At 38.6% G+C, this 72089-nt stretch overlaps 1 protein-coding gene across 4 annotated transcripts; it reads left to right on the forward strand.

Annotated features, from left to right (window-relative positions):
- The first annotated feature begins 11562 nt into the window (after positions 1-11562).
- On the forward strand, positions 11563-46205 carry SH3GLB1 (SH3 domain containing GRB2 like, endophilin B1). 4 transcript variants are annotated; one of them, XM_044914062.1, is made up of 11 exons: positions 11563-11906; positions 22186-22327; positions 25578-25706; positions 28037-28170; positions 29629-29721; positions 33393-33479; positions 35039-35062; positions 39027-39116; positions 39514-39614; positions 45124-45349; positions 45735-46205. In XM_044914062.1, the coding sequence occupies exons 1-11, from the start codon at positions 11835-11837 to the stop codon at positions 45840-45842; spliced, it is 1206 nt and encodes a 401-aa protein (XP_044769997.1). In that variant the 5' UTR covers positions 11563-11834; the 3' UTR covers positions 45843-46205. The 4 variants fall into 4 exon arrangements, with proteins under 4 accessions (XP_044769997.1, XP_044769998.1, XP_044769999.1 ...); XM_044914064.1 differs by having other exon boundaries at positions 11564-11906; positions 33393-33431; XM_044914063.1 differs by lacking the exon at positions 35039-35062.
- Positions 46206-72089: the final 25884 nt, after the last annotated feature.

Genomic DNA, 72089 nt, shown 5'->3' on the forward strand with positions numbered 1-72089 from the left:
CTGAGAGATGAGCCCCCAAAACATGTAGCTTTGAAAACCAATGGGGTTCATACCACAAGACTGTAGCAATCTAAGAAATGGCTCTCAAAGGGCTCACATGCTTGGACTCACCCACCCCAGAGCCCAGCTCAGAAGTAGCTGATAGCACTCAGACTTTATGTGAAAGCAGTTCACCTGCTTATATGAAAGCATTAGCCTGAGGGGCAGACATCTAATTTGACACATACACATAAGAGCTTGGTAAAACCCTCTCTGAGGACAGAGACTGATGGACATCATTGTCACACTCTCCCACTGCCTTGCTCTAGCCAGGCACAATCTCTTTTTTCTCTTTCTAGTGGGTACCATCTTTACATTCTTTCTCTCCCTTGCTAGAGCTAATGAGCACCATCTTCACACTACCCTGTCATACACTAGCACACCAGTAACTCCCAAAAGGTAGTTTTTACACATGTCCGGTGCCCTGATTTCTGCAGCTACCAACGAGGGGATGCTCCTTGATTGCCTGGCTCTGGAGCCCAAGGGAGCTTGTATTCCTGGGCCTCATGGGGCTGTAATAATCAGAGAGATAGTTCTTGGCAGGATACCACCCCCAAGGCACTGCACATTCAACAGACTGAAGCACATCCCCAGTCCTTCTATGAAAGAGGTTTATTTGCTTATCCTGGAGTTTCAGCCTGAAGGACAGGCTTTAGGTGTGGCACACACCTAGGGGGCCTATGGAGCTATTCTCATGGAACTAAGCCATGGGGCCTAGGGGCCTATGGAGCTATTCTTATGGAACTAAGCCAATGGATGCCATCTTTGCACTCTCCCTCTACCTTGCTACAGCTTGCCAGCATCTCCCAGAAAAAAACCTCATATACTTGTCTGGAGTGCCAATTTTTGTGACTAATGCCCAGAGGACACCTCCAGATGGCCTGGCTGAATTAACAGAAGAATATATTCCAAACAAAAGAACAAGATAAAATTTCAGAAAAAACCTTAATGAAGCAGGGGTAAATGATTTATCTGATAAAGAGTTCAAAGGAATGGTCATAAAGATGCTCACCAAACTTGGGAGAAGAATGAATGAACACAGTAAGAACTTCAACAAAGAGATAGAAAATATAAGAAAGTACCAGTGCGGGCGTCTGGGTGGCTCAGTTGGTTAAACGACTGCCTTAGGCTCAGGTCATGATCCTGGAGTCCCGGGATCGAGTCCCACATCGGGCTCCCTGCTCAGCGGGGGGTCTGCTTCTCCCTCTGACCCTCCTCCCTCTCATGCTGTCTCTATCTCATTCTCTCTCTCTCAAATAAATAAATAAAATCTTTAAAAAAAAAAAAAAGAAAGTACCAGTGCGCCTGGGTGGCTCAGTCAGTTAAGCGGCTGCTTTCAGCTCAGGTCATGGTCCCAGGGTCCTGGGATCAAGCCCCACATCGGGCTCCCTGCTCGGCGGGAAGACTGCTTCTCCCTCTCCCACTCCCCCTGCTTGTGTTCCCTCTCTCTGTCAAATAAATAAATAAAATATTTTTTAAAAAAAGAAAATATAAGAAAGTACCAAACGAAAGTCACAGAGCTTAAGACTACAATAACTGAACTGAAAAATAGGCTAGAGGGGTTCAACAGCAGGCTAGATGAAGGAAGAAAAAGGTTCAGTTAGTCTGAAGACAGGACCGTGGACTTCAATCAACCAGAACAGCAAAAAGAAAATATAATGAAAAAAAAAAAAAAAAGAAAGGAAGATAGCTTATGGGACTTATGGAACAACATCAAACAGACTAGAATATTTATTATAGGGATTCCAGAAAGAGAAAAGAGAGAGAAAGGGGTGAAAAATTATTTGAAGAAATAATGCCTGAAAACTTCTTTAACCTGGAGAACTAACCAGATATCCAGATCCAGGAAGCCCAGAAAGTCCCAAATAAGATGAATCCAAGGAGACCCACACTAAAAGACGTTATAATTAAAATGTCAAAAGTCAAACACAAAGAGAGAATCTTAAAAGCCACAAGAGAAAAACAACTTGTTATGTACAAGAGGACCCCACCCATATAACTACAAGCAGATTTTTGTTGTTGTTGTTAAAAACTTTGCAGGCCAGAAGGGAGTGGCATGATTCAAAGTACTGAAAGAAAAAAACTTCCAACCATGAATACATGAACAGTTATCATTCAGAACTGAAGAACAGATAAAGAGTTTCTAGACAAGCAAAAGCTTAAAAAGTACATCATCACTAAACTGGCTTTACATAAAATGGCAGATGGACTTCTTCAAGCTGAAAAGAAAAGGTGCTAATTAGTAACAAGAAAACATATGAAAGACTACATCTCACAGGAAAGGTAAATATATGGTAAAGGTAATGGATTAACACTTATAAAAAGAAAAAAGTAAAAATAACTATAACTATAATAATTAGTTAAGGCATACACAGGATAAGAGGATGTAAAATGTGACATCAAATACATAAAACAAGGGGATAGGGAAGTACAGTAAAAATGTAGAACTTTAGAATGCAATCAAACTTAAGTTGTTATCAACTTAAAATAGACTGCTATAGATAAAAGTTGTTATATGTAAGCCTCATGTAACCACAAAGGAAAATCCTATAGTAGATACACAAAAGATAAAGGAATCTAAGCATATCATCAAACTATGAGTAAGAGAGCAAAAGAAGAAAAAAGGAACAAAAGGGAACTACAAAACAGCCCAAAATAATTAACAAAATGTCTTAAGTACATAACTATCAATAATTACTTTAAATGTAAATGGGGTAAATTCTCCAACTACAAGACACAGAATCGCTAAATGGTAAGAAAACAAGACCCATTTTTTATGCTGCCTACAAAAGACTTCCAATGTAAGGACACATACAGACTGGAAGTGAAAGGATGAAAAGGGATTCTATGCAAATGAAAACCAAAAACAAACAAACAAACTGGGATAGCTATATTTATATCAGACAAACTAGATTTTAAAATAAAGACTATAATAGGAGACAAAGGGCATTACATAACGACAAAGGGGCAATCCAACAAGAGAATTTAATATTTATAAATATTCATGCATCCAGTATATATATAGGCGTACCTAAATATATAAAGCAAATACAAATAGACCTAAAAGGAGAAACAGACAGCAATACAATATAGTTGGGGACTATATTACCCCATTTACATCAGTGGATAGATAATCCAGACAGAAAATCAATAAGAAATATTGGCCTTAAATGACACATTAGACTGGAAGAACTTAACAAATTTATATAGAACATTCCACCCAAAAACAACAGAACACACATTCTTCTCAAGTAGACATGCAACATTCTCCAGGATGGATCATATATTAGGCCAAAAAATAAGTCTTAATAAGTTTATGAAAACTGAAATTATATCAAGTATCTTTTCTGAACACAATGGTATGAAACTAAAAATCAATTACAAAAAGAATAGTCAAAGCAATCTTGATAAGGAAGAACAAAGCTGGAGGCAATGCTGATTTCAAACTGTATTACAAAGCTATAGTAATCAAAACAATATAGTACTGTCAAAAAACAAACACATAGATCAATAGAACAGAATAGACAGCTTAGAAATAAACCCACACATATATGTTCTATTAATTTATGACAAAGAAGCCAAGAACAATGGGGAAAGGATAGTCTTTTCAATAAATGGTGATAGTAAAATTGGACAGCCACATGCAATAGAATGAAACTGGACTGCTATATTACACCACACACAAAAATTAACTCAAATGGATTAAAGACTTATATATAAGACCTGAAACCATAAAACTCCCAGAAGAAAACATAGGCAGTAAACTCCTTGACATAGATCTTGGTGATGATTTTTTTTAACCTGACACCAAAAGCAACAAAAGCAAAAATAAACAAGTGGGACTATATCAAACTTAAAAAGCTTCTACATAGCAAGGAAAACAACAAAATGTAAAGGCAACCTACTGAATGGGAGAAAATATTTGCAAGTCATATGTCTGATAAGGGGTTAAAATCCAAAATACATAAAGAAGTCATACAATTCAATAGCAAAAAAAAAATCCAATTAAAAAGTGGGCAGAAGATCTGAGGAGACATTTTTCCAAAGAACATATTCGGATGGCCAACAGGTACATGAAAATATGCTCAACATCATTAATCATCAGGGAAATGCAAACCAAAACCACCACTTCACACCTGTTAGAATGGCTATTTTCTTTTTTTTTTTTTAAGATTTTATTTATTTATTTGACACAGAGAGACAGTGAGAGAGGGAACACAAGCAGGGGGAGTGGGAGAGGGAGAAGCAGGCTTCCCACCAAGCAGGGAGCCCGATGCGGGGCTCGATCCCAGGACCCTGGGATCATGACCTGAGCCGAAGGCAGATGCTTAATGACTGAGCCACCCAGGCGCCCCTAGAATGGCTATTTTCAAAAGTCAGGAAATAAGTGTTGGCGAGGATATGGAGAAAAGAGAATCATTATGCACTGATGGTGCAAATGTAAATTGGTGCAGCTACCTGGAAAACAGTATGGAGATTCTCCAAAAATTAAAAAAAGAACTTTATGTGATACAGCAATTCCACTCCTGGGCATTTACCTAAAAAAACTGAAAGCACTAACTCAAAAAGATTTCTGCACCCCCATATTCCTTCATTATAGTATTATTTACAAGAGCCAAGATATGGAAATAACCTAAGTGTCCATCAGTGGATGAATGGATAAAGAAAATATGATATGTGGTAAATGTAAACATATACACAGTGGAGTATTATTCAGCCATAAAGAGAATAAAATCTTGCTATTTGTGAAAACATGGGTGGACTTAGTATGCTAAGTGAAATAGAGAAAGACAAATACCATATGATATCACTTATCTGTGAAATCTAAAACAACAATAATAACTACAAACCCAAGTTCACAGATACAGAGAACTGATTGGTGGTTGCCATAGGAAGCTCGGGGGAAGAAACAGGTGAAAGGGGCCAAAAGATACAAACTTCAAGTTATAAAATAAATAAGTAATGGGGATGTAATGTACAACATGGTGACTATAGTTAAAAATACTATATTGTATACTTGAAAGTTGCAAAGAGAATAGTTCTTAAAAGTTGTCACAAGAAAAAAAGTTTTGTAACTGATTCAACATAGTGAATCATTATGTTGTACACTTGAAACTAATATAATGTGGTATGTCAATTATACCTCAATTTCAAAAAAAAAAGGAAGATGAAGATGAGAAATAGTTCAGCGAAAAAATTGTCAGGACTTGATCAATTGCGTGTGAGAAATAAGAGTAAATAATCACAGGGGACTCAGATTTTTAGCTTAGGTGATTTGGTGCATATAATTCAATTTACCATTACAGGAAACCCAAGAAGAAAACCAACTTTTAAGAAAAGCAAACTAGGGACACTTGGGTGGCTCAGTCGGCTAAGAGACTGCCTTCAGCTCAGGTCATGATCCCGGGATCCTGGGATGGAGCCCCATGTGGGCCCCCTGCTCACCAGGGGAGCCTGCTTTTCCCTCTCCCTCTGCCCCTGCTCGTGTGCTCTTTCTCTCCCTCTCTCGCTCACTCTGTCTCTTAAATAAATAAATAAAATCTTTAAAAAAAGAAACAAAAGAAAAGCAAACTAAACAGGCTCAGCACTGGAAATATTCAATCTGTAGCTGGACATTTAGATTGGAGAGGAGGGGCCACAAAAGAACTGTATACATCTTGATTTGATTACTTCATTCATTTAACAAATTGAGAATCCGCTATGTTGCCAGGAATGTAGACCATAAAACTATAAGAATGAATAAGAAATGGCTGCTGCCCTTGAGGGACCCAATCCAGTAAGAGAAAGGGAATCTGGGGCACCTGGGTGGTTCAGCCATTAGGTGTCTGCCTTTAGCTCAGGTCACGATCCCAGAGTTCTGGGATCAAGTCCCGCATCAGGCTCCCTGCTCCACGGGAAACCTGCTTCTCCCTCTCCCTCTCTCTCTCTGTCTCTCATGAATAAATAAATAAATAAAATATTTTTTAAAAAAAGAGAGAAAGGGAATCTGCCTATAAGCATAGGCTAGAGACTGCGGAGCAAGTTTTCAGAGGATGATGGGTTCATTCTCAACCTAGGGCACACATTAGAATCACCTGGAGGAGCTTCTAAACATCCCAATGCCTGGTCCACACTCTGGGGGTGGGGTTGAGACATCGGTAGTTGCTTAAACTTTCCAGGTGATGCCAATGCACAGCCAAGATTAAGCGAGCAGTTCCTTGACTCAGAAGAGAACACCTGGGATACCTCTTCCTTTGAAGCATTTGGCAATAACGATGGGCGTGCAGGGTGGGTGGAAAGGACAAAAGGTGGAAATATGGGAATTTGAAGGAACTCCTGCCGTATAGCTTGATGAGAGTTTTTTTTATAGTTTCTCTGTTAAGAAAAAGTATCAAAGGCTGAGAATAAGGACATATGAGAATAGAGCAGGCATCTTAAAGGAAGTGGCAAAGTTACACAGTAGGGTCTGCAGAAGTATGAGGAGGAGTTCATCAGGAAGAAGTAAAAGCACTTCTAAGCAATTATAAAGGTTCAATGGAAATGGGCAATCATGCATTGGTAGTAGCATCCATCTACAAAGTTGTGTCATTTTCCCTAAAAATGCTTGGCAGTTTGAGAGCATGAACAGAGAAAACATTCATTTGGGAATGTAGGTTGATGGGTCAGAAGGATAGAGGGAACTGAGAGTGCTGGTGAGAGTTAAAAATCGGAAGAACAATAATGAGGCATGGGCCTGCAGGCTTTGATGATAGTAAGAACACACTAAATGAGCGAAGGAATGAGAGAGATCAAATGAGGGAATTTTGGTCAAAATGAGATTTCTAAATTTAAAATATCAAGACAGCAGAGTACAGGGTGAGTTATGGCAACAGAATCTTAATTGGTCTTCCTATCTGTCTTTGCCCTTCCCCAGTTCATTATCCACACTACCCAAAAATGTTCTAAATTAAAAGTCTGATCATCTCTCCTCACCCTCAAACTTCAATCTTCCAGATGAAATCAATCAAAAGCCAGCCACAGTCTTAATTATCACCTCTATTACCCTGTTAGCTAATACCCCGTTCCTCTCACTCTCCCCCATCTTTTTCTTAATTTTTTTTAAGATTTATTTATTTATTTAAGAGAGAGAAAGAGCGCACATGGAAGTGGAGGGGGGAGGGGCAGAGGGAGAGAGAATTCCAAGCAAACTCCCTGCTGAGCGTGGAGCCTGACACAGGGCAGGGCTTGATCTCACGACCCTGAGATCATGACCTGAGCCAAAACCATGAATCTCATGCTCAACCAACTGAGCCACCCAGGTGCCCCTCTTGCCCAATCTTCCATACAAACTTGTATAACGTTTTCACATTGTGTTTTACTTTACAAATTTGTTTCCCCCACTAGATTATGAGTTCCTTGAAAGGTGGAACCAAGTTTTAACCATCTTTTAATCCATATTTCAACAGCCTTCCTGATATATTCGACTGGCATTTCTTGTTTACTTACCTGTGATGATGGTTTCTTTGGGGAAATTCTTTCTTTCCCTTTTCAAATTTTTATTTAAAGTCTAGTTAGGTAATATATAGTGTATTATTGGTTTCAGGAATAGAATTTAGTGATTCATCACTTACATATAAAACCCAGTGTTCATCCTAACAAGTGCCCTCCTTAATCCCCATCACCCATTTAGCCCATCCTCCACCCACCTCCCTCCGTCAACCCTCAGTTTGTTCTTCATCATTAAGAGACTCTTGTGGTTTGCTTCCCACTTTTTTTTTGTTCCCATATGTTCATCTGTTTTGTTTCTTAAATTCCACATATGGTATTTGTCTTTCTCTGACTGACTTACTTAGCTTAGCTTAATACACTCTAGCTCTACCCGCATCACTGCAAATGGCAAGATTTCATTCTTTTTTTTAAGATTTTATTTATTTGACACAGAGAGACAGTGAGAGAGGGAACACAAGCAGGGGGAATGGGAGAGGGAGAAGCAGGCTTCCCACGGAGCAGGGAGCCCGATGCGGGGCTCGATCCCAGGATCCTGGGATCATGACCTGAGCCGAAGGCAGACACTTAACGACTGAGCCACCCAGGTGCCCCAAGATTTCATTCTTTATGAAGGCTGCATAATATTCCACTGTGTGTATATGTGTGTATATATATATATATATCTCACATCTTCTTCATCCATTCATTAGTCAATGGGACATCTGGGCTCTTCCTACAGTTTAGTTATTATTGATAATGCTGCTATAAACATCAGGGAGGGGGCACCTCGGTGGCTCAGCTGGTTGGGCAACCAGCTCTTGGTTTCAGCTCAGGTCATGATCTCAGGGTTATGAGACCGAGCCCTGCATCAGGCTCAGTGTGGAGTCTGCTTGTCCCTCTCCCTCCCCTTCTGCCCTTAGCACTGGTGCGCCGTGCTCGCTCTCTCTCTCTCTCCCGCCCTCAAATAAATAAAATCTTCCCAAATATTCAGGGTGCATGTACCCCTTTGAATCTGTAGTTTTGAATCCTTTGGATAAAAACCTAGTAGTGCAGTTGCTGGGTCATAGGGTAGTTTTATTTTTAACTTTTTGAGGAACCTCCATACTATTTTCCAGACTTGCTGCACCAGTTTGCATTCCCACCAACAGTATAAGAGGGTGGGGGAAAACTCTTTAGGCTACTTGCCCATTTTTGTGGAGGTTTATTTAGTTAAAACTGGATCGATAATATCATCTATAAATACACTTAACCAGCCACACTGTATTATGTTACCATATGCTGATGCAAATAATTAAAGGAAATTACTAATTTCAACTCTTGAAGTTGTGAAATTCCCATTCTTCCCTTAGGATACCTCATTTACTATCTGTGACATGTGTCTAAATGTTAAAGTGCAAAGTTAGGACACCAGGGTCAATCCATACTTTTGAAAAAATTAATGAAACAAATTTTTCCTATTTGTTAGATAAAATACAAACCAAACTTATAATATTTTTTCTGCACTCCAGTGGGTCATATTGCATACCCCAAAGAAGTACATATTCCACCACTTTAGATGTCATTGGTCTAGACATGAGGTAATGAACACCTTGTCAGCCACCAGCAAAAAAAAACAAAAAAAAATTAAAATGCATATCATACTACCTACAAAACCATTTTTATAAAGGTTTTATTTTTTTTAAGCTAAAAATTTGGGGGAAGATTTCAGGTATTCAGCACTTTGTATGATCTTAAAAATATTGCTTTCATAATACTTTGTATTGGAATAAGAAGTTAGTATAGGGGACAGAAAAAGAAAGCATTAAAAGGTGATCTAGAACGCTTACAGGAAGACCAAACCTCCAAATTAGAATTCAGGTTACTAGGTACAGGCTGGAAATGAACATTTAAAAGCACTCTGGATTCCTCCTTGGCATTTCATCACACTTTACTTATTCAACTTCTGTCTTACCAGATTAGTTATAAAATCCCATGAGAGCAAGGGCTGTTCTGTCTTGTTGCCTGCCAGCCACAAGAACATTACCATGTGGCACACAGTAGATGTCCAAAAAATATTTACTGAATGAATGCATGAAAGAATGAAGTGGTATAATTGAAGTCATGATTAAGAAACTAATCAAAGAAAAGAGAACTAAAAAAAAGTGCTAAACATTGAACTTAAGGAATACCTACAGTAAAGCCATCAGAAGTGCCAGCAGAATAGAATGGACAAGTCCAGGAGGTAGAGGGCAAACCAGGAAATAATAAGGGCCTATAAAGGTGTGCATCATTGGGAAGGTGGAGAATAGAGTCCTGTGGAAGTCTGAGAAAAAGCCAATGAGTTTATCAAGAAGATAATTGGCAACCTCAAGAATGCTATTTAGGTGTAGTTATAGCAATGGAAGTCAACTGCATTGAAACAGGCAGGAAATGGATAGTAAGAGAATAGAGGCAATACACGAGTCTTATGATTTTGTCAGTGAAACAAGAGAAACAGTATTATAGCTCTAAAGGACTCAACAAGTTAGAAGTTTTTTTTGTTTTTTTTTTTCAAGTTAGGAAGATCTACATGTTTGAGGAAGAGGATTCAGAGTTTTTTCTATTAATGGTGGGCACAGTTTTGTGATCCTAAAATGGAATGAACATAGATTACAGCAAATATACTTATTGTGAAGACAGATGTCCAGAAAGAGAGAAAGTGCTTTTCCACATAAAAATCTAAAATGGACAATAAATGAAAAACAAGATTCCTGATTACATATTTCCTTTTTTCATATTTCTGGGAAAACAGGTTGAGATGAAAGATACACGGAGTAGTTTTGGTCTTGGAGACTCATTCTTTTGGAGGTACCTTAGAAAGAAGTGGTTGTTTCTGTCACCACCACAAAAAAATAAAAGAACACAAACATTTATACATATCTGCTATTCTTTTTGTCTTTAGGAACGAATCTTTCAGCCTTTAACAACAGCTACTGCTTCTGTGACCGCTTCAGTAAAACATTAAAGCACAAACATGAGCTCATTTCATTGCCTGCTGGCCTGCATTTTCCCAGCCCTAATGTAACGAAAGGACAGTGACAAAAAATAACATGGAGTGTTTTCTTATTCTTGAAATACTGTCTCTCCCTCTGTGCTATCTCCTGTTTTAACGTAATTCAAACATAGGTTGGCATCATGAAAGATGCTTAGGAAGTTACTTGGAATCATGGGCTCTTGAACAGATTTCACATCATATTCTCATTTATTAAAATTCCCCAGGCTGAATGTTAAGGGTTAAGAGTTATTCTATCTCACTCACCATTTTATACTTCTTTGCGTCCTCCACCTGGCACTTTGTGTCCCCCGTCACCGCACTTTGCACACAGTAGGCATCTCATGTTCCTCCCGTAATCCAGCGTGGGCCTGCTGCCTTAAAACAGTCACAAAGTCCCTTCAGCAGCAAATAGTTAACAGAGCTTGAGGTGGGGGTGGAGATGTCCCCGAAGGTTGTCAAGTAACCGAACTGAGAGCTCCTTGAGGCCAGGGACAGTCTTGTTCAGCATGGTATCTCAGCACCTGATTCAGTCCTGGTACACAGAAGATTCTCAGTAATGCTGAATGAACAACAGACTCGGTGGGAACTATAAGTTCAACCCTATTCTAATAGCAAACGTTCGCCGAGTGCCACCAGGCGTCCGGGATAAGCGGGGCGCTTGTGCCACAAGATGACAGGGAGCTGCTGGTTCTAATTTCACAGATAGTGTAATTCTATACTACAATTTTCAAATTTTCTCTTAAAACAAAAAGGGGAATTTGGGTTGTCTCTGCTTTTAGTTTTCAGGGGCTTAAATGCAAACCTACAGCAGCTCTACGACCCCGAGACTCCCTTCTCGGGGGTAACATGACCCTCCCTACTGGGCGGCTGGCCGAGCTTCCGGCGCGCCCAGCGACTGCGCCGCGGCGATCCAGAAGGGGTCGCTGTTCCCGCGATAACCTCTGAAAAGGCTCCACCCCGCGGCCCGCGCCGGCTTCCTCGGTCCGAGACCCCACCCCACACGGCGGATTACCAGTCGGTCAGTGTCCGACACGCCCACCGCGGCTAGTGCCGACGCTAACGCCCCACTCCCGGCGGAGCAGGCCCTGCGTCTCGGCCGCCGCCGCCGCCGCCGCCGCCGCCGCCTGGGCGCGCGGCCCGCCTCGAAGCGCTTGTTCTCTCCCTTCGCCCCACCCTCTCGCTTCCCCTTCACGGAAACGACAGCTGCGGCGGCGGAGCGGGCGCCGCCTCCCCCCCCCTCCCCCGTCTGCCCCCGCCACTCTCGCCCGGCGCCCCAGCCCGGCCGCGGCGCCTCCCCGCTAGGTCAGCCGGCAGCTCCGCCCGGCTGCCGCCCAGGATGAACATCATGGACTTCAACGTGAAGAAGCTGGCGGCCGACGCGGGAACCTTCCTCAGTCGTGCAGTGCAGGTACCACGGTAGGGCGTGGGGGGGAGGGCCGGCGGCGCCCGAGAGGGCCAAGGAGGGGCCGCCGAGGCGGCGGCGCTCTCCGCACCCGGCTTCACCGACTGGCTGGCAGGCCTGCGGCCGGAGGCCTGGCTGATGGGCGCGGCCTGGTGCCCCTCCGGGTCCGGCGGCCGTTTTCTGCCCACCTCCAGTTCAACCGCCGCTTCCCCGGAAGCGAGGCGGGGTGGGGACGCTGCCGGGAGCTTCCCCGGCCCCTGAAGGACATCTCGAGTTCGGCCGCGGGCCGAGGCACAGCACCGCCCGCCTTTCTGGCCCCACGACGACGGTGCTGGTGTGGCCGCCCTCCTGGGGCGGGCGAGGGCCCTGCGAGTCCCGCGCGGTAACCGAGACACAGACCTTTCTTGCACCACCCCCACCCTTTCCTTTCGTCTCCCTCACTCTCCCCGCGGAGTCCAAGAAGGAAGTTTCTTTTTCCTGCCCCTGAACCCAAAGAGCTGCCAACACAGTTCCTTCCAGCCCTCTCTCTCTCTCTCTCCCTGAAAGGACGGTCGCTGGGCTTAGGCAGTCCGCGGTGAAATGGAGATCACCAGTTGGCGTCCTTACTCCGCCAAGGCCTTGGGAAGCCTGGAGTTTGGGGGTTCCCACTCATGCTCAAAATGGGAAGCACCGGCAGTAGGGCTTGGAGAGGGGGGAGGGGGAGACTCGTGTTTTGCCTGTTGTCAGAGTTTTGTGTTTCAAATACACTTTAAGGGGGAAATGTAGCTCTCTCGCGGCATTCCACAAAGAAGTATCAGTCTAGGGAACTTGGACAGTTTTCCACAGTCATCACCCACATTATGCCAACTCAGTTAAAGCCATGAGCAGATGTAAATTTCACCACAACAAGAGTTATAAACAATCTGGTGTTAATGGCATAGTCACAGTAGCAACAACATTCTCTTTTGTAAAGAGAAAACAAAAATAGTTTTCTAATATGCATACCAAACCAATACTGAAATGTAAATCAGTTGTCCTGCCTTTACTACTATACTTGTCTCCTTTACCGCAATTTTATTGGTATAGTTGATCTTACATTGCACTGCTCTTGGCAAAAGAATGGTAGAACTAGAGCAAGGTAATAGCTGCCTATATTGTGAAAAAACCGTCAAACGTTTGCAAGGCATTTGACAGATTACCTACTATCCTTTCTGTAATTTTGCCAGATAGATATTATTAACTCCTTTTATATATAAGGAAGTAGCCTTAGAGAGGTTAAGAAACTTGATTAACTTGCATGGCTAGTAAATAGCCAAGTGCTGTCTGATCTACTACTCATTGCAAGCTGCTTCTCTCTTCCAGGGTAGGCATTGTAGATATAGAATAACAGAATGTTACAGGCTAGAGAGACCTTAAAGATCATCTAGTACTACAGTCTGAGCATTTCAATAATACTTAAGCAGATAGCACTTACGGCATGGGAAATTCCTTCTAGGTCTTGATTCTCAGTTCCATAATCTGCATAGTGAGTAATAAGCTAGCTGCCTTAACCCTCATCTCCCTATTCTCCATGAAAATATAAGCTATATTGTAAAGACATTGAGCTGTATGGTTAAAATAATTTCTTGATTTAAATTAACCTACTTTTAATAGCTCAAAGATGGGGAGCAAGAAGAATGACTGCTTGAAGGTCTGAAATGAATTTGATTTGTGAGACTTAAAGTTAACTGAAAAGAGGCCTTTGGTGTTTTATTGCTGATTCCCAATGATTTTGTTTGCTGAGTGGAGATTTGACATTATAATGACACTTTTAAAGACAGGTATGTTTTCAGGTACATAATCCACGGTGCTTAAATAGGACAGACACATGTACTAGAATTTGATTTAAATTGTCAACAGACTTGATATAAAAAATCTAGCAAAGTTCTCAAAAGAGTACCCTAGATGAATTTTTTTTTTTTTTTTTTTTTTTTTTAAAGATTTTTTTTATTTATTCATGAGAGACAGAGAGAGAGAGAGAGGCAGAGGGAGAAGCAGGCTCCCAAGGAGCAGGAAGCCCGATGTGGGACTCGATCCCAGGACCCTGAGATCATGACCTGAGCCGAAGGCAGACGCTTAACCATCTGAGCCACCCAGGCGCCCATACCCTAGATGAATTTTAATTACTCATTGTTTCAGATTCTTTAGTTTTTAAAGTCTGTCCTAATCTCTTGAGCTATCAAATAATTTTCAGTATTAAATACTTTCATGCCTACTCCGTGTCTGCCTTACACTGTTTTGGACACTGGTGATACAGCAGTGAATAAATTAACAAAACATCTGCCCTCCTGGAGCTTATAATCTAACAGTAAATACATCAGGTGATGGAGAAAAAGGCCAGAGGTAATAAGTAAATGGCGGGGGTGGCAGTTTTTGCCATGTTGTATAGACATAATGATCATGGCAAGCCTTTCCAATAGGATCAAATTCCAAAAGACCTCAAGGAAGTGACAGTTCCAGTTTTTTGGAGGAAAAGCAATTTAGGCAGAAGGAACAAGTGCAAAGACTGAGGTTCTGGGGTACTAAGGACATCAGTTAGGGAGCTGTAGCCATAGGATAGGCAAAAAGTGATATAACTTAGGTGAAAGTGATAGCAGGGAAGGTTCAGAATCTATTCAGTATTGCTTCCCAGATTGGCTCTAGGGTAGGAAGGAGGAAAGATGAGTTACGGATGGCTATAAGGTTTTGGCTTGAGCCATTTACTGAAGAAGGGAAAAATTTCAGGAGGAACAGACTTCAGTATGTCTTTTTATATTAAGTCTGTATCTGTTAGAAATAGATTCCGAAATATTTATGTATAAACTATATCATGTCTGAGGATTGCTTTAAAATATTCCAGAAGAGAGGGGCGCCTGGGTGGCTCAGTTGGTTAAGCGACTGCCTTCGGCTCAGGTCATGATCCTGGAGTCCCGGGATCGAGTCCCGCACCGGGCTCCCTGCTCGGCAGAGTCTGCTTCTCCCTCTGACCCTCCCCCCTCTCTCAAATAAATAAATAAAATCTTAAAAAAAAAAAAAATATTCCAGAAGAGAGAAAAGGGGAGTAGTTGAAACATTGACGGAATGTTGACAGTTACGAAGCTGAGTTTCATTATACTATCGTACTTTTGAATGTTTTGACATTTTGCACAGTACTGTTGGTTTTTTTTTTTTCATTATGTAAGGGAAAAAAATAATTCCAAAATGTAACACGTGAAATTTGGAATGTTGTTTGGTAATTTTCAACAAAAACATTGCTTTGTCATTTTAGTATTTAGTCAATAACTGAATTCCCAGGCTAAATTGCGTTGACATCAGTATAGTGTCAAGTGCCAAGTTTCATGCTAAGAATAGGGTAAGAACTATGCCAGTTACTCATTATAAGCAATAAGAACAGTAGGAATGGAATTTAGCTTTCACATTTCTAAATAATAATTTCTATTCAAATCAAATTATACCTTAAGGAATAGACCATTCTTTGGGTGGCCAACTGCCATATCTTTTTTCATTTTACTTAAAAATTTTTGTTATTATGTTAACAAGTAAACACTCCCTGTTTTAAAAAAGAAAAACTATTAAACATACAAATGGGTTTCATCACTCTATTCTCACTCATAAAATCTGTTTATATGCCTTACAACTTTGAAAGAATGTTGGGGTAAAAATATATGATGAATAGATATATTCATTCCTTAACAGTCTGTTTGGGTGCTTTTATTATTCTTAACTCCCTCAAAATAATAGAATACAAAAGCATCAGGTAATTTGCCCTCCATAAATTGTTACTTTAATACTGTCTTAAAAGACATTTATTCTTGGGGCGCCTGGGTGGCTCAGTCGTTAAGCGTCTGCCTTCGGCTCAGGTCATGATCCCAGGGTCCTGGGTTTGAGCCCCACATCGGGCTCCCTGCTCAGCAGGAAGTCTGCTTCTCCCTCTCCCACTCCCCCTGCTTGTGTTCCCTCTCTCGCTGTGTCTCTGTCAAATAAATAAATAAAATCTTTAAAAAAAAAAAAAAAAAGACATTATAGTATCTGTCTTTTTGGTCCAGACTCCTTAGTTGAGCATTACATACCCCTTTCCAGCCTTGTCTTTTCTCTCACTCATATATAAACACTGTATTGCTATCAAATTATTTTTTAATTTCCAAAATACCTTGTACTTTTCTAACTGTAGACTTTTTGTTCATACAGTTAAACTCATCATGAATGTCCTCTACCCCCTCCCTCTTTGTGTAGTCTTTCCTTCCCTCAAGATAAAACTTAAAGTCCATCTCAGACCACAAGAGCTTGAAGTGAACTCCTGTGGCATTTTTCAATTCTGTACGATCGTGTGGCATTTTTCTTCTAATGAACTGTTATGTAAGGTCCCTCGGAGCTATAAAATTCTGTTTCTCTATGGCTTTCCCATCTTTAATATAAAGTTTGTATCAACTCTGTTTCTTATTCCCCTCTCACAGTATCCAACATTGTTCTTTTAAATTTTTTCTATCATTTCAACCAGGCAGGGTATCCATATGCAAAGTTTACTCTTTGAATCATTTAGCATGTTAAATAATTTTGTTCTTTTTGTTAGTATTTTTCTAACATTATATCTGCTGAACTTGAAGTTGACTAATGCCAGTCTAAAATATTAAACTGTTTAATTCAATCTGTATTTATTGAGTACCTCCTAGGTGCTTGGCACTGAAGTACAAAGATGAATGAGACCTAGTTGCTGCCCTCAAAGACTTCATAGTCTAGCCCCATTTTGTCATAATTATTTTTTCTTTGTAGTAAATATCCATTTTTTGAAGTACTATTCTGTTACTTCATTTGATAAATGTTTCAAGTGGACACATTTTTACTTCAGAATTGATACTGAAGCAAAAGTTTGCTCACCATCTTTAAAATAAGACCATATGCTTTCCAAAAAAAAATTTCAACTTTAATTACTTAGGAGTTTCGTTTTAATTTTCTAACATTTCCTTTGAACCTAACTACTGAAGTTATACTATGACCTTCATGAATGCCAGCTCCATGTTTTACACTGTAGGCTATATGCCTATCCTGTAATAAAGAAAAGATCACAGTGCCTGGCGTAATGTGGCTGACTCAAAGACAGTCCTTTCCTTAAAGCAGTGTTTAGAGAAAATATATAAAGAGAGGGGATTAAGCTTTCTGTTCTCTTGTCATTTTACTGTATTACTAAGGAAATAATTATGAAAGAACTGTACATCAAATTATGTCGTGGAGAACATTGGATTTTGATTTCTGTGACATTCTGACTTTCATTATAGGTTGTTTTCACAAAGATTTTTATTAAAACTACTAAACATTCATTAAAATGCTTAAAATCAACTATAGTTTTTAACAGCTGTTAGTTAGGAGACTACAAACTAGGGACTCCTGGGTGGCTCAGTCGGTTAAGCGTCTGCCTTGGGCTCAGGTCATGATCTCAGGGTCCTGGGATTGAGTCCCACATCAGGCTCCTTGCTCAGCGGGGAGTCTGCTTCTCCCTCTGCTTGTGCTCTCTCTCCTTTAAAAAAAAAAAAAAAAAGGAGACTACAAACTAATGATTTTGGACTTAAAGATGTTGAAAACTAAAAGTTTTAAGAGTAAAATTTTTAATTTTTGGTATTTAAGAGAAGGATTTTTAATTTTTTAAAGAAAGAAAAGATCTTTTGTCTTTCTCAGAAGCATACCATTATTATCATTTTATGTTTCTTAAGACCATAAAATCCTTGATGGCAAGAACATGTCATGTGCTGCTTCTACATCTCACATATAATAGAAGAAAATATATACCCCATTAGTATTTTGATTAACAATTTAAACCTAAATCTAGTTGATATAACTCATCATATTCCATAGTAGATGCTTTATTAAAATGTATTAGAGGAAAATGTATGTATTAAGTGATACTGTATTGTTAACTTAATATGTCATACCTTCTGATTAATGATGGAAAAAAATCCTTAAACCCCCACAATAAAATCATGGGAGATACCGTTAGCAATGTTTTTTTTGTACCCCCACCTTTTTTGTTCATTCCAGATAGGATTAAAGTTATCCTTAATTTGATAATTACTGAATACATGTAGGAAGCTGAGGTGGGCTATAAGATCCATCTGACCAGAGTGCTGTGAACAAAGACACAGGGGCAAGGAAGAACTGAAATATATTTGTATAATGGTAATAGAAAATATTAATTTCTTGAAATCAGCAAGTATTTACTGGAAGTCATAGTGGAATGAGACTATGATTTTAATAAACATGTGAAATTGAAACACGACACTGACACCTTAAGCAAAATGTTCATCAGTAAAGTTTTGATTCTTACCTACATATTATAAAGGGGGTTTTTTGGAGTGTTTGATATAAAATGCACAGCTTAGTATATGGCATTTTCTAATTTATACTACGCCCTGACACTGTTAAAAATACAGAAGTTTAAAAAAAAGTTCTTATAAATCATCTTACTGAGAAAAGAAAACGTTAAAAACAAAAGATAAAACAAGACCATATATAACATACTGGAATTCAAAGCACAGAATTAGGTAGAGTAAAAGAATAGCAACTGTTTTTACTCTCAGAAAATGCAAGTAATTATCAGACTTTATTACTGGTACTTAATACACTGCTCACGTGGGCTTTCCTACAGAACTGCTGTTTTCTAAACTGGTTTTCTATAATCAGACTTTATCTCACTCATTCTTAAGCATTCTTTATATTTTTGGGTTTTGTTTTTTGCCCTTCTGAACTAATATACTAAAAACCTCCTTACAGTGTTTATGGGATCTTACATTATATTATAAGTCAGTTTATTTTATTTCTTGCTCAGACTCCTAAAAAATGACATGTTGCAAATACTGAGCTTGGCGCTGTTATACATTCTGTCTTTTCACTAAAAAGCAAAGTATTTAATGAAAGATACTATAAGGTAGTATAATGAGAGTCATAAAGTAATTAAATAATTAAGCAAATGGGCCTTCTGACCTGAAGTTTGAAATATTTTATTTTCCAAATAATTAACTTTCTAGTTAACTTTCCGAAATATTATTGGGAGAAAACTTGCCCTGAAACCTAACTTGTGTTAGATAAACTTACTGATAAACTACTGTTTATAAATTGCTATTTATAGACATTTTTAAGTAATTTCTAGCCTGTACCTCTAATTCCAATGTTTCTAAAACATCTGTTAAAGTTTTTTTTTTTTAATTTTTTTATTAACATATAATGTATTATTTGTTTCAGGGGTACAGGTCTGTGATTCATCAGTCTTATACCAATTCACAGTGCTCACCGTAGTACATACCCTCCCCAGTGTCCATCACCCAGCCACTGTTAGATAAAGTTTAACATAATTTTATGTACTGAAGAAAATAGGCCTGTAAGTTTATATTGTTTAGATAATAGTTTTCATTTAGCTCTCCTCTAACAGCAACCATGTCTTCTAGTTCTTAGCAGAGTGCCTTGCACAAAAACTGACCTACTAAATACTGATTTTTAAATTATGAGTCTATGGATTATTGTTTTAATCTGTTCTTGGTTGTTAAATATAAGGAGTTCTATAAAAAATTAACATGTATAAAGGTGGTGCTAATGAATCTTCTAGAAGTGCAACTGGAAGATAAATCATCAGAGGACTCTCTACCCTTCCCTTAGAAATCCCTCATTTCTTATCGTTCGCTCTCAGGTCAGTTGTTACCTGCTCAGAGAAGCTGTTCTTCTAACCACCCACATTTCACACTGAAAACTCCTCTTCCCCGCTTCCAGGCCCAGGTTGCATATCCCTCTCCCCTTGAAGCCTTCCCTGATTCTCCTGTTTTCCCCTCTCCCTGCAGATTGAATTCTTCCTTCCTCTGTACTCAAATTCATTAATTCATTCAGTTAAATGTTCAGTCACTCACTCAAGAAATAATAGGACCACCTACTCAGTCCTCTGTCCACTGTCTTTTTATCTTTATATTCTTAGTATCAATTATTGTTTGTTGTCTGCCCCCATTAAAATGGGAGCTTCCTAAGAGCAGAAACCTGTTTTTTCTGGCTGCTGAAACCCTTGTGCTTAGAATAGTGCCTGGCACATATGAAGGTGCTTAATAAATATGTGTTCAGGGAGTGAATCAAATAAACAAATACTCTTCACATAAGTAGGGCTCAAATAAACAAACAAATATACTTTCTTATTAAGGTGCTAAGTTAAGAATTTTTCTCTACTGGTAGATTATCCTTTATAGGTGATATTCACATGGGTATATTCCCCCTTTTCTTTCCCTTCTATTGGTTGCTTTACCTGAGAGAGAATCTATTTAACCATTAGAGGTAGACTTTGAACATGTGAAATTCTAATCTATCCCTCTTTAGAGGTCTATAGCCTCAAATTTTCAGGGATCTGTAGAGAATACCACAGTTCTCTCTCAAAACTGAAATTGCAGTAGTTACCCAGCTGACCTTGGCATCAGGGTTTTGATCTTTTGCCTAATGCATCTCCTATTCCCATCCTCAATTACAGTACACTGCAAGACTGTGGTCTTAGGCAGTAGCTTTGGAAGTGCTATTCCCCGTTCCACCCACTGGGTGAGGGCTTGGCTACAGGCCAGTCTTAAAAAGACCTAAGGCTTTACAAAAGCTATTGAAGCATTTATTTCTAGCCCCTGAACAAGACCTTCAATGGGGGGTTGTAACCAGACTCTTAAGAATAACATTCTAGAGGACTTTTTAGCTAAAATTGTTAAACTGATAGTCAACAGAAAGTATTCGACCAATAAGAAGGATGCTAAAAGAAACAGATAATAAAACTCAGAAAAAATGGAGCAGCAGAAGATATTTTAAGAAATGAAAGGGAAGAAAAAAGCAAGGTAAACATTATATTCTGTTAGCCAGAAATGAGTCATGACTAATGAGTATAGAATTAGTGCTAGTGATACGCCTCTGTTATGATGGGAGAAAGCCACATATTCTAGAGGAAAAATATACATGATAAACAGCCTGAGTCATCACTTCTAGTATTTAAAAGTCTTCAAAAGGGGGCGCCTGGGTGGCTCAGTTGGTTAAGCGACTGCCTTCGGCTCAGGTCATGATCCTGGAGTCCCGGGATCGAGTCCCGCATCGGGCTCCCTGCTCGGCAGGGAGTCTGCTTCTCCCTCTGACCCTCCCCCCTCTTATGCTCGCTCTATCTCATTCTCTCTCTCAAATAAATAAATAAAATCTTAAAAAAAAAAAAAATTTAAAAGTCTTCAAAAGTCTCCTTAAAATCTACATGGAAAACTTTTTACCTCTTTGTTCTTGTATGGGCATTGCTGCCTTTCCTCAAAAACCAACACACTCAAGGTCATAAAAATTGATATGCTGAGTATATTTAACTACATATTATGATCTTTAAAAAATGCTCCTCCATAGTAGGAATAGTATATGTTCCAAAAGTTAGTCTATAAATCAATTGTTGGAACATACCCTGAAGAAACAAATGATGGTTTCCCAGAACATCCCATAAGAGCCTATCTAACTAGGTGTGATTAAAGTGCCATTAATACAAAGCCACATTAAACATAAGCAGCCCTTTTTTAAATTCAAAATAATAATTACCAGGCACTGAACAAAGTGATTTGCATACGTACTCTTAATTAATTCTCAAAGCACTGTATGTTATGTATCGTCTCCCTTTAATGATAGAAGATACCTAAGAAGAAAATATTCAAAAGCCTGTTCAGGTCACAAAATTAAGCAGTGCTGTCAGGATTTGAATTCAGCACCAACTGACTCAAAGTTCTTACTCCTTATCACTATACTATCCTACCTTTAGATGTAAGAAATATTTATATACTTTATATACCAGGCAGTATATAGATTCTCTGTAGAGTTCACTCCATTTTAGCAGAACTAAGGATATAATCTTAAGAGAAGGTCAGCATAGGGGCGCCTGGGCGGCTCAGTTGGTTAAGCGACTGCCTTCAGCTCAGGTCATGATCCTGGAGTCCTGGGACCGAGTCCCACATCGGGCTCCCTGCTCAGCAGGGAGTCTGCTTCTCCCTCTGACCCTTCCCCCCTCATGTGCTCTCTCTCTCTCTCTCATTCTCGCTCTCTCAAATAAATAAATAAATAAAATCTTTAAAAAAAAAAAAGAGAGAGAGAAGGTCAGCATAAGTGCCACAAAAGAGGTATGGATAAATTGCCATAGGGGCAAAAACATTCAAGGCAATGGTTTACAATTATTTGTATGTTTGGGATTGTCTGGGTTTGAGTTTTTAATTATTGATATAGGTTCCTAAAATGTATTTGAGGTATATTTAATTTTTTTTATAATTAATAACAGTTCACAGAAGAAAAGCTTGGCCAGGCGGAGAAGACAGAACTGGATGCTCACTTAGAGAACCTTCTTAGCAAAGCTGAATGTACCAAAATATGGACAGAAAAAATAATGAAACAAACTGAAGTGTTATTGCAGCCAAATCCAAGTAAGAAACTTTTTACCTTTGTCTACCTTATTGACTAATCTGATTAAAAGATACCATTAGTAGGTTTTTTTGATGTAAAAAAAAAAAAAAGGTTTTGATGGCTACTGGAAAACAGTTTTTGGTTTGTGGCTTTCAGGTGTATGGGTTTTGTGTGTGTGTGCGCGTGCGCGCTTTTGGTGAAGAAGAGGGTGATAAACACTTCTTTGTGTACCCTCTAACAAATTGATTAATTGTGTTTTCCATTCCTTTGTAGAATCCTTTTGATAATTTCAGGGAGTGAATTTTGTTTCTGAGAGAGAGAAAGAGAACGTACGAGTGCCCCCTCCCCCCCCACTCCTTGAGGGTGAGGGAGAGAAAGAATCCTAAGCTCAGTGTGGAACCCAGTGTGGGGCTCGATCTCACAAAACTGAGATCATGACCTGAGCCAAAGTCAAGAGTCAGCACTTAATGGACTGAGCCAGCCTGGCGCCCCAGGAGTAGCTTTTAATTTTAAGAGTTAGGAAGGGCTGTGAAAATAGGAGAATTGTCCCCAAATAATTAAGGGAAAATTATATGGAAACTTACATAGTTACCAATTATGGAAACTTACATAGTTACCAATTATTTATGTTTATGTTGTTTGATATTTTTACATAAATTATTCCATTTGATTTTTAGACAACTATAAGGTTTTTCAGATCTCCCATCTCAATAATTTATCAAATAAGGTGCACAATTATTAATTGCAAATCACAAGTTAGCATTTTATACAGTGTAGAATAGCTAATTAGAAGTGGAAATTGAACTAGAATCTGGTGCATCAACACCCAGTCTTTTCACCCTGAGCTTTACACATCAAAACTGAAGAACAAAGGCAGCAGCAAATGCTTTCCTTCCCATTTTCCCCAGTGTTGTGACCATGTTGTGAAATGCCATAAGCTCACTTTTAGATACTAACTTAAGTTCCAAGCTTTAAACTTTGTTGCTATTCCATGAACCTGAAGCACTATACAAAACATTAGTAATTCTGTACCATCATGGTAACCTTTTGAAATAGGCCTTTTACACTTTGAGTGAGGTCTGTTGTCTTTGGGCACCATGTGGTATTTCTTACTCATTTAAGACTACTTAAATTATATACCAGGGCACCTTAAAAAAGTAGTAGACATTTTTCCTTATGTTCCTTGCTCTATCCAGAGTTCTTCACATAAGTAGTCTGTTCTACATGTTTTTCTGAATGGCAAACTCATACACAACTGATAAATGGGAATTTCATTAGTATAAAGTTACAATGGCTCATATAATACAATTTTAATTAGTGTTTTAAGTCTAAAGTAGTAAACAAAATTGGATTTTTTTGTTTGTGCTCTGATTATAAAGTTACATAGATTATGAGTGGTCAGACCCAAACCTCTTTTTCCTGTAAGCCCTGTAATTTTTACAGTATGATTTTCTGGAACCTAGGGTTTTTCAAAAATATATATTGCGTTATAGCAGTATTGCCCACATATTCTTTTTTTTTTTTTTTTTTTAAAGATTTTTTATTTATTTATTTGACAGAGAGAGACACAGCGAGAGAGGGAACACAAGCAGGGGGAGTGGGAGAGGGAGAAGCAGGCTTCCCGCGGAGCAGGGAGCCCGATGTGGGACTCGATCCCAGGACTCTGGGATCATGACCTGAGCCGAAGGCAGTCGCTTAACCAACTGAGCCACCCAGGCGCCCCAGTATTGCCCACATATTCTTTTAAGATTTTATTATGGTCTATTGCTGCCCTATTGAAATGAACATTTACTTAAAGTATGCCAAATGTTTATTAACTGAACGAAGTCAACATAGGATTCAACTTTAAACTTTTGACCAAATAGGTAGAAATGCACCAAAGCTAAGAATCACTCTCATAGTCAGATAATGAAATTCTGAAATGTAGTTAACATCTTTTAAATGGTTGTGTTTTGAACTGACTCTTTTTGGTTTGAACTAATTTAAAGGTTTTAAAAGTCCTGCATAAAAACTTCTGATGGTGCTCCAGAGTCTACCACATAAATGAGTATTATTCCAATAGCCTATTTTATGTATTATAATCAATGCTGATGCTGATTCCTCAAGTGTTTCTGTTACTGGTTCAGTTCACTTTTTAAGTTTCCAGTGCACTGTGTGAAACTTCCACTTGTAATTATCTGAGATGCTTAGAAGGAACCTTTTTTTTTTTTAGCTTCTCTTTAGACTATAAATTTGATTTATAGTTAATCATTGTTTCTGGAAACTGATCTTTTTCTCATTTGTCTCTCACATACCTATTAGGCAGCCGTGTAAGTGTGAATATTTTGTATATTGCACTAACCAGGCATTTATTCAGATTTTACTGATTATTTTTTTTCCTTTCCATGTATACTAGCATTCTCCTGTTTCTTTTAACCTGTCTCATATTTTAACGAAATCTTTTGAGTGAATACATGCTGAGGGGTATCTGTATATCTTGTATTTTAAACAAAATTAAATAAAATTAAGCCAAGACATCGTATTGCTGATCTCTGTCTGTGACTGGTCCAAACCTAGGTGGTTCTATTCCTTAATTTCCATGCCTATATTTAGACTCTAGGAAGGAGAGAGACCATGTGAGCACGCAAAAGTACGATAAAGGGGGGCGCCTAAGTGGCTCAGTCATTAAGCGTCTGCCTTCACTCAGGTCATGATCCCAGGGTCCTGGGATCCAGCCCGGCGTCCGGCTCCCTGATCTGCGGGAAGCCTGCTTCTTCCTCTCCCACCCCCCCTGCTTGTGTTCCCTCTCTCACTGTGTCTCTGTCAAATAAATAGAATCTTAAAAAAAAAAAGTATGAGAAAGGTATTAAAAGTATGTGACTCTTTGGTTCTAATAGGTACTTTATATCCATTTTTTCATAGCTGGAAATCCCTGGTTTTGAAATTGAACATATATTCAAGGTTAAAAATCAGATTTATGAATGGAGCAAAGGAACGTCATTAGATATTAAGTGAATACCAGTGCTTTTAGAATCTCATCATGTGATAGTTTCACTTTAAGTAAATATTTTTGTGCCAAAATATTTTATCAGATTTCTAACGTATAAGTTTCATAGAGCTATATAATATTCTAACATAAAAATTAATAATTATGTATTAAGATATGTACTTAAAAGCATGCCAACTTCATCTTATTTTACAGGATGATAAACGGGTAGTAGGGAAAAAAAACAATTTTTTAAATAGTTGTGCTTTTTTGAAATCATTGATAATTTTAAACCTTTCTCCTAGATGCCAGGATAGAAGAATTTGTTTATGAGAAACTGGATAGAAAAGCTCCAAGTCGTATAAACAACCCAGAACTTTTGGGACAATATATGATTGATGCAGGGACTGAGTTTGGCCCAGGAACAGCTTATGGTAAGCAAAAGGCAAAAAGATCTGCTAAAAACTAGCTTTACTTTTAGATTTTTACTACTTAGAGACATCATTAATATCTACCTAATATTAGTAGAATCAATTTTAACTTCAAATTTTTTATGTTTAAGTTTTGGATAAAGTAAGAAATAGAGATGACCAGTAAATATGAATGGTTCAACTTAATATATTTAAGTATATATTCTGAGAATTCACATTTATCATTTTAGATTTAAAAGTTAACTGAATTCTTCAGTTGTGCTCCCATTGAATCTTGCAACCTCCGTTATAGTACTTCTTTTGATATATTGTAATTTTTGTTTATATGTCTCCCCTAGATGATTTTTTTTAAGCTTTCTTGAGGGCTTATTTATTTTTGTAATAAAATGCCTGGCACATAGTGTTTGAACATACCACTAATGCTTTCATTACACAGTAATGTCACTACCACAAAAATGTTAACAGTGGTTATCTTTGGATGTTTGGATTACATTTCATTCTATTTTCCTTAGCTAGTTCAGATTTTCTATAATCATGTTTTATAGTTATGCCAGCTTTTTTAGTTGCTATACTGACTTTTTCAGTGTATAACTCTGAAGCTCATTATCCCCCAAATCTAATTTTCTCCGAATATAAGACTATTTCAGATTCCTATAGCTTCTTTTCCTATTGTTCATGGCAAGTAATTCTCTTTATTAAGACTTCTGCAGGAAATTGGTCCTTATGTGAGTATGAAATGTAGGTAAATTAAATGATTTTCTATGTGTAGTACTGATTTATAAAATAGTTCGTAAACTCTGGAACAAAATGAACTTAAAGTTTTTTGTTTTTTTGTTTTTAAAGATTTTATTAATTTATTTTACAGAGACACAGCAAGAGAGGGAACACAAGCAGGGGGAGTGGGAGAGGGAGAAGCAGGCTTCCCACCGAGCAGGGAGCCCGATGCAGGCCTTGATCCCAGGACCCTGGGATCATGACCTGAGCCGAAGGCAGACACTTAATGCCTGAGCCACCCAGACACCCCTGAACTTAAAGTTTTAATAGTTACCTTTATGTCAGAAGGAAATAACCTAAATACTATATAATGAATGGCGTTAATCCATTGACTGTTAGATGTACAACTGAAACTTTTACATTGTGGTCTTCAAAAGGTACTTCTTTGAGAAGTCTGAAAATGATTAAAATTTCTATAGTTTTATTTCTAAATTTTAACTATTAATTTTAGAAAAATTTTACACATTAAATAGATTTTTTGTGCCTGCTTGTGCCAGAAGCAGTTAGATGCTGGAGGTCATAAAGGTACATGAAGGACACCTAGCCCTTTCCTTCAGCAAGCTGAAGGCCTAGTGGGGCACAAACATTCAAAAGCCTTATAAATTTTTTCCTTTTTTAATATGCTTAATCTGTTTTCACCTGTAGTAGTTCTATTGACTGTACCTTGATTATTGGAATTGGGCTTTGTGAATCTATTTAATCATAATTGATAATAACTAACAATTGAGTATTTCAGGCATTGGGCTAAACATATACAATAAATGTATTATTTCCATAAGTCTTCACTTACAGCCTACTTATAAATTCTATAATCTCCATTTTGAAGACAAGGAAACTGAGTCTTAGAAAGATTACATAATTCATCTATGATCATATAGCAAGTAACTCAAAGAGAGATCTGTATCCAGACATGGAGCTCTTAACGACTATGTTATATTATCTTCCTTGCCAAGCAAATCTAGTCTCATCCTAACATGGAGGATTTAAGATCCACAGAATTGAAGATTAGAGGTAGAACTCGAAGTAGAACCTTGGTCTTGTGGTTCCCTTTCTTTTTGCTCTATTTTCCACTGAGCTTGTCCTATTTAAACATTAAGGTATATGTGTTGCAAAACATGGATTTTTCTTTAACTTAAGATACAAATATACAGTTATTATTTAAAGATACTTGAGGCCCATGCATAATATAGAAATAGTAGACAAATTTTGTCTTGATCTACTTATGAAAATATTTTAAGCATTATGCTTTTCTAAACATATCTCCACTGTTTGAGCTGTGATCATAAATACTTTTTAGTGTATTTATCCTCTTTTGTTCCATTGGTTGAATTGGTACAGTTAACTGTGATATGATAAGGACTTCTTGAACCTGTCATTTTCATTTAGATATTTATAATCTTAAATTTACTTTTAAAATAAAACTAATGACAGCTAATTCTCCTTGATTTTTTAAGTAAACAAGTGACAACTAACTTTAAAGCAGATCAGATTGCTGATTTTATTTTCTGACATTACCAGAAGATGGTAAAAAAAAAAAAAAACACTTTTTTCCTTTGCAGGTAATGCCCTTATTAAATGTGGAGAAACACAAAAACGAATTGGAACAGCAGACAGAGAGCTGATTCAAACATCAGCTTTAAATTTTCTCACTCCTTTAAGAAACTTTATAGAAGGAGATTACAAAACAATTGCTGTGAGTTGGAAAATGTTCCCTTTTTTTTAGTAAAATAATTTATATATATAATTACACTTTTTAATGAATAATTTGCCCTCTTACGGACTGTGTAGATGTAGCAGATTAGAAAATTTAAATAATCTAGCTAGGTACATATTCAGCAGAACACAAAGCTAACCAAAATAAAGAACTTCCATTTTTGTGTCCCTGCAGTGTTATTTAGATTACATCAATTGTTGTTCATTACCAGCACTAAAATTTGTAGAGAAATTCCTGGAATGATTATAAAAATATGGCACAAAATACCTCCATAGTATAGCCATGTTAGCTATTCATTTAAACTGGGAGCCAAAAACCTAATTACTGTATTTCTGGCTGTTCAACTTTCTGTTGTTTGCATCCCTAGAAGTCTTGTTATCTTCTCCTCACACAGCTGTGTTTTATTGCTGAAGAAATAAATGTAACTTTCCCAAGCCTAATATTATTTTTTAGTTTTTTTTTAAGCAATGGAGAGTGAAGATCTAGATGGATTTTTTTTGCCTAAGATTTTTGCAAGATTGTTCTTTATTGTAAATACTACTATAAACTTTAATTTGCAGATTTCTTACTATAAAATATTCTAGAAACTCAGTGTGTGTACAATGAATTTGTCTCTGGGTAAAAAGTATTTTGCCTGAGACAAAGGAAAAACCACCAAGTTGAAATACAATTTAAAAAATATTAGATTGTCAGTAGGATGAAATGTGATATATGAAATCTGTCTGAGAATTAATAAAGCAAGCAGTGGATTTTTATAAACTTACCTGTTATGGTGAAGTTCCCATGAGGAATTCTAAGATACCATACTAATCTTTATTCATTATTCTATGAATTTGAAATTTCCTTTTGTAGTAATAGAGTTGCTTTCAGTGCCCTGGCACATTAAGTGAGCCTGCCCAGTCCTTGAGGTAGATCACTTAGGGTGTCAAGGAACTTTGACCTAGGCCCATACCTCCTTTACCTTGGCACTTCCTAGATAATCTGTTTGAAACAGTTTATCAACCTGGGCATTACTGACATTTTCGGTAGAAGAGTTCTTTGTTGTAGAAGCTGTACTGCATTGTAGGATATTTAGCAGCATCCTGGTTTCTACCTAGTAACATCTCCCCACCCCCCAGTTGTGACAGCCAAGATGATAGAGCAAAACATTCCCTAGATGGCAAAACCGCAAAATATTAAAATATGCATTTCTTTGTTTCTGCCATCACCTGCCATCTTTCCCAGATTTCCCCAGCATCTAGAATGTCTCCATTATTTTAAAATTGAAAACCATAAGAAAAAGGAGTCAAGTGTTACTTCATAGCCAATTTTGTAATCATTGATCTTTGTTTATCAGATGATTCATGTATTTAATGGAGACTGGTACTTTAAATGTGTATGCTCTTACTGGATTTTAGCATCTTTAGCCTTTATTTTTTTTCTTTTCTATTTTTATAGAAAGAAAGGAAACTATTACAAAATAAAAGGCTGGATTTGGATGCTGCAAAAACCAGACTAAAAAAGGCAAAAGCTGCAGAAACTAGAGCGTCAGTAAGTAGTGTTTTTTTTGCATAGAAAAAATCTTAGGTTGATAAATTTAAAATTTGTAAAATATTTTGCTCCTATACCATGCAAGCTACAGTCTATTACTAAGAGTAGAATATGATTTTAGGGTATTGTTTTTGTTTAAACAAACTTATCAGAACTTAATGCATCCAAATCAGTGCACAGTAGTCATATCAACAGGCAGTATTATTTCAGTGATACACCTGTTGCTAAAAAATAAAAATTATGAGAGCTCCTAAAGTTCTGTCATGTTCTTTAAATATCCTCAGTGATGATGGCAAATATCCTTTTGGAGATAGGTTTATTATATTTGAAATAGAAAAACAGATAGTAATTAAGATGAGAATAAGTCAAGTTTGAGATTGCTAATGTGTGACCTAAAAATTAAACTTGACACCCTTTCCACATGTGAGACAAACTGACTAAAGGCGTCACCAAGAATAATTCCAAAACCATTCAAGCAGTTGCAGCATGGACGCCCAGGTGACTATTTTGAAGGGGAGGAAACCCATTTGGATACAAGTTCTGATATATTTTTCATAAAATCAACCTCAGAATAGTCTTCATTTTAAATGGAGTTGGTTAAATATTAAATATAGTAATTTAATGATTCATACACATGTATTTATAAGTTTCTTAAAAGGTTTTATTTATAAGCTTATTTAATCTATTATTTATACTGCTTATATTTCCACTCCAAAGATGGAAGACATTAATCAGATAGTATAATATAAACAAGTCTGAATTTATTGGAGGAGGCTAACAGGTTAATTCTTAATTTATACTAAGGGATATGTTTTGTCAAGAAGCATGACATTCCCCCTGCCTTCTGTTCCCAACTCACTACCACTGTCGTCATCAAGAATCATTGCCTTAAGGAACATAGGCCACAGTGCTGGTGAAGACAACTGTGGCTCCCTTGTTTGGGGAAAGAAGAGGTTGAGACTTGTTTTATAGTGAAATTTAAAACTGGTAAAATTGGGATTAAACAGTAATGTCTTGTGAAAGTACCCCAACACTTTATATGAGCAGAATAAATTTCTTCTAGAAATATTTTCTTCTAAACAGTTCCCCTTTTGGGGAGTCTGTATTAATTACTGCTGAAGAAGAGCTTGCTTTGACAAGACATTAAATCGAAATTCTCTGGCTGTTTCACCTCAGGATTTATCATGATGTCATCATCAAGAACACCCTAACTTCCCAAAACAGGCTTTTCACAGAATCAGAACTTCAAAATGAACACTGTAGGTGACAAGAGATTCTAAATTAGGATCAGTTTCTAGTTGCTAATAATAGATTTATGTGGTAAAATATAAATTGATTTTTTTTTTTTAAAGATTTTATTTATTTATTTGACAGACAGCGAGAGAGGGAACACAAGCGGGGGGAGTGGGAGAGGGAGAAGCAGACTCCCTGCTGAGCAGGGAGCCCGATGGGGGCTTGAACCCAGGACCCCGGGATCATGACCTGAGTCGAAGGCAGACGCTTAACTGAGCCGCCCAGGTGCCCCTGAATTGATTTTTAAGATACTAATTTCATAATCAGGAAAAAAATGTTAAGATAAATAAGGATCATTTGGAAATAAGTCAAAATCTCTTTATTCAAAATGCCTGTATGCGCCCAATAATGATTGTGGAATGAGAATACTGTCATCAAGTGTCAGTACAAAACTTTCTTTCACAAGCACTATTACAGAATAATGATAATCTTTTTTATCTGGAAAAGTTCCAGAAAACTTAGAGATTTAACACTGTATAAGGTCCTTTGGTTATTCTAAATTATTTTACCATTGCTATTAAAATGTGTAAGAACTAAATATAATAGTAGACAAATTTTGAAAGATGTTTCCTTTTGATATATCCGGAAAAGATCTTGACAGTTTTTCTGTGCTGAGTATTGTTGAGGACAGATTTTTTCCATGAGAATTTACATTTAAAATAAAAATGAAAAATTACACAAATGACCTTATTGAACAATTTCATTTATACACAGCTTTTCTAGAATTTATATATTGCATAAAACGAAGTTAACTATAGCCAAATATTTAAAATATTAGTTTAGGTAGAAATTCACATTTCCTGATTATAGTTGTGTTCTTTTCCCCTAGATAACCAACTCGTTTTTCTTCAAACTTTATAGTAGTAAGTCTGAAATACTTGAGAAGGGAGAAGTCCTCTTAGTTTATTATTACATAAAGCCTTAAGGCATGCCTATTATTCTGTGATCTTTGGTGGGTTTTTTTTTCCTTTCTGTATTTCTTTTCTGTTTACTTGAAGAATACAGAAAAATAGAAACCACTATGAGTTTGTGTTTGTTTTTTCTTTGACACATTTCCTCGTTCCTAGTTGACTCTAATCCCAGAATTTCTTTGAATTCACTTTATAAATTTCCATGGATTGTTTTGTGAGTAGTTATTTCTCTGCAAGTAAGGTTTGGGACCTGTGCATATCAGCACTTTTTTTTTTTTTAATAATTCATTTACTTGTTTCTTGTTACCTCTTTTTAAAGTCTATATTTATTAAATGCTTATTTTGTACAAGGCGCTTTGCTGAGGAATTCAGAGATAAATAATGCAAAATCTCTACTGCCCTCAGTTCACAATCTAGTATACTAGCTTGAACTTTTTGATGACTTAGCCAAGTCAGTAAAATATTTATGCCTGTATCCAGTATTGCTACTTTATTAACTTGTATTTTATTAGTTAGCATGTTGAAAAATGGTAAAGCAACATCAAAGGCATTTCTCAAAAATACACCAATTGAACAGAAAGAAAACCTACTTGAATGTTTCACAATGAACAAAAACACAATTTTGAAAATAGTATAAAACTTGTCAAAGAAGCAAAGACAAATAAAATTTCTGCATTTAAATTAACCCAGCTTTAGTCTTATATAATTTTTTTTTAATTATTCCGGACTTCTGTTAATGGGAAGAAAAAAATCATCTAGTTTCAAAGCTCTCTAATATTTAGAGGTTTAAACCTCAGTTTTGGGTATAACAAATGTGGAAAATACATCTTCAATAACACAGTATTGTGAATGTCCCTCTGCCCAATTAAGCATTTCCACATATGTCTAAATCTCTAATCTGTAAACTGAGCACCATCATGTAACTTAACCTTAATGTACACATATGAGAATTTAAAGCTTATTAAAGCTTAATAAAATAATATAATAATTTAATATTATTAAAAATATAAGGATTGACATACCTTTCATATTTCTTCAGGGTATGCCAAGACCTGGCTGAGGATGACTGAAAGAGAACATGGTTGAAGGCATCATACATTCATAAAATAGAAATGATCTTTGAATAGGAAAGTTGTGGGTAGGCAGAAGGGCTTTCATAGGTGAAAATTTAATAAAAATTGTAGGTAACTGGCAGTCTTTAAAGTGATGTGTTTTTCCTAAATGATTCTAATTTAAAATCAAGCATCAACCATGTTTTTTGTCTTTAAAAATCTGAATCTTTTGGAAAAGTTGAATAGGCACCACTATTGTGAAATTCTATAGAACAACATAGATGTCTTTTTAAGTAGAAAACCATTTTATCAGCTCTCTTAATACTTGTTTGTGTGTCCTTTATTGTGAAGAAGTAATTGTTTCACTGTGTTCATTGGTATAATGTGTTCTTTGTCTCTTACCTATGCACTTAAGCAACTAAACTCAGCTCGCCTTGAAGGAGATAACAATATGGTAAATTTCTCTTACATGCTCAACTTCCTGCATGTAAAATGGCTGAAGGTTTGTTGGCCTACTGTGTTTTCTACATCTTGAGTAAAGTGCCTTCTCTTGCTATTAGCTGCTGTAAAAGTCTAAAGTAGTCAAAGCCATGAATTCATTAGTCCAACAAAAAATACAGGGAATACTAGCTGAAGTAATATTGGAACTTGAAGAATAGAAATTTTGTGTTCTAATTGCCAAATATATTAGCTATGCCAAATTCATATTTTAGAATATGAATTTATATATAAATATATAGTGCCTTTTATACCTAGTAAAAGACATTAATTTAACTGGCACTTTGTATTTTCACTTTTGGCAAAGAAAATTAACAAAATTTACTTAACTTAGAGAAAAGTGTAAAGTTTACAAACTTACTTTGTTTTTCAGTATCTTTGATGTTTACCTTAATTTTCACCCAAACTCAACATAGAATTAATTTCTTACGCAGTTTCATGCCAAGACACACTCACCCCCCATATTTCTGTAGTAGCCAGGCCCATTCCCTGTCCAGTACTAATTTACTTAAGAAAGTTACAGAATAGTGATAGCTTTGGGCAAGAATCAGGAGTGAAAATTGTTCTGTAGTACCCAATATATATGTTGAGCTTGATTTGAGGATTTGAGTTTTGAGATGTTAGCAATTTTTAATTTTTAACAAAATAGAAATTCATAAAATCTGAATATAGCCCAAAAACTCATAAACATTAGCCAATAAAAATTTATAGATGTAGTGTTTGGCATCATATTCCTAGATACATTATTTCCATAGAAGTAGTATGGAAACTGCAGTACACTTAATAATAAATTCACAGGTAACTGCCTTTATTCCATTAGCATTGAGCTACAAGGGGCAAAAAAATTCATGTAATGGGAAAGTTTATGTACGGAGTATTTAAAATGCATTTTTGTTGTTCTGAACTACTGTAATTATTGAAGCCCTGGCTAAATTAGGGCTTTCCTTAGATAGCAAGAGAATGCATTCATTTATTTCCATTGTCCTATCTGTAGGTGAATGAAAATGTGTGAGACTATTTCAGTCATTGGTAACTTCGCATATAAATCATAGGTTTTATTTTAGGTAAGGATATCCTAAACAATTAGCAAGACTTTATTTCACTTATTAGGCATCTGTTTTGCTACTGATGTCATCTACTTAAAATAAGATGTGTTTAACTCTGGTCATTTTAAATTCATTACACCTCAAGTTTATTGTGCCCCACCAGTGGCTATAGCAATGTCTATTTATCCTTGCTTTATTTTAGTTTCCTAAAATTCTAGAATTTTAGACCTAAATGAGAAATTAGGAATTGTTTAGTCCAAACCTTTCATTTTATAGATGAGAGAACTACAACTTACTCCCAGTTTTAGAAAACTATTACGTAGTAACTTATAAAATTAGTATAAGATTCAAAAATTAATACTATTGATCTATATGAAGGCATACTTTCACAGTATATTAAGCTGTACTGATTTAGTTACTACTATAATTACATTTTTCTATACTAAGTTGTAGAAAATGTTAAATTCCAACTTTCTTTCATGCTCTATATTTTTCTCTAATTTTTAATGCTGGCTAGATTTGGGCAGAGGAAGTGACAAAAGTAAGTAAATTATTAAACTATAGAGTTATGAAACAATTTAATTGTTATTCATTCAGTAAATATTTATTGGACAGCAGCCATGGGGCCAGTCATAGTCTTTGTTACTATATCTTACAAAATCTAAAAATTACTATAGAAAGTTCAGATTGTTTGGCTAGAAGTAGCTCCATAAGGCAGTGCAACAATGTTACAGAGATGTGCTTTGCACACATTCTGATACAATGTTACATTAAGTAGTAATCTTGCCAGAAGACAGTTTAAATACTTGGTTTACTTACATGACAGTTATATAAACTACCGTTTACACCATGTCTTGTATATTCAGTAACTGAATATATCATATGTCACACAAATGAATTTTGTAGATAGCTGAAGCTTGTTCTCTCCAGTAACCAGAGCTAAGTCTTCTGTCACTTTAGTTGAAAATATTGTAAAATAGTATTTTACTGCTCCATTAAATACAGGATAATATATATTTAATTTTACTTACAGTTAGGGTATGAATGTACATTATTGTACCGTGTAACAATTAGATCCGTTGTTTGTTTTTGAAGTATGTTGTCTCCTCCCTCAGTGTCAGACTGTCACTTTTAAAAGCTGTCCATATGACTGCTACTAGTAGTCCCTCTTTCCATGTTACCATTCCTAATCTTTTCTAGGATGGGAAATAAAATAGTCAAGCAAGAATTTAAGGAATAAATTATGACTTTAGATTTGTTTCAGTATTTGAGGTCTTCAGAAGCATTTTTTATTTACTCCTCATGTTCAGGCCTACCAAAATTTGACCTGCAGATGAGGACAGGCTGAAGATTGAGGGCAGGTGGTAATTGTGGCCCCTGACTTTTCTTCTTTTTTTTTTTTTTTCCCAAACGTTAACTTTTTATTTTCTGACTTTGTAGGATTGCTGCCTTTAAGGTCTGTTCCATGTATAGGTTATGAGGGTTTTGATTCTTTGAATTGGAAATCCAGGTGTGAAATTGTTGACGCCCACTCTTCATCCCCCTTTGTGGAATCCATTTATCAACTTAGTTACAGGTCTGCCTTCGCCTCTGATTTTTTTCCTGAACCTCTAGCTTGAAGAGGATAGAGTAACGTGGAAGAGAATATAGGTTGAACAATAAAACCAGGGTCTCTTCCACTCTGGTTAGCATACAGATACACCAAAAAATTTCTGATTCTGCAGTCTCTGTAAGTTAGGGAAATACGTGATATGATGGAAAGAAACTCATAAAACAAATATTTACATTGTGTGTGTGGGGCAGGGTGTGTAAGTAAAACTTAATATATCAAAATGGATTTGGGAAGATTTTTTTTCTTCTGTACTTCTCACTTCTGCCATTTTTATAATTTAAAATATGTATAATTTTAAAACTTCATATTCCTCGAATATTTTAAGATTTAAGTCTATAGAAAAAATAGGTGACAGAACAAGATTGTCACAGCAAATGCCTCAAAAGCCTGACCAAAATTTCTAGCTTACAGTTACCCAGACCTGATATCACAGATCAACAAATTCTTGCCCTTTTTCCAAGTTACATCTTAAAACAATTCTTGCTTCCCTAACCCAAGTTATGCTGTCATATACTCTGGCAGGAGAAAGTCTCTTCCCTAGAACTTTATGTCTTAACTGTAAAATTAAGTCAGGGAATGAGGTCTTCTGGAGGACAGAATAAAAACCCTTTAAATTCACTCTTTTTATCTATCTTTCTAATATGGATCATTCTCTTCCTAGTAAATTGACTATGCCAAACCTATTTCAGTTACCTCTGCCTCTCAGATTAATTATGATCGTTACGTGTGTCAGAAGTAGAGATGGTTTGGGAGATTTGACTACAGCCACCCCAGGCATACACTGAAACTTGTTCAGGAAGTGAGATTCATTTACTTCTGTCATTTACCTTTTCTAAACACAAAGTCTAAATTGTGCAAAGAATGACTTCCTAGGCTTTGTAATATGGTGCCTTTCTTCATAATTTATATTTTGCCCAAACATGGAAGACTGGCCCCTTATACTTTCTGAGATCATTTTATAACTTTTTCCACTTCATGCTCAAACTTCCCAGTTACTTAATCTGTTACCTAGTTCACTTGCTTATACCTTATACAGAAATATTGCCAAATAGAAGGCTTCTCTGCCATTTCTCCTAAAGGCCATTAAATCAAATTGTACTTTCATAGAGACCCACGTGGAACTAGTCTTGTTTACTTTTAAAGTTTATTTATTTTTGATTTACTATGGGTACTTCTAATCAAAACTTTTCTGTAGTCAACCAAGCAGAAGAGTAAATAATGCAAATGTAATACTGAAGTAATTGGTTTTCCTTAACACTTAGGAGGATCATTGATTCTTTTCTTCTCCTGGGACTTGATTTCCTACTTAATGCTAGCTTCTGGATGAAGCTTACTTCAGCCCTATTATCAAAGCACCATGCATTCTGATTTCAGTCAAGTAAAATTTAATTTTAACTCTTGAATTATTGAGTAATTCAAACTTATTTCCATAAATCCAATCTAGTGGTCACTTCTAATCACCTCTATTGCCAGTGGGATGAGAATGACTAAAGCAACTGATGATGTATTTTGCTGCTACTTCCTTTTTGACTGGTTCACTGGGTTAACTGTTGCCACCAAAAAGTGAAGGAGAAGGGAGATGGGGTGTGCAAGGAAAAAGTTTAGACCTAATTTTTATACTTACTACAGTCTTGGAAATATTCTAATTACTTGGATGGGGAGGCTATTTCTTCTGGAGAGGTAGTAGAAGATAGCATTATTAATGGCATTACCACCAATGATGATTCCTAGTGTGGGATAAGCTACTGTTTTGCATGAGCTGTGAGATTTTATTTTTCTCTTCCTCACTTACTACCAACCCTCTGGCTAAAGGTTTAAGATGTTTTTTGCCAGTATTTACTATTTTTAGGTCCTTCTAATTTTTTAGTGAACTGTTTTGTCCCAGCAGTGAACCTGTATCAGAGGGCTGAAGCTAGTAGTAGTGGTGTGCTATTATATACACCTTTTTCCGGCTCTGAGGTCAATGACTTCACCTTGGTAGCTTGAAATGAGCTGTGGTTGGAGTATTTGTACCCTGAAAATCAGCACATTAGAACTCATTCACCCCACTCCCAGCCAGTTTACCAGCACACTACTGATTAAAGGTCCCCCATAACTTGCAGAAAAACCCTAGCATATCTTGTATATAATAGTGATGCTTAAGTTTGGAAATGCAAAGTTTGGAAAGAAAACTGAAAAAAAAAAAAGTCATTTATGCAATAAAGTTCTTTGAAAGAAGCTAAGAACTATGTGCCTAGAAACAAATAATATGTTTGGTAACTAAACAGAAGAGGTTAAAATCCTATGGCTTCACTCTGAAGTTTGTTCATTTGAGATTAAAGACTATCTTTAACTTCAAAGTAAAGTAGCTATAGTAATAATTGAGAATTTTTTTAACAATTTTTTTAAGGATTTTATTTATTTGAGACAGAGAGATAACAGAGAGAGAGAGAGCATGAGCACGGGGAGAAGCAGGCACCCCACTGTGCCAGGACCCCCCCCCCCCCAATGGGGGGTTATGCTGGGATCGTGACCTGAGCTGAAGGCAGACGCTTACCATCTGAGCCACGTGGGAGAATTTTTTGAAATATTATTTTATACATATAAACCAATATTCTTAAAATGTTATGACAGTATATTGACTGTCCCATAGTAGTGTTTGTAGGCTTTTATGTGTATGCCATTAAGCTTTGACATTAATAGATTCTTCTGAGTGAAGTACTGGTAAGGAATTGGGTAATGTAGAAAAGCTAAGGTGTAGAAAACGGGGAACAGTTTAAACACAAAGCAGAATCAGGGACTTGGCAGCTTCTCATTTGGGGTTTACTTGGGGGATTTTTAAACTATCTTAACAAATGTACATAAAATGGGCTAAGTCCTCTAATAAAATTCTAAAACTATGTTCCAATTTAAGTCTGAACAGGAATTGAGAATAACTCAAAGTGAATTTGATCGTCAAGCAGAGATTACAAGACTTCTGCTAGAGGGAATCAGCAGTACACATGTGAGTGTTCATTCACTGGAAATTCATTTGAAACAGAAGACTTTGATGGTCCTAAGGGACTTTGAGGGGGGAAAACTGAACTTCAAAACTTTTTCAGTCATTTATCAAGGAAATTTAAATTATGGCCCTTGCCAAGATATATGAAGAAATATTTTAAATTTTTGTTTACACCTCATCACCTAGATCTCCCACCATCATCAAAGCCATTTGTTGGTTTTTGTTGGCTACATAGTTTGTTCTTACACTATTAACCGAGGTCAGCCTCGGTAAGCCTTGTAGTAGAATGCTAGATACTGGTGATTCTCCCTGAGTACATGTTGTGGTCTGTTGCCCCTTGGAATTTAGCACTTTTAAGGAGATTATAGAGCTAAGAAGTAACTCTAACTTTCCTTTACAGGCCCATCATCTCCGTTGCCTGAATGACTTTGTGGAAGCCCAGATGACTTACTATGCACAATGTTACCAGTACATGTTAGACCTCCAGAAACAACTGGGAAGGTTGTAATTTCCTTTTCACACCTGAAACTCTTGATAAGAGAGGAAATTCAGATTTTTGCATGTGAACTAATAATAGAGATGAAGATTTGAAGGATTAAAGACTTTTATTAGCTTGCTTAAAATCAGATTTTTTTTTTTTTTCTTTAAGGAAAGTGTCGGACTCGTGAGGTAGCAAAAACATTGTGAGCTCTCCTAGCACCCAAGAACTTAACAGGGATGAGAACATAATTTAAGTGAATACTTTTTTAGTGCTATATAAAGAAAACTTAAAAGTGTTTGAAGTTCATTTCTCTCTTAAAATACCTTCCAGTTAGTTGAGAAGGATTACATTGACACTTATTTGCCCTTAGAGATAAGCTAATTTATACTTACTCATTACTTGTCCACTGTTTTAAAAAAAAAAAAAGTTTTAGAATAGTCTATAAGACCTCAAGCCCATAATGTAATTATTAAAAATCATTTTAATATACTTCAAAGTATTGATAGCACAGAATGTTCATAGCTCAGTCATTCATTCATCAAATGTTTATTGAATACCTGTCATATACCAGGCACTGTTCTGTACTCGAGAATTATATCAGCAAACAGAACAGGCAAAATTGCTTACCCTTATAGAGCTCACATTCTAAGGTGACACTAGAAATAAAATGATGTATAGGACAAACATGGCCTCTGCTAGGTCTAGGTAGAAATACCTAGATATTTAAAGTCTAGGTAGAATTAAAGGCCATTGGTAGATAGGCCAGGTGGTAAGTGGAAAGCTCGAAGTGCAGGTTTCTGTGAAGGACCTCTAACTGTGACTCAGGTGGGTCTGGCAAAGTTTCACAGATGAAATTATCTTAGGGGGAATAATCTAGATGAAGAAAGGAGCAGGGATGAATATTCCAGACAAAGGAAGAACACATACATGAAAAGGCCAGAGAAAAGAGAGAGTGGCAATTCAGGGAACTGACAGTAGTTTGTTCTGGTTGGAGTATACATAGTGTTTAAGAATGGAATTGTAGATACGGCTACAAGAATAAACAGGGTCATGTCACCAATGCCTTGTAAAGTAAGTAGTGATAAGGAGTTGGAGATTTATATAGTGAAGAGCCATTAAACCCAAGGGAGTGATATGTAAGAGTTGAAGGAGAAATATTAAGAGAAGTTATTTTCAAGGAATAAGTTTTTTTAAAAATCACTTTGGTGTTCTTTTCTGCATTTAATCCTTTAAAACTAGACCTAGAACAAAATTAGGCACATCCACAAAACGAATTTTAGATCTTAAAGATGAATTGTAGCCTGATACCACTGGTTATTCCAATAAGATTTATAGAAGATTTATACTTCTGTATATTTGAAGGTTTGTTAATGGTATTCCTATCTGAAAGCAGAATGCCACTTTATCCCCACATCATTACAACTATTTTAAGCCCAGGAAGCCTTAGTACTTCCTTTTCACTTTGTCCTGATACTCTGGGAGTGCAGTAAAGGGATTGCTGTTGTTACCATTCATACTTGTATCCTGCTTAAAGCCACACAAATGCTTGGAACTCTGCCATTCAAACAAAATGCTAGTTATTGCACTTTTGGATAAGCTCAAACATTACAGAGTGAAATGGGTACTATTGTTCTAGGGAAGAAAGTCTAGCTTATCTCTCTGCCCTCAAAGAATTAGATTACTGGTAAGGACCAATGATAGAGAGTGGGAGGAATTTTAGGTCTTTAATGTTACAAGCTATGCTTTTTAAGAGAGTATATAGAAATATTCAAACGCAGAACTGGATAAATCATCCAATTCCAGACTAATTCAGAAGCTATTTCTGAAGAGTAGAACCAGGTTGTAATGTTAATGGTTGTAATAGAGTGATGGTAGTAGTAATAGTAACTGAATAAGAGCAGTCCCGTAGGAAGGGCTCCAGTTGTTCCCAGGCACTCCTCTAGACACCTCATATATAATGTGATAGCCCTCACACCGGTGAGGGTCCTAATAGGACCCACATTTTACAGATGAGGAAACAAAAGCACTAGTCACAAGATTAGTAAGTGTATTTCATTTTTAAATAGAAGGTTTTAATATATCAAGCTACAGTGGCAGAAGGTCTGTAGTTTTTAAGATGTATCAGTAAAAGTTCTTAGAAGGGGAAAATGGTCTTTCAGGGTTTTGTTGTTGTTTGGTTGGGGTTTTTTTGTTTGTTTCTTCTTTTTACCATTAATTCCCCAAAATTGACATAGGTAGACCTCATTGGTAAACAAGGGCTAATTATACTAGTAAATTTGAAAGTAACATTCCATGATTAGAGACTTTAAAAACCACACATATGTGGGGAACAAGAGCTTTTTTTTTTTAATCTTCAGGAATGTATATATTGGGGAAACTGAGTTCACTGAGGAAAAGATGCTAGGAAAGGTGTTCCTAACTTTAGAGTAAAACCTGAATTAGAAATTAGGATTTTTTGTCCTTAGAACCCTGTTATCCACCAGAGAAATATTTGCTTTAATTTTTAAAAATGCACTATTTCAGGCATGAAGGATACAGTGTAAACAAAACAGACCAAATCCATGTCTTCGTTGAACCTACATTTTATTTGGGGGCAGAGGGAAGTAGAAAATCAATATGTAAATTACATAGTATATTAGAAGGTGATAAATGCTATGGAGAAAAATAAGCAGGGAAGTACCTTGGTTAGGAGTAGAGGTTTACACTAGTTAGGGAAGACGGACTTGAAAGATGAGAGGAAGCAAAGCAGGTAGGCCGGCAACTGAGAGACAATGCTCCAGGGGAGTGTACAGTAAGTAGAAAAGCCCTGCAGCAGGAACATAGCTGTGATGTTCAGACGGCAGTAAGGAGGGCTTGGCTGGAGATGAATTGAGGAAACAGGAAGCTGGGACACAGAGGGCTTTGGCCTTTACTCAAAGATAAGGAGTCTTTGGAGGGTTTTGCCCTGAGGAGTGATACAATTCGATTAGCCTTTGACAGGATCATTCTTGCTCCTCTGTTAAAGGTAAATGTGAGGGGGCATGGGTGGAGGCTAACAGACCTGTTTAGAACTGATTGCAATAATTTAGTCAGTAGGGCGCCTGGGTGGCTCAGTCGTTAAGCGTCTGCCTTCGGCTCAGGTCATGGTCCCAGGGTCCTGGGATCGAGTCCCGCATCGGGCTCCCTGCTTGGAGGGAAGCCTGCTTCTCCCTCTCCCACTCCCCCTGCTTGTGTTCCTGCTCTCGCTGTCTCTCTGTCAAATAAATAGATAAAATCTTTAAAAAAAAAAAAAAAAAATAATAATAATTTAGTCAGTAATCCAGTCAGGAGATGATGGTGGCTTGGATCAGGGTGATTGTGGTAGAAGCGGTCAAACCCTGGGTGTATTTTAAAGGTAGAACCAATAGGATTTGCTGACAGACTTCATTATATGGGGCTTAAAGGAGTCCAGATTTACTGCAGGTGTTTGGCCTGAACAACTGGAAGAATGGAGCTGTAGTTAATTAAAATAGGGAATGCCACAAGAGGGGCAGATTGGGATAGTATATCACCCCAGTTTTATGCCAGAAGCCCAGTTTTAGACATTTGAAGTTTGAAATGTCTATCAGACATCTAAGTGGAGAATACCCAGTTGTAGGACATGCAGGTCTGGAGTTTGGGGGGTAAATTAGAGGTAGATATTAGAGAGTGGTCAGCTTATCAAGGATATTTAAATCTGAGACCAGATGGAAGACTAAGTATAGGTAGAGAAAAGAAGAGGGCTAAGAGTTGAGCCCTAAAGCACTCCCAACATAGAGAGCTTAAGGAAGCAGTGGTACGGAATGAACAGTGAGGTAAGATGTAAACCAAGAGTGTGGCCTGGAAGTCAGGTGAAGAAGATAGATGAAAGTGGAGGGAAAGAATCCACTCTGATCACTAGATAGGTCAGGTGAAATGAGGAATGTTAATAGACCATTGGATTTAGAACACTGAAGTCATTGCTGACCTTGACGAGAGTAGTTTTAGTGGAACAGTGGAGGCAAAAGCTTGTCTATAATGTAAAAGAACAAAAGGAGAGGGACTGTGATGGTGAGTTTAGATAAGTCTTTCAAAGGTTCTAGTGTAAAGAGGAACAGAAGAATGAAGCAGCAGCCAGAGGAGAAAGTGTGTCTAGCAGATTTTTGTTTTTTAAGATAGAAATTTGTAAGCTGATGAGAATGATACAGTACATGGAGAAATATTATAGCATGGGAAAGAAAAGGAAGACTTGCTAGTGTGATATCCTTGAGAGGAAAAAGAAGGTGAGGTTTTTGTGCAGAGGTGAAGAAATTAGCCATAGAAGCGTGGACAGCTCATCTGTAGTAAGAGGAGAGATGATCACAAAAGCATAGATGTTTCCTGATTGTTCTTTTTCTTCTCAGTTCAGAAGGAAACAAATCATCAGCTGAGTATAAAGGTTAGGGGAGAACTGCTAGAATTTAACTACTCTTGTTTATGCTGCTGACTGACTGTGCTTTCCAGATGGCCCAGTGGTCATATAGAGAAGAAGGAAATTGTATTTTATGGAGGGATGAATTTCACTCACCTTACCAGATGAGACCTTTTATATTTATTAAGATTTAAATATGAATTTTCATAGGAAATTTTCAGCCTTAGAAATGGTTGGATGAGAATGAATATAGGCCAGCCAGTTTGTGCTGTTTTCCACTTAGTATTGGAGAAACAGTAGCTTTAAAATAAGTTGAAAATTTTAATTATCTTTAAAATATTTATAAGCACACCAATCAAAGAGATTTTACTAATTTCTAATAAAACATTTATTTTTACCCCTAAAAAATACAAGACAGAATGAACTTGTGAAATTTGCCCTATTCGCCCATTGAGGCTTCATTATGATAATTATTAGTCAAAACATATTTTTTGAATGTCTATGTCCTCACCTGTTTGTATGTCCATAAAGGAATGATACTGTTTCATCTTAGTATCTTCAGCTTGTGGTAGTGACTCTGGACATGTGGATACCCCATAAATATTTGTCATTTGAATAAATAGAAAAATGTGATTGGATCAGTTTTATAAAAAAGAAAGTTTGGCTAGCTATTCAAATATTTCTCAAAGAATTAACTTGAGAAAACTTCACTCTTGTGATAGTATCTAATGTAGAAGTAGTTTTTCGTTGATATTTTATTTAACAACTCTTAAAGGCAGGAAAAGATTAATAAAACATACTAGTAAAGGTTTTTTTGGAAGTGTTTTAAGGATAAACTCATTTTTTCAGGGAAAACTTTTTTTTTTAACTTTATAATTGTGAAGACAGCTTTGAAAAGAACTTTCAAGGACTTATATTTGGAAAACACCTGAATTTTTTTTTTTAACACCTGAATTTTTTATAGTATAACTGGCTCAAGAGGCACAAGTTAGATAGCAACCTTTGTCATTAAAATACTACTGACGGCTCTAAATCTTTAGCCAAAGTGGAAGTTGGTAGAAAGTAAACACTGCCACCAAGTGGTGGTATTCAGAAGCTCTAGTCACTTGGAAATAGATAATTGGCCATTTTCTTTTCAACAGTTTTCCATCCAGTTATTCTAACAACAATCAAACTTCTGTGGCCCCCGTACCATCTGCTTCATCAAATGTGATTGGTTCTTCTGCCTTGACTTCAACAAGTGGCCTAGTAATCGCCTCTCCTACCAACCTCATTGACCTTAAGGAGTGCAGTGGCAGTAGGAAGGCCAGGGTTCTGTATGATTATGATGCTGCAAACAGTAGTGAATTATCACTTCTAGCAGATGAGGTGAGTAAGATATGGGTATAAGAAAACCTGTATCATAGATTGACATACCTTCTAGTATTATAATCAATTGTAAATTCCTCATTACTTATTTGGAAATAGTTTATCGCGAATACTTTCATATATTTAAGATGGTTATATTAACATTTTATTTAAAAAATACTATTCTTTAACAAAATAGAATATCACAGAAATATTTAAAGCTTTTAACTGCTAAGTAACTAGAAGATTTCTAAAACTGCCTCTAATAAAATCCTTTATCTTTTAGCAAAGTTGATGATAATGTTTAAAGAACTTTAGTAATGAATAAACAGGTTATAAATCTGATTATTCTTCTATGTGCTTATTTTGTAACATAGTTAATAACTGGAAATATTTTATTTTGTAGGTGATCACTGTGTTCAGTGTCGTTGGAATGGATTCAGACTGGCTAATGGGGGAAAGGGGAAATCAGAAGGGCAGGGTGCCAATTACCTACTTAGAACTGCTCAATTAAATAGGTGGACTATGGAAAGATTACCCATCATGACACCAGTATTTATATACAATTAACTCTAAATAAAGCAGGTTTAAGTATCTTCCATGTTAATGTTCTTAGGAGACTGAAAAGAAAATACCAGCCATCAGAAACCAGCCTTTCTGCCAATAAAATTGCATGGTGAATGTTTCATTACAGAATTTATGTTAGTGCTTTCATGCCAAGAATGTTTTCTTACAAAATTCTCTTTCTACTGAGGTTTCACTAATAAGCAGCTTCTACTTTTGAGCTCCAACTTAAAGCAGAAGAACTGTTTTCTACTGAATTTTTAATTATTGGCAAGCTTTTTCTTTTATGTAAAATAAATTTATTGTGAATTGATATCAGTGACTCATTTATTAGGTATAATTAATAGCCAAAGAATAAAATTAAAATTTGTTTTAAGCTTTTGGTTTAAAAAGAGCTCTAAGATATAAGCCTCTTTTGTGGAAGATATAATATTTCTGAAATGTTTCCATAAACAGAAATGCAGTTATACCATGTTTACCTTGTTTTCCAACAGAAATTGAATTATTTCAATACTATATCTCAGTGGTTTATTTTGGGGGGTTTTGGGGTTTTTATTAAACACTACTGAATGATTTCTTCTAAATTTAAGAAAAACTAGTCCTTGAAAAGCATTACCATGTTACTCTGGTATATTTTCAGTTAAGGTTCTAAAACATCTGGAACAAGTTCAATTCGCTAAACAGTGTTTTTTTAAGATTGTTCAGTTGGAACAATTTAATGCATAATCAGAATCGGATCTGTTAAGAACATACTTCAGTAGAGAGAATTTCTTCTTACAGAACAACAAATCCCTTATCAAAAATATGGATTAGTGCAACTACACCCATCAAAGAGGAATATTGTATACAAACAATACATCTTTGGTTACTCTAAGCCTACTAATTTTGAGTATTTATTAATGAACTTAGGTTATCTTGATCAGGATCCCTGGTTATGAAACGCACTCATGAAATTATTAGTGCCACACTTGCAGTCAGAAAATTGCTATTTGGACCATTGCTGTGAGTCAGATTGTTCCCATATTAGGACTGCTGCATTCATTCTCATTCATTCATTCATTATTCATTCATTGTTGAGGGCCAGGCACTACGCTGATAACTGGGGATATTATCTGTATCCCCAAGATGCACAGTCCTTCCCCCTGCAGACCTTAAAGACCAGTGGAGAATACAGAAAAATAAGCAGTTGCCATATAATAGAGTACATGTCATGATAGAAGAAATACAGGGTACTGTGGGAACTTTGGGAGTCACCTAATTCGGATTTGGGGAGTGGGAGATGGTTTGGAGAGGAAGTGTTCCAGGTGGAGGGAAGAATTATGTGCCAGGCCTGGAGCCAAGAGAATGTAGCATATTCTGACAATAAAAGTAGTTTAGTCTGGCTTACACCGGAAGTGCAAAAGTGTAGTTCATTTCTTCTAAGAATGTTAATGTATTGAAATATTTTTTGGTACTTTAAAAAATGATGAACACTTAACACAAAAGGTGTTTTAAAATGTGTTTAAGAGCTCCTAATTAAGAGCTTTGTAAACGTGTTGATAATAATTCAGTTCACAGTCAAACTTTAACAGTAGCTGTTACCCTCTTATTTCTGTGCTGAGACACATTCCTCGGCAGTTTTATAATTGTACAAAGATACTTTGATTCACACTGTGAATCACCATACTCTTAACCCCAAAAGCTGTTCAAGCTCGTTAGCTAGCTATATCACCAAGTGAGTGAGTGAGCTTTTTATTTCCCCAGAAAGGAAGTTCTACAGGCAGCCTGGAGTACCATCTTTTGTGTGACATGAGTCCAGGTTTAGATTTTAAAAGATCATACAAAAAATCCAGGTCAACTCAAACAGCAGCTATAAATTAGGTTTATGGGAAGTAGAGTAGTGAAGGGGGGGAAAGTACAGGTACTGGAGTGAAATGGCCCTGGGTTCAAATCCAGTCTTCCTCACATCCTGTGCTCTTTGAGCTTGGACTCCATTGTATAAACTGTTGTTTCATTATTAGTAAAATAGGGATAATAATTATGCCACCTTAAGGTTACTGTGAGGATTCTATAGCAAATGTTAACTTGTATGGTAAGTCATTTTTAGGGAAAGGTTTGACACGTAGTAGAAACATTCTATAAATACCAGTTTCCCTTTGTTAGCCCCTGTAAACTTCCTGACCAATCCAGAGTGTAGGCCTTGTTTATGACTGTGTACCAGAGATACCTTCTATACCCACGCTCCATTCTACTCATCAACCCTGTCCTCCACCCCATTTAAATCAGACCTAGATTTAAGGTTTAACCTCACTGCAGCCAGCATGAGTTTTTATCAGAACCTCCTGTTTTCCATCAAATGAATGTTGATTATAATAACCCAATAATGTGCAGTAGCCAATAATGTTAAGGTTCAAATGCTTCTTGTGCCTTTGTCTACCACATATCCACCATAATATGTGGACTTGTTCTTATGTTTGTTGCTTTTTTATTTTAAAGGGGTTTTGTTGTGGGGGAGGGGGATTTGGTTTTGGTTTTTGTGGGTTTTTTATTTTGGTTTTGACTTACGAAGTCATGGTTTTAATTTTTACTCAGGTAAAAGCCCATAAAGGTTCTTAGGCATGGAAGAAAAGCTTGGGAAGGCTAATAATTCATGGTGCAATTTAAAATTATTTAAATAAGCTCTGTGCCCCTGTTACTATACCTAAAAGTATAGTAACATGTGAAGGATGCACATATGAATGAAATAATAAACTTGGAAATAATTGTAGGCTCTTTTACAGACAAAAATGATTGGATTATCTCTACATTTGTTCTCAAAATAACCTAAGAGGTCATGGTGTTAAATTGTTTTTTATGGTGCTAGTCAGAAAAATGCATATTGTCAGACGTTAGGTTCCAGAAGTGGGAATGTGCCTCATTCTGAGTAACAGGAGAACTAAGAAACGTGAGTCTAGGGTTGCCAGTGGGTGAGAGTCCATCCTCATAGTCTGCCGTTCTCCACCAGAACAAATGTGAATGGAGGGGCTGGTGTGGGAGGGCATTTCGGAGATACACTGGGAAAGATGACAGAGCACAGGACAGGGAGTAACAGTTTTGTTTACCCAGAGAGGCCCAGCTTACTTCCATGCGTTGACTGGATTCCTCAAAAAATCTCTTCCCTAACCCCCAAATGCTTGAAATTTTGAAATCTGTTGCTGAGTATGTAGCACTTAAAGCCTGAGTAAGGAGCCACGTAATAGCTAGCTAGCTTTACCTCAACTCCTCCTCCGGATGACGCAGTGGCTCCTCAAAAGGGCAGGAGAGAGTTGTGCCCTTTCTCCTACATTATCCTAATTAGGAAGTCTATTCAGGGGGCTCCTGGGTGGCTCAGATGGTTAAGCATCTGCCTTCGGCTCAGGTCATGATCCCGGAGTCCCGGGATCGAGGCCCACGTCTGGCTCCTGACTCGGCGGGGAGCCTGCTTCTCCCTTGCCCTCTGCCTCTCCCCTGCTCATGCTCTCGCTCTCTCTCTGTATCTCTCTGTTTCAAATGAATAAATAAAATCTTTAAAAAAAAAAAGTCTATTCAGTAGGGCAGTGGTTCTCTGTGAGACCCCAGGACAGGCAATTATCAGCATCACCTAGGGACTTGTTTCAAATGCTAATTCATATTTCCAAGTACTTTCTACCTTTATGTGTGCTGAATTTTTTGTCCTGCAGAGGCTGTAGAGCTAGTCTTAGTTCTTCCATGTAGTAAGACAAAAACCGTCTTCTGATCTTCACTGTATTCTAGCACTGTCATAATTAGATAGTTTTATAATTTATTTGATTAGTATGTATCTGTCAGTCTAGAATGTAGGCTCGCTGAGGTAGAGGCTATAATTCTTTTATCACAATGAAATTTCCAACTCTTAGTACAAGACCTAGCACATTGTATGTACTCAATAAATATTTGTCAAATGAAAGGGGGGGAAATGCAATTCATAAGGCTTATCCAAGATCTACTGAATTAAACTCTGGGGGGAGGGGAGCGCCCAGCCATCTGTTTTTACAAGTTTGAGAAACACTTCAGTAGAACAACAAAAACTTGCCTTCCACCTTCAGGGACTATCTGACATCACTTGAGGAATTCTCCCTGCCTTACTCACTGTCACCCAGCACTGCTCTCTCAAGTGTAGAGGCGCCTTGCTGGGCTGTATTACAAATGCGTGTGATGGAATAAGGGTATGCTTAGCATAAGCAAGGGAAATAGTACTTGGAATGCCAGGACTCGGTTGCTGTGGAAGGTTTCTTGGGAATGGATCCCGTAGTCTGAAGAAGGGTAAGCACTACGACCATGCACAGTTCCACTTAACACAGTGACAATTTGACATCAAAGCACCCTGACAAACCATGAAAGAGGTTTCAGACTAACGTTTACATCCCTGTGCCTCAGGTTGCTAAGCTCTTCCATTCCTACTCCACAGGGGACTTTTTAAGAATTGTTAATGCTTTTTTAATAATACAAATCATCGATGTGTTGGTAAAAAGGAAAAAAATGAAAATTTAGTTTAAAAGAAAAATCACCTTTAATCCCACCATCTGGGAGTACTGTTATTTAGGTGTATAGCCTTCCAAACTCTCTGTGCATTTATACATTTTTTTAAATGGAATCAAGTTGTACATACTGTTTTGTAACTTTTTTTCACTTGACAGTACCATAACTATCCTGCTGTGTCAAATATATTTCTACATCTTTTTAATGGCTGCATGGTATTCCATCATATGTGCCACATTTTATTAAACTATTGTTGATTTTTAGGTTTCCAATTTTTCACTAATAAACTGCTTTAAAGAACATCATGTTGCTAAATCTTTTGTGTGTTCTTAATACTTCCTTAAGATGAATACTTGGAAATGGAATTGCTAGTGGAGAGGATATCCCAGTTTTTAAAAGCTTTTGTTACTACCACTTTGCCCCCTAGAAAACTCACCAATTTACACTTATCAGTAGTATATTTAAAAAAAAAAAAGAACTGTTTCTTTTGAAGGGCTTCCAACCATACATTCTTAGGGCCTTCAGTTTAAAAATAAAGTGCAAGAGGAAGATAAAAAGACCTTACAAAATTAAAACAAGATCAGTCTTAAGTTATTACAACATGACATTTACCGTTTTACCTTCTCTTAGGTGTTTTGTGATCCTTTGGGAATGTTTGTAGTACTAGCTTGCTCCTTGCTTTAATTCAGTCTCCCAGAAGCACAATCACATTTCTGACTTTTGCTCAAACGGTAGGAGAACAATCTTAAGTAGACTGGAATCTTGTGGTAAGTCTGATGCAGACTTCTTGTTGGTTTTAGAGAGCATAGCCATCAGAGGGGAAAAAGAAACTTTGGAAGGTAAGCAGAACATGGCTCTCCCACTTGGTTTCCTGGTTCTGTGTCGGTCAACCTCTTTGAGCCTGTTTGCTCAACTCTAGAATGAGAATAATACAAACCTCCCTTGTAGGATTGAAAGGATTACCATGTTATGGACAAAGTGGCTGGCACCTAGTAGATAATTTATTAGGATTTCTGGCTGAGTGTGTTAGAGCAGTTGCTGTTATCAGCCTCTATGGAGTAAATATCACTGCCATTGCCAAATCTTCCTGGAAGCTGTCATAATAAATGGATATTGCCTGGGGCGCCTGGGTGGCTCAGTCGTTAAGCATCTGCCTTCTGCGCAGGTCATGATCCCTGGGTCCTGGTATCGAGCCCCGCATCGGGCTCCCTGCTCGGCGGGAAGCCTCCTTCTCCCTCTCCCAACCCCCCTGCTTGTGTTTCCCTCTCTCGCTGTGTCTCTCTCTGTCAAATAAATAAAATCTTTTTAAAAAGTAAAAAATAAAAAAAAAATGGATACTGCCTGGTATAGCCTATTATACCTACAAAATCTGGTTCTTTAAAAAGCTGCCTGATTTTCCACACACTCAGGTATTCAAGTATCTAACAAGATAAGACTTCCAGACAAGGTGTATAATAGATTTCAACTACTGTGCTTTTATGGCCATGTATCAAAGTGGTAATCATATTATTCTAAAATACTGAGCTGGACATGCCAACCATGCCAAACCTCCCCTTCTAATTGAAACTAGCCCACACTTGGCTGCGAGAAGCTGGCACAGAAGGCTCAGCTCAGTAAAGGTAATGGCAATTAGCAAAGTCCCAATAGCATCTCCAGAACTGGAGATCAGAATTGATCTCTAATGAAAGAGATTTATTTAGACGTGTATCTGAACTCTAGAAGTTGCTTAGCAGTGGGGCGCCTGGGTGGCTCAGTAGTGAAGCGTCTGCCTTCGGCTCAGGTCATGATCCCAGGGTCCTGGTATCGAGCCCAGCATCGGGCTCCCTGCTCCGCAGGAAGGCTGCTTCTCCCTCTCCCACTCCCCCTGCTTGTGTTCCCTCTCTCGCTGTCTCTCTCTCTCTGTCAAATAAATAAATAAAATCTTTAAAAAATAAAAATAAAAGTTGCTCAGCAGTATTTCCAAAAGATAGATGTCTCAGGGTTAACAGCTACAGTAATCATAGCAGACAAAGCCCCAGAAACCAACTCGTCACATTTGGATGAACCCCAGGAAGTTTAAATTAGCCTCTGGTTTGTTGACTATAACTGGGAGCTACTCAACCAATAAAAAGTGAGGAGTAAGAGAATTGAAGAGGGATGTAAAGAAGGAAGCCTATAGAGGAGGCTTCAGGTTTATGAGAACAAAGCAGATATTAAATAATTATGAGGCCAAAGAAAATGGGCTATTATTGTAAGCAACTTTTTGGAAGCCTGACGCACCAGGGTTCAGTGCAGATGTTTCTGCCTAGTCCCATGTTCTAGTGACATTGTTTGAAACTCGAGCAGCAGTAGGTAGTCCCTGGCAACCACGTACTCCGATGGCTGCTTGCCTTCTGTGCGGTTTTCTCTGTTCAGCCTGCCTGAAGACCCTCATTTGTTAAGAGCAAGCTCAAAGGCTCCCTCCTCTACAAAGATATTCTGGACTCCCTCAGGCAGAATTAATTATCCATATATATATGTGTGTGTGTGTGTAACTCAACTATGGCATTTATTGCTTTGAATTGCAATTACTTGCTAACCTAGCTGAGCTCAAGGACAGGGATTCTGTGTCCCCTAACTCCTAGACACCTGAAGCTGAGTTTCAGCAATCCCTATAGCTGCTTCCAGTATTCTAATTTCTACAAAAGATGTACTAATGAGGGGCGCCTGGGTGGCTCAGTCATTAAGCGTCTGCCTTCGGCTCAGGTCATGATCCCAGGGTCCTGGGATCGAGCCCCGCATCGGGCTCCCTGCTCTGCGGGAAGCCTGCTTCTCCCTCTCCCACTCCCCCTGCTTCTGTTCCCTCTCTCGCTGTGTCTCTCTCTGTCAAATGAATAAATAAAATCTTTAAAAAAAAAAAAAAAAAAAGATGTACTAATGATTCAGACTTAGTGCTATTATATGTGTGTTTGCCCTAAGAAGCATTGCTCCTTTTGCACATCAATATCCTAGAAAATGCATGTCTACTTTTCTTTGAGAGTAAATTCCAGAATCGATCATTATTATTATTTCCAGTTGACTCTAGTTCATTTTTATTTTATTTTATTATTTTATTTTTATTTATTTGAGAGAGGGAGAGAGCACAAGCAGGGGGAAAAGGCAGAGGAAGAGGGAGAAGCAGACTCTCTGCTGAGCAGGGAGCCCAATGAGTGGCTCCAGCCCAAGACCCTGGGATCATGACCTGAGCTGAAGGCAGGCACTTAACCGATTGAGCCACGCAGGTGCCCCTCTAGTTCATTTTAAACAATGTTCATCACTATTTGTATTTTACAAAACCATAATTTGTTAGAGAATGGCTTTTTTTTTGCTGATTAGATCTATACTTGAAGTTAAATTTAGGATTAGTCATCTCAAGTCAAGATTGGGCTATTGATGTCATTAACTTCTCCATGTAAATGTTCTCTGTAAATGGGTTAACTTTCCTTCCTGTCTCTTCTCCTCTACCTCTTTTTCATCCTACCTTTCTTTCTCTTTCTGTGCATGCTCCTTCTTCCTTCCTTCAGAAAGATTAGATGGCTAGGAGAATGTATACCACATAATAGGGAACAGTAACATACAAAAGAAAAATGATTAAGTAGGGGCACCTGGGTGGCTCAGTCAGTCGGTCAAGCATCTGACTCTTCATTTCAGCTCAGGTCATGATCTCAGGGTCCTGGGATCAAACCCTGCAACTGGCTCCTGCTCAGCATGGAGTCTGCTCGAGATTTCTCTCTCTCTCCCTCTGCCCCTCCCCCCACCACTCATGCTTTCTCTCTTTTTCTCTCTCTCTAGAATAAATAAAATAAATCCTTAAATTAAAAAAAAGAAGGAAAAATGATTAAATAGTAAAAAAAAAAATGTGTGATAGATTATGCTCAATAGCTATTCCTGAGTGGCAAATCTGACTCAGATTTTAGCAGCCAAAGAAAAAAAGGAAACATGATAAAACTTCAAATCGACCATTCACTGATAGAAATATACTGGTGCTCAGAAAGCCACTCAAAGACGTGGCACCAAAGACAACATCAAGCACCAAAGCCCTGATTCAGGAATTAAATGTAACATGACTGCTATTATTACAGTTTTCATCAACCTGGGAGTATAAATGAGCACAAAATGATTCATTTAACACCCTGAAATATAATGACTCTGAGCCTTCCCTTGTCAAGGATTCCCCATCCCTACCTAGTTCTAGCCATCTCTAGGGACACTGAATATCCACAGATCAATGTTCTTTCTACGTGCTGGGGCAGAAGGGATTCAGGGACCTCCCTCCTGCCTCATTCCAGGACAGCTTTGGCCCTCCACCCACCTCACACCCCTATTCCAGCCTCAAAAACTCTGTGGCCACAGCCAGTGTTGCAGGGGTCTAGCGGGCCGTAAATTGGTGAAACTGGAAGGTCACCATTGGCCTCTGATGTAACATTCTACAGAACTGAGTAGGGAATGCTGTGTTTTTTTTAATTTTTTTTTTAAAGATTTTATTTATTTATTTGAGAGAGAGAGTGAGAGAGAGAGCACAAGAGGGGGGAGCGGGAGAGGGAGAAGCAGACTCCCTGCTGAGCAGGGAGCCCGATGTGGGACTCGATCCCGGGACTCCAGGATCATGACCTGAGCCGAAGGCAGTCGCTTAACCAACTGAGCCACCCAGGCACCTGGGAATGCTGTTTTAATTAATTTAATTTAGTTGGAGGCAATAAAGTTGTTCATGACGCAAAGTCTTAGCTGTTACATGATAGAGCTTTTTCCCTCACCTCTACAACTCATGGGGGCCCGCTACCTCGGCAACACATGGTGATAGGAACACTTGTGCTTCTCGTTAACCCCTAATCCACCCCCTTTTTCAATGCTATCTACAGTACCCCCTGCCAGGTTCACTGCTCCCTCAGACAGAGATGGAAATCAGAGCTCTAGGGGCATGATAAGCCTCAACTGAGGGCCTCTCAAAGCAAGCTCCCCGAGTTCAAGCATTCTTTCAGTTTGTACACACAGACAATTCTTTCAGGAACAAGCCCGGATGAGGATGGCTGGTGAAGACAAATCCCACTACTATACACTTTGCAGTGTCCACCTAGAACCAAGGCTCCTCTTCGTCCCATAGTCTTTGGCCCCAGGGGGTTGGGGGTGGGGGGCTGCTGACCAGTCTACGGGCATACCTTCTTTGGCTGTACTTTGCTTTATTATGCTTCGCAGGTATTGCATTTTGTACAAAATACAGTTTTGTGGCAACCCTGCATTGAATAAGTCTGTCCGTGCCAACAGCATTTACTCCCATCTTGTCTCCGTGTCATATTTTGGTAAGTCTTGCAATATTTCAAACCTTTTCATCATTATTATATTTGTTTTGGTGATATGTAATCAGTGATTTTTTTTTTACTTTTTAGAAAATGTTTTTATTTGAGTATAGTTGACACACAATGTTGTTCATTTCAGGTGTCCAACATAGTGATGTGACAAGTCTGTACGTTATGCTGTGCTCACCGCAAGAGTAGCTCCCATCTGTCCCCAGACAGCACTATTCCAGTAACATGGACTCTATTCTCTATGCTGTGCCTTTTATTCCCGTGACTTCTTCATTCCATAACTGGAAGCCTGTATCTCTCACTCCCCTTCACCCATTTTGCTTGTCCCACTATCACCCTCCCCTCTGGCAACTGTCAATTTGTGATCAGTGACTTTTGATGTTACTGTTATAATTGTTTTGGAGCACCACAAAGTGCACTCACATAAAATGTGGAACTTAATTAGTAAATGTTGTGTTTGTTCTGACTTCTCCACAAACAAGCCATTCCCCTGTCCTTATCCCTCTCCTCAGGCCTCCCTATTTCCTTGAGACACAGCCCGGATTGAAATTAGACCATTTAATAACCCTACAAGGGCCTCTAAGTGTTCAAGTGAAAGGCAGAGCCTCACTTTAAATCAAAAGTTAGAAATGATTAAGCTTAGCGAGGAAGGCATGTTGAAATCCAAGGTAGGCTTAAAGCTAGGCCTCTTGTGCCAAGCAGTTAGCCAAGGTTTTGAACGCAAAGAAAAAGTTCTTGAAGGAAATTAAAAGTGCTACTCCAGAGGACACATAAATGTTAAAAAATAAAATAACCTTCTTGCTAATATGGAGAAAATTGTAGTGGTCTAGATGGAAGATCAAACCAGCCACAACATTCCCTTAAGTCAAAGCCTAATCCAGAGCAAGGACCTAACCCTCTAACCCTCTTCAATTCTATGAAGGCTGAGAGAGGCAAGGAAGCTGCAGGAGAAAAGTTGGAAGCTGGGGCGCCTGGGTGGCTCAGGAAGTTAAGCGTCTGCCTTCGACTCAGGTCATGATCCCAGGGTCCTGGGATGCAGCCCCACATGGAGCCCCATGTCGGGGCTCCACACTCAATGGGTGTCTGCTTCTCCCTCGCCCTCTGCCCCGCCCTCTGCTTGTGCTCACATGCTCTCTCTCTCTCAAATAAATAAATAAAAGCTTTAAAAAAGTAAAGTTGGAAGGTAGCAGAGGTTGGTTCCTGAGGTTGGTTCCTGAGGCTGGTTCCTGAGGCTGGTTCCTGAGGTTGGTTCCTGAGGCTGGTTCCTGAGTTTGAAGAAGCTCTCTCTATAACATAAAGCACAAGGTGAAGCAGCAGGTGCTGACGGAGAAGTTGCAGCAAGTTCTCCAGAAGATCTAGCTATGAGAATTCATGACGGTGGCTACACTCAACAACAGACTTTCAATGTAGGTGCAACAGCTTTCTACTGGAAGAAGACACCATCTAGGACTTTCTTAGCTAGAGAGGAGAGAGAGGTCAATGCCTGGCTTTGGAGTTCAAAGAACTGGCTGTCTCTGTTGTTAGGAGCTATTGCAGCTGGTGACTTTAAGTTGAAGCCAAGGCTCACTTATCATTTTAAAAATCCTAGGACCCATAAGAATTATGCTAAATCTACTCTATGTTCTAGAAATGGAACAACAGCCTGGATGACAGCACATCTGTTTACAACAGAGTCTACTGGATATTTTAAGCTCACTGTTGAGACCTACTGCTCAGAAAAAAAGATACCTTTCAAAATATTTCTGCTCACTGACAATGCACCTGGTCATTCAAGAGTTCTGATGCCGATGTACAACGAGATGAATGTTGTTTGATGCCTGCTAACACATCCATTCTGCACCCCATGGGTCAAGGAGTGATTTTGACTTTCAAGTCTTATCACTTAAGAAATGTATTTCATAAGGCTATCCCTGGCACAGATAGTGATCCCTCTGATGGATCTGGGAAAACTTCTGGAAAGGATTCGCTATTCTAGATGCTATTAAGAACATTCGTGATTCATGGGAAGAGGTCATTATATCAACATGAACAACAGTTTGGAAGAAGTTGATTCCCATCCTCATGGATGACTTGGAAAGGTTCAGGACTTTAGTGGAGGCAGGAACTGCAGATGCAGTGGAAACAGCAAGAGAACTAGAACTAGAAGTGGAGCCTGAAGATGTGACTGAATGGCTGCAATTTTATGATCAAACTTTCATGGAAGATGGTGCCTGGGTGGGTCCATCAGTTAAGCGTCTGCCTTCAGCTCAGGTCATGATCCCAGGGTCCTAGGATCGAGCCCCACGTAGGGCTCCCTGCTCAGCGGAGAGCCTGCTTCTCCCTCTCCCACTCCCCCTACGTGTGCTCTCTCTCTTTCTCTGTCAAATAAATGAATAAAATCTTAAAAAAAAAAAAAAAAGATTCTCCCTCTCCCTCTGCCTGCCACTCCCCCTACCTGTTCTCTCTCTCTCTCTCAAATAAATAAATTAATACAATCTTAAAAAAAAAACCTTCATGAATGAGGAGTTGCTTCATAGGGATGAGCAGTGAACCATCTCCGTGGTTTCCTAACATGGAATCTACTCCTGGTGTAGGTGCTGGGAAGATTGTTGACAACAAAGGATTTTGAACGTTTCATACACTTAGATGATAAAGCAGCAGCAGGGTTTAAGAGGACTGACTCTAGTTTTGAAACAAGTTCTACTGTGATAAAATGCTATCAAGCAGCACAGCATGCCACAGAAAAGTTGTTCTTGAAAGGAGGGGGTCAATCAACGTGGCAAACTCATTGTTGCCTAATTTTAAGAAATTACCACAATCACCCCAATATTCAGCAACCACCCCCTGATCAGTCAGCAGCCATCAACAACAAGGCAAGACCTTCTGCCAGCAACAAGATTATGACTTATTGAATTTTTTAGCAATAAAGTACTTTTTAATTAAGGTAAGTACATTTTTTAAGACATAAAGCTATTGCACATTTAATAGACTACAGTATACTGGAAACATAACTTTTATATGCACTGGGAAACCAAAAAATTCATTTAACTTGCTTTATTGCAATATTTGCTTTATTACAGTGGCCTGGAACCAAACCTGCAATATGTCCGAAGTGTGCCTGTATTTGAACCTCAGTATTGGGAGCAATAGAGTCCTGTCCCTATCCTATTGCTAAGTGATAAAATGTTACTATTACTATTCTTCCCAGACAGTATGTCTTCTTGCAAAACCACCTAGCACAGAAATTAAGACTATATGTAGACTTTGGGGTTAAAGAAGCAAATTTTCAAGTCCCAACTCCACCAATTGTTAGCTGTGAATAGAGCAGGTTACGTAACCTCAATTCCTGTTTCTCCATCTGTAAAGTTTGAAATACCTATGTCCTAGGTATGTAGCAAGCAAAACATGGTCCCCAAACCAGGAGCATCGGCATCACTTAGGAATTTATTAGAAATGCAAATTCTCAGACTCCAACTGAATCAGAAACAATTTGTGTTTTAACAAGCCCTCAGGTGATTTGGTGCATGCTAAAGTTGGAGAACCACTGATAACGAGGATTAAATAAAACAGTGCACGAGAAGACTTGACTCAGTGATTGGTACATGGTAAATAACAATTTCTATTCTTCTTATCGCTATTATTGTTATCACTATCAGAATTTCTAAAGTAATGAATGAACTACACTCGCTTCAAGCAAAGTTCCATATATATTTTTCATTACCAACCTTTTCATAAGAATTTGGCAGCTAAACGTTTGAAGTTCTCTCATGAAAATATGGAGTACAAATCCCTATATGTTAACCAATCATGTAGAAAGCGAGTTGAAATTATTTCTACCAAAAATTAACCAACTGAAAGTACAGAAAGTCAGTCTATCTCTGCAAAAAGGAGCAACTGGAGAAAGAGTCAAGATTTTTCTTGGAAAACGGTCCTGTGTACTTATATGAATGGAAAAGTGAGACATTGAAGCTCCAATGTTCTGTATCATAGAATACACCCATGTATTTTGACCGAAATTTTTGAAAGCATATGTTGCCAATTGCATGTTGTGGATATGAAACAATTTCAATGATGCGATCATAAAATGGCTAACTTTATTCCATGTAACTTCCTGATGAATGTCTCTAGATAAATGTTTCATAATGCAGCCCTGAGAAACTAAATGAATTTACCTTCCACTTAGGGTATGTGGATATAAACGAATTACATATTGCAAGAGACTAAAATACTTGTGGTTTTAGAAGAGTTCATCATAAGCCATTCCTTCTGAGAGCATTTAGATAGCAAGTCCAGTAAAAATTAAATTTGTGGTTATGTACCCTTCAGGCAAATTATTCACTTAACCTGGCAGACCCACAGGTTTCTCATCTGTAAGATGAAAGAATTGAGCCTGGTGATCTCTATCATCCTTCTAGCTCTTGCGTCCTAAGATACTCTAAACAAGGCAAACTTGTTCATGTTCTAGTAGTAACCGATGCTAAACTCCAAATTATTAATTAACTTAAACAGCAATTAATTAAACAATAGATTGTTCTATTGGTAGGTAATCAATGGGACTGGTTTATTTATATTTAATTTTAGAGAACAAAACTAGTGTGAATTTTCTAGAAAAGAGTGAATGACAACTTGTGAGCGATTCCTTTGGAAATCCCTCTCCACCCAGACTGACAGAGCCTAATCTTCACCTCAGAAGGAAAGGACTCACTTTATGCTCAGGCTTTCTAAAGGGTTCTAATGAGCAAATATGAACAGTGGCACTAAGTCTTGGTTGGGCATTGTTGAGCTTTTACATCGCTTTGAAAAATATTGCTAACATTTACTGAGGAGTTTATACACATTGCCTTCTTTAAACCTGGCAAGAAGGTATTCTTGACCCCATCTTACAGACAAGGAAACAAAGTTTAGAGAGGCACAGAGCCAGATAGTGGCAGAGCTGGGCCTCATTCCTTGTCTTCCCACCCCAAAGCCCAAGTTCTTAATCAGTGTATAACATAGACACAATTTTTTTTTAAGACGTGTCTCCAAAAATGGTCAATGCCTTATTTCCTGCACTACTCTTGGGCTAGTAACTTCTTGGGGCAGAAAAAAAAATGTTCTTGACAGGAAGTAGCTATAAATTACTGCTTAACCAACTAAAAAAATACCTACAAAAATAAATAAATTAATTAATTAATTAATTAATTAAATACCTACAAAGTTCATCAAGCCAAGTGGGGATTGTTCATTAAACACCACACCTGAACGTGCAAAGAAATCAGCCTTGGTTTAAATCAAGGGTTCTCAAAGTGCAGTCCAAAGAATCTCTGGGGGGTGAAATCTAGCCATCTTGTGTTTTAACAAGCTCTCCAGGTGATTCTGATGCACATGTTTGAGAACCACTTATTTAAATAAAGCAAAAGGACTAAAACTACTTTTCGGTCTTTCACTTTAAAGCTGACTGTCCTGCAGAAACCGTAAAAAGGAGTAATGACAGTCCCCAAAATATTACTCTAAGCTATTAAATTAAGCTGATGTGTAATACCATCTTACTGAGTCTATCAGTTAAATAGGCTATTACTAATGTGTAATTTGGTGAGCAAGTGAAAACGCTCAGAATATTATCTTGCCAGGAACAGGGGAAAGAGCCCACGGGTTAAAAGAGTTTATTCCAGGGGTGCCTGGGTAGTAGCTAAATTGGTTAAGCATCTGACTCTTGATTTTGGCTCAGGTTATGATCTCAGGGTCTTGAGAGCAAGCCCCATGTGGGGCTCTGCGCTCGGTGTGGAGCCTGCTTGAGATCCTCTCTCTCCCTCTCCCTCTGCCCCTCCCCCCCACAACATGTACATGAATTGTAACAAATCTATCAAGGTAGGGTGTGTGGTAACAAATTTATATAATCCTTATTATTCTTCCTAGCCAGAGTCTTAGTTTCCACTAAGGGGTTATATGCCCAATTTGGCAGGACAAGAGCACACCATTAAAAACAAAAATGAAAAAAAACAGGTGCCTTTACACACATCCTCTAATTTCATTCTCGAAACAACACTGTGAGATAGAGATTGCTGTCCTCACTCTGCAGATGAGAAAACTGAAGCTTTGATAGAGACAGTAAGCGTGAACCCGCTACACTGGCTTCAAGGTCCTGGAGTCTACAGACGGTACATTCCCTAAGCTGTATCTCCTCCTTCCTCTCTCTCCCTCTCTGATGCTCACCCCCCCATTCCTTCTCCTCCCCCCCCCCCCCGCTCCCCAGACTGTCAGGCACTGGAATCAGTGCTCTAGGTCTTCCTTCTTGGCCCATTTCCACGTTTCCCCTCACTCCCAACATGATGCCCGTTGTGGCTAATTTCTAGCCCAGTTTCTGCCAACTCTAGCCCTCCAGCTCCCAGACAGCTGGCCTAGGAGGGCTGCTGAGACTCAGGAGCTCTAGGGAGCTCAGGGGAGAGGAATGCCTCATAGGAGGAGAGAGGAGAAGGAGGCGGAGGACGCATGACCGAAAAGAAAGTGGAAAACTGTCAGCAGTGATCCCGAATAGAGAGATACTAAGCAAGTAGCAAAGGGAACAACTAAAAATATGATTGGTCAATATGGAAATCGTGGAAAGTGTCAAAAGTTCAGAAATAACAGGAGTAAAACCAACAAATCACTGAGGTAGCAATTAGTAAAAGTTTATTGTGCCCTAACAACAAAAAGGCAGTTTGCAAACCAGGAGCACACAAACCAAAAAATGGGATGAGGCTGAGATGTAGATTATTATAAAGCAGCATATACAGTGAGAAAGAAGGACTTCTTTCTTAACAGTGATTGGTTATACTATCAGAATCTCCTTAAATCATAGGGAATTGGCCAGTGGTTTCCTCTTATTAAGCTTGGACGCAGTTTAAATTTTGTGATTTTCAGAGGCAAGAAATAACCCAGGTCAAGTTTGTCTTGCAAAGTAAGCTAAATTAAGCTTTGCTTGTAGAACTAAAATGGTTTTGTCTTCTCAGGGAATTTTCAAGGCTGTTTTTCATTTTATTCTTTGGTTTTGGTTTTAACAGAAGATGGTCATTTTTATAAATAGCTTCCCATATCTGCTTCACTATAATATAGCAAAACAACTAGTATGCCAACTATTAAGTGGGTTGTATCACCTTTGTGTGTTGCTTTGCTGGCAAAGCGACTTCTCTTCTACTCCAATAATGCCACACTTTGGGGCTTGCTGAGCGCATGGCACAGTTGTCTGCTCACCGCTTGTTAGAGGAGGCCACTGGTCATCTCCATATTTTCCTAGATTAGAGAACATATATCCACCAATAGTGTATACATTCTAATGCAATAATGCAAAAAAATTCCCCTTAGATTAGTAATGGACAAATATTGGTACTGATTCAGAAGCTTGCTAAGCCCTTAGCAGCCATGTGTCTACCTCAGAAATCCCGCTGGCTGGGGTGGAGAGCTCCCTCCCTCTGTGATCACTGGCTCCATTTGTGTTAGCTTCCCATCACTGATACAGGAACCGTAGTGACCAGCAGCTCGTGGGCAAGGATTCCTTTGCTGGTCTTCCCCACCCACTTCCCAGCTTCCTCTCTCCCCAAAGTCCTCTCAACAGAGACCTTGCAACTTAAGAAAAAAGTGAAATAATAATAGCTACAATGATTTAAGTGCTTCCTGCATGCCAGGCACTGTGCTAAAAGTGATTTACACCCATTATCTCATTCTAACAACCTGTGAGGTGGGTACCACTTTTATCTCTGTTTTACAAAAAGGGAAATAAAGGCTTTTAAATCACCCAGGTGATAGAGTGGCAGAGCCTGGGATCTGACCCAAGCCTCCCTAATTCCAAAAGCCTCGCTCTCATTTCTACACTAAGGGTTCCCCCAATGAACTATTACGCCATTAAGCCTAAGCAATGTTTAAAATGAAAAGGAGAAGACACTTATTCTCTGGCCAAGATAGAGTGCAGCTTCTCAAATGCAGCTAAACATACACTCAACCACGGTTTGATGGGTCCTGCCCAGTGGGTGCTATTCCAGGAAATGATTTTGCTTTCCTCTTGTCTCTTAACCCATTGTGGTGCTCAACATTTTGGTACCTCCAGCGGGTTGGGAAAGGTCCTCTCTTGAAGCAATCAGGGACCCTTCCTAGCCTCCTCGTTAGTGTAGGAAGCGAGTGCCTCTTCTCCAGTCTATCAGCTCATCTCAGTAAGTGAGCTTTCCAGGGTTTTTTGAAAGTTGGTTGCTCAAAACTCAGTACATTTATATGTAATATATGGTGACAAGGCTCCCAAGTCAGTGCACCAAAATCCAATTAACCTATAATGTGCCTAAAATAGTATTAATAGTTAGAGCAGCCCAGAACAATGTGGGGTTGCTGAGGACCTCTAAATCCATTTGAGCCCAGGAATTTTCATGCCTCTTTAGTGCTAGGACAGTGACAAGTATGTAGTAGGAAATAATAATAGCTAGTATTTATTGAGCATTTGCCAGGTGCTTGACCCTACATGCATTTGACCTTCACAGCAGTTCTAGACAGTAAGTATGATTATTAGCCTCAAGAAACTGAGGCACAGAGAAACTAAGTGACTTCCCAAGGTCACCGAGGGGATAAGCAATAGAGGCAGGAATGGAGCCCAGGAGTCTGGATTCCAAACCGGTGTGACTAACAAGTGGGCTGTATTACCTCAGCGGGCTTTATTTGCTGTCTGAGCGTTGAGGAGAAAGCCCACGGAGGCCCTACCACGCAGGCAGCTGCGATGACGTGCACAGGGATATCACACAAGCAAGCAGGTGGGGAGCGGCTGGAAGGGAGCCCTGGGGCATCCCTCCACAAAGGTGGGAAGAGTGTGCCGTCTACACGAGCTTCCGTGCCTCGGGAACAGGAGGGCGTCAGTGGGACAGCCGTAAGAGATGATGGAGCTGCATGTACTGGGGCACAGGTTTGTCCTTTCTTCACACTTTCTCCTGATGCTGTGAGTCATGGTCTTGGGCAAGTTGGCTACTGCTCGGGAAAATAAGCAGTTCTCACCTCTGGGGCCTTCGTGGGGATTAAATGAGATAATTTACCAGAAATAACTGCACAGTGCCTGGCACCCACTTACTGAACAAGTCTTCGTCCAATTATAACCATTATCACTACAGCACGATACCATTTCACTCTGATAAAAGCCAAATACCCACTGGAAAGTCCTTCTCAACAGACATTGCTCAGACAAGCTTGAAGGGAAGGAGGTTTTCGCTTGAAACTGTGCTGACTGGGGGCACCTGGGTGGCTCAGTTGGTTAAGCAACTGCCTTCGGCTCAGGTCATGATCCCGGAGTCCTGGGATCGAGTCCCACATCGGGCTCCCGGCTCGGCAGGGAGCCTGCTTCTCCCTCTGACCCTATCCCCTCTCATGCTGTTTCTCTCTCTCTTTCTCAAATAAATAAATAAAATCTAAAAAAAAAAAAAAAGAAAGAAACTGTGCTGACTGGCAGCACCCGGCCCACCTTCCCTGGCCTCGGTTAATGAGGGCCATAATTCCAGTCTCCTTTCCCAGCAAACCTCTGACCAGCACCACCAACAAGAAGCATAATGAATTGGCATGAGTCCCTTTATTTCTGCTTCTGTGCTCTCAGAGGTTAGGGCTAAGAAGCTGTGAGATGGAGGAAGGCTGGTTGGCAGGAGAAAGAAAGCAGCCAAGCCAAGCGGGCCCGGAATAATCTGAGAACAGGTCATAATTTACTCCAAAATGGTCTCTAATGGTGATGGGGGGTGGGGCGAGAACAGAGAAGGGAAAACAGATGCCTCTTGAAGTTTTTCATCAAAAATCTAATGAACCATACTTTATGAATGCAATGGTGTTTTACGATCTCCTCTGCAGTTCTTTCAAATGTCCAGGTCCAGGGCCAGCTTTTTCCATCCACTGCTGAGAGGGCTGTTATCTTTGCCACTGCTAATGGTATTCTTTGATTGGCAAAAAAAAAAGGAAAGAGAAAAGAAAAAAGAAAAGCCATGATGACATGATGAATGTGTCCTAAGCTTAACATTTGGTGTTGCCATCTCATTATATATTAGTTGAAGAGGCTTTTGGAAAACACAACAAAGACATTATATGTAAATCAATAACAATTTTTCTTTTGTGTTCGAATCATGAATACTGACTAGCTAATTTTCATCGCATCTCTATAAGATAAGTGAGTTTTATTATCCTGTTCCAATTCAGTTCTTCTTCAGGGTTTTAATCAGCCTAGGCGATTTTATTTTAATTTATCTACTTGAAATGATTTTTGCCAGCACCCTACACTTTCATCAGATTTTCTTGTCATAGCCGGATACAGCTGGTACAGACAGTTAAATGCTGCAGAATGGGGCAGACTGATGAGGATGGAAAATCAAACAAGGCATTAGCATGAAGCACCATAAATGGCTAGAGGGGCCAGGAGAGGGGGCATGACCCACCTGGAAGTGGCAGGAAGAACAGTCTAGTTGGTGTCTGTACAATCTACAAAGTTATTAGCGTCGATGGAAAGAGGGGGCCCTGGCAATAGTCATAATAAGTGAGGATACAGGGTATTTGACAGATGTAGAGGATTGTCCCAAAAAGTGGGTATACCCCTTTCCCTCTCTTCCTTGGATGCCCCATTGATGCTGGGCTTGGTCATGTGACCTGCTTTGTCCAATGGGATGCAGAAGGCACATAAACAGCAGTTTGTAATGTGTTTACATAGTTGGGCTTGCCTTCTTGGGCCTCTGCCAGCACCACGAGAAGACCCTACCCTGCTAGCACTAGTTCAAACAGGATGAGAGACTTGTGGAGCAGACCTGGACCACACCTACAGCTCTAAGCAGGCCCAGGCAAGCACACATGTATTGGGCATATTCTATATAGCAAGTTCTTTGGGCTTCAAAACCTTCACAAATGCTGTCTCCTATGCCCAGATTACTCTTCACTGTTTCTTTCAATAGAGGGTTATTGCCTTCTCATCCTCCCAGTCTCAACTTAAATGTCATTTTCTCAGAGACTCTGCCCTGATACTCTCCTCCATCTAAATCATGTCCCTCCGTTAATTCTTTCTAAATACACCTGGTTCTTTTCCTTCATTGAACTTATCACAATTTGTTTGTTTAATGCTTGTCTTTCCACTAGATTACACTACATGAGAGCAAGGAGCATATCTTACACATCATTTAGTTCTAGCACAGTCCCTAGCATATAGTAAGTACTTAGTAAATATTTATAGAATGAGGTATACCAAGCACTTTGCTGGGGCACAGAGCTATAACTACTACAGTGATGGACATAGAGCCCTTCTTTCAAAGAGCTCTGAATCTACATGGCCAAACCATCAGACATTGCACAGCAGTGGACTACAACCACTTAATTCCTTTCTGCCTATGGTCAGTATTGACCTGAGAGATTGAAGCAAAATGTCTAGTTAGTTATTGCTGTGTAACAAATTATGCCAAAATTTAGTGTCTTAAAAGAACAATTATTTAGGGGCACCTGGGTGGCTCAGTTGGTTAGGCATCTGCCTCCAGCTCAGGTCATGATCTCAGGGTCCTAGGATCAAGTCCTGCATTGGGCTCCCTGCTCAGTGGGGAGTCTGCTTCTCCCTCTGCCTCTCCCCCCTGCTCATGCTTTCTCTCTCTCTCTCAAGTAAATAAAATCTTTTTTTAAAAAATAAAACAAAATAAAAGAACAATTATTTATTATCCTTCAAGGTTCCTATAGGTCAGGAATTTGGGAAGATCCTAGCTGGGCAGTTCTGGTTCAGGGCCTCTCATGAGGTTACAGTCAGATGGTGGCTAGAGAAGCCAGAACGGGCCAGGTATCTTTCTTTATTCATGTCTAAGGGCCACTTCATGTGGTACTTCTGGACTTCCTCACAGTATGGTGGCTTCAGAGAAGTTAGACCATTTCCATGGTGGCTCAATAATCTAGTGCAAGTTTTCCAGTAAGCAAGGCAGAGGCTACATCACATAATTTTTAGTTGTGGTTTAAAAAAAAACATGTAGGGGCACCTGGATGGCTCAGTCGGTTAAGCGTCTGCCTTCGGCTCAGGTCATGAGATCGAGCCCCACGTCGTGCTCCCTGCTCCACAGGAAGCCTGCTTCTCCCTCTCCCACACCCCCTGCTTGTGTTCCTTCTCTCGCTGTTTCTCTCTCTGTCAAATAAACAAATAAAATCTTAAAAAAAAAAAAACATGTAAAATTTTCCATCTTAACATTTTTGAGTGTACAGTTTGGTAGTATATATTCATGTTGTTGTGTAACCAGTCTCTGGAACATTATCATCTTGCAAAACTGAAATTCCACACTCATTAAACAACTCCTTATTTTCCCCATTCCCTAGACTCTGGCAACCACTATTCTACTTTCTGTTTCTATGAATTTGACTACTCTAGGAACCCCATGTAAGTGGAATTATAAAGAGTTGTCCTTTGTGATTGGCTTATTTCACTTAGCATAATGTCTTTAAGATGCATTCATGTTGTAGCATGTGTCAGAATTTCCTTTCTTTTTAAGGCTGAGTAATATTCCATTGTATGTATATGCCACATTCTGTTGATCTGTTTATTTTTTTTATTTTTTTTATTCTTATGTTAATCCCCATACATTACATCATTAGTTTTAGATGTAGTGTTCCATGATTCATTGTTTGTGCATAACACCCAGTGCTCCATGCAGAATGTGCCCTCCTCAATACCCATCACCAGGCTAACCCATCCTCCCACCCCCCTCCCCTCTAGAACCCTCAGTTTGTTTTTCAGAGTCCATCATCTCTCATGGTTCATCTACCCCTCTGATTTCCCCCCCTTCATTCTTCCCCTCCTGCTATCTTCTTCTTTTTTTCTTTTTTTTCCTTAACATATATTGCATTATTTGTTTCAGAGGTACAGATCTGAGATTCAACAGTCTTGCACAATTCACAGCGCTTACCAGAGCACATTCCCTCCCCAGTGTCTATCACAGAGTCACCCCATCCCTCCCACCCCACCCCCCACTCCAGCAACCCTCAGTTTGTTTCCTGCGATTAAGAATTCCTCATATCAGTGAGGTCATATGATACATGTCTTTCTCTGTTTGACTTATTTCGCTTGTTGATCTGTTTATTAACTGACAGACAACTTTGGATGCTACCACCTCTTGGATATTGTAGATAATGCTGTGATGAACGTGAGTGTGCAAATATCTGTTTGGGTCCCTGCTTGCTGCATTACCTTCAATGACTTAGCCTCAGAATTTTAATAACATCACTTATTCCAATGTCATAAACCCACCCAGATTCAAAGGGAAAAGCACAGTATCCACTACTTGATGGGAGAGCTTAAAAGTCACATTATAAGAAGAGCACATAGAGCAGGAGATCTTGTTACAGCCATCTTTGGAAAATATAACCTGCCATACAAGGCTCCAGCTAGAAATAGAGGATAGGGGTAGGAAGGACTGGGGAGGGGTCTTCAACTGTGGAAAGAGAAAGGTTGTAAGGGTTGGCATGCAGACATCTACCACACCAATTAAGGTAATCAATAAAGACCATGCTGGCAGCTAGCCTTCATCCTATAGAAAATAGTACCTCAACAACTTCTATCTCCTTAGCCTATTTTTTTCTTCTTCATAGCACTTCTCTTCCCCTCAGTACTTAATTGTATAATTGTTTGTTATAGGTCCTTCTCCATTAAAATGTAAATTTCAAAAGGCCAGGGACTTTGTCTTTTCGTTTGCTGCTGTACACCAGGGTCTAGCATGGTGACTGATACATGGCAAGTACTCAATACAATTTTATTGAATGAATTAATGGATTAAAGAAAGAGGAAAATGTAACTTGAGTTCTGTATTTTAATGTTGATTCAGGGTTGTCTGGTATAGACATATAGTCTGCCTATAAATTCCTATCTCATTCCATACCATCTGGGTGGCCTTCAATGAGCTATTTAAGAAAGAGAGATGGATACTAAGGTGGCCAATGTTGAAATTCATAATAAGTATAATCATAGTAAATAGAAGGTTGGGGTCAAGTGATAGAATATTGATTAAGGGACCCCTCAAAACTTGTGTGGTCAACCTCCCACATCCAGCAGCGGAAAAAGCTGAGGCCCAGAGATGTGAAGGGTCCTGCCCAAAACCACATAGTGCCAAGATTAAAAGTCTGGAGCTCAGCCCATTGTCTCATGCTAAACTATAAGATTAGTCTAAGGTTGCAGGTGATAGAAATGTACCTCCATAGCATCATATCCTCTAAGCCACAGCTGCAGCTGTCATAGGACAGTTTCACCCCAAATGTACCCCTGCCTTCCTCTGTTCTTCCCTTTCAAGAGTTTCTCTAAAAACCCAGGAGCCCACTCAGCCCTCACACGGTTTCTGTAGGAAGAGAAAGTGGTTAAAGCCCCTGGAAGCAACTTTCAGCCAAAGGGAAATGGGAGCCATTGGACAGATGCCCCAACCTCCCGTCTGATGGATAGACAATTCTGGAAGCCATTCTGTAGGCCTCAATGGTCCCTGCAGAGTTCAGCCCCTGTAGCCAAACTCAGTGACTTTGATAATGCACACTAGATTGACTTTCCTTCTCCCTGTGCACTTTCCATATTCTCTCAGGGAATTATTTGGAATCACTTCCCAAACAATTAGATCCCTATCTGAATGCTTGACTTGGGCTCTTCTTTTGGAGAAACTTAAATTAAGAGATCAAGCTATTAGTAATATAGAAAAAAAAAAACCTGAATATGCCTTAGTTATTCAGAGATTGGTCATTTAATCTCTACCTGCAGAAGGTAGGGATTAAGTGAGATAAAATATAAATAGTGTCTCTCTGAGTCCCTAACCATGGTAGATGCTTCCTCCTAAATTTTATCTATTCTAAGACATACCTTCTCTTTAATATTTAGCATTTCTAAAGACAAGATATATCTTAAAATCAATGAAATCTTACAACTATAATTAGGAGCACTTTTTTCTTTCTTAGAAATACACAAATATTGGGTGCATCTTGGATTTGTCATTTTAGAGCCTTTGGAATTTGGTAGTTCTCTCTCAGTTTCTTCTTATGGAATCTGGAAATTAATTGGCAAAATGCAAAGAAAGTATGTGCAACAGAGCTGGTCAAGAGACGCATACTCTTCCAACACCTGATGAACCTAAATTTACTCACAGCCAAAAGGGAAGGAGACAGGGAGGATCCAAAGGTCTTCCAGACGGATGTTGGAACTCGTAGCTTATAAAATTAGACTGCGTTGCATTCATCTCTAACACCTGAGCATTTGCTCAAGGTGGAGGCCTTGTAAATGTTTATTTATAGAAATAAAGTGAGTGGGATGCCAAGGTGATATGTCCTACCTGTCCTGGAAGCACACATAGAGAGTGGGGTAGGTAGGGCCAAGAGGGGCATCTTTGGAATTTAAGGAACACTAAAGTGCTGGTCCAACTGAAGAGGGTGAGCTAGCCCATCAGAGTGCCTTCTCACACCTGGGAGAGGCTTCATTTGACTGGGTACACATTAAGGGATGCACACCCTCCCAGGAGTAGATAACTTGTATCTACTTCATGACCTGCCAACTTGCCTTCAATTCCTGTGGCTCTGGAGGCCCCCCATGCACAGCTCTCGCTGCTTTCTCTTTCTCCTCCTGGCAAGCAGCCCTCCCCCCCCCCCCCCCCCGGGTTTACCCCCCTAGCACTTTATAACCTGGCCTTTATCTCCTTTTCCCTCCATCCAAATTGAACCATCCTGTGTTTCATCTCTTTAGGCTCAGACCACTCTCCAACAAACCAGATAGATGCATTTGGCTTTAGGGGTTGATAGAATGATTTATACCTTAACAGGGACTTTCTGTGGCTTCAGTCTACAATGACAAACATGTGCCAAGCATTCCACAATGAACTCACAGGGGTACTGTGGGACATTTTAAAGTTTGGAGGGAAAAAGACATTTGCCAGACTCAAGATGCCCAGCCTTGTTGCCAAATTCTTGGTCATAACCTAAGTGACATCTGACTCCTGTACTGTCAGCCCCCTAAAAGGGCAGCCTAACAATGGCCCCATGGACAAAGAGAATATGCTTAGGCATCATGAGGTTTGGTAGTCAGAGATGGGAAGAGCCTGCCCGGTTAGCCCTTCTGGTTGGTGGAAATGACCAGAGCAGAAACCAGCTGTGTCCTGGATCCATTTCCAGATGGTCTGGCCTTCCTAGATCATGTTAATGTCCTCCCCTCCCCTTCTACTATCCAAATTCCATCCCTTTATTCAAGACCCAGGCAGATAGCATGTATGTTCTTTATATACATATAGAGTGTATGTGTGTGTAAGCTCCATGAAGCAGGGACTTTGTTTTCACTGCTGGATAACCAGTGCCTATAAGTGTACCTGACACATAGTAGACATTCAATAAATATATTGAATAAGTGAACTGTGGTTCCATGCGAGAATTAAGTCCTAATGCCCCATCATCCACTGTATGAATTAACTTGTCTCCCAAGCATCACCAATGACACT

This window comes from Neomonachus schauinslandi, chromosome 4 (genome assembly GCF_002201575.2).
Source record: "Neomonachus schauinslandi chromosome 4, ASM220157v2, whole genome shotgun sequence".
Taxonomy (NCBI): domain Eukaryota; kingdom Metazoa; phylum Chordata; class Mammalia; order Carnivora; family Phocidae; genus Neomonachus; species Neomonachus schauinslandi.

Coding starts and splice junctions, on each gene's coding strand:
- SH3GLB1 (XM_044914062.1), top strand. CDS start 11,835: ATGAACATCATGGACTTCAACGTGAAGAAGCTGGCGGCCGACGCGGGA. Junction 28,171..29,628: donor GAGATTACAAAACAATTGCT/GTGAGTTGGAAA, acceptor CTATTTTTATAG/AAAGAAAGGAAACTATTACA. Junction 39,117..39,513: donor AGGGAATCAGCAGTACACAT/GTGAGTGTTCAT, acceptor TTTCCTTTACAG/GCCCATCATCTCCGTTGCCT.